The 70411-nt window shown below is 43.6% G+C and overlaps 4 protein-coding genes and 1 pseudogene across 8 annotated transcripts; 2 read left to right on the top strand and 3 right to left on the bottom strand.

Moving 5' to 3' along the window:
* Positions 1-287: 287 nt before the first annotated feature.
* Positions 288-6709, bottom strand: LOC149304250 (uncharacterized; annotated as a pseudogene). Its single transcript, XR_016272025.1, has 6 exons — positions 6523-6709; positions 5169-5456; positions 3298-3618; positions 2483-2602; positions 1426-1525; positions 288-501 (listed from the first exon to the last, which is right to left on the bottom strand). The product of XR_016272025.1 is annotated as an uncharacterized LOC149304250 (transcript).
* Positions 6710-9718: 3009 nt separating this feature from the next.
* LOC149304249 (uncharacterized) lies at positions 9719-16553 on the bottom strand. The gene is made up of 7 exons (XM_089479713.1): positions 16538-16553; positions 14425-14490; positions 13769-14062; positions 12160-12459; positions 11424-11525; positions 11151-11251; positions 9719-9868 (listed from the first exon to the last, which is right to left on the bottom strand). The coding sequence occupies exons 1-7, from the start codon at positions 16551-16553 to the stop codon at positions 9719-9721; spliced, it is 1029 nt and encodes a 342-aa protein (XP_089335839.1).
* Positions 16554-19707: 3154 nt separating this feature from the next.
* Positions 19708-25621, top strand: CIDEB (cell death inducing DFFA like effector b). The gene is made up of 5 exons (XM_089481220.1): positions 19708-19901; positions 22580-22724; positions 23764-23913; positions 24616-24806; positions 25393-25621. Exons 1-5 carry the CDS (start codon positions 19861-19863, stop codon positions 25529-25531), a joined length of 666 nt encoding a protein of 221 aa, XP_089337346.1. The 5' UTR covers positions 19708-19860; the 3' UTR covers positions 25532-25621.
* Positions 25622-27244: 1623 nt separating this feature from the next.
* Positions 27245-44625, bottom strand: NOP9 (NOP9 nucleolar protein). 3 transcript variants are annotated; one of them, XM_089481216.1, is made up of 11 exons: positions 44407-44625; positions 37581-37831; positions 35555-35956; positions 34523-34648; positions 33914-34055; positions 32856-33045; positions 31478-31618; positions 31261-31380; positions 29806-30036; positions 28402-28507; positions 27245-27639 (listed from the first exon to the last, which is right to left on the bottom strand). In XM_089481216.1, the coding sequence occupies exons 2-11, from the start codon at positions 37783-37785 to the stop codon at positions 27482-27484; spliced, it is 1821 nt and encodes a 606-aa protein (XP_089337342.1). In that variant the 5' UTR covers positions 37786-37831; positions 44407-44625; the 3' UTR covers positions 27245-27481. The 3 variants fall into 3 exon arrangements, with proteins under 3 accessions (XP_089337342.1, XP_089337343.1, XP_089337341.1); XM_089481217.1 differs by lacking the exon at positions 44407-44625 and adding an exon at positions 39704-39773; XM_089481215.1 differs by lacking the exon at positions 44407-44625 and adding an exon at positions 38545-38609.
* Positions 44340-69500, top strand: RABGGTA (Rab geranylgeranyltransferase subunit alpha). Of its 2 annotated transcripts, none has more exons than XM_089481218.1 (17): positions 44340-44480; positions 46904-46962; positions 48098-48208; positions 49379-49500; positions 49589-49776; positions 53348-53545; positions 58178-58261; positions 59225-59307; positions 59402-59503; positions 59598-59703; positions 59805-59856; positions 63433-63521; positions 64419-64507; positions 66734-66850; positions 68215-68328; positions 68568-68655; positions 68794-69500. In XM_089481218.1, the coding sequence occupies exons 2-17, from the start codon at positions 46960-46962 to the stop codon at positions 68940-68942; spliced, it is 1695 nt and encodes a 564-aa protein (XP_089337344.1). In that variant the 5' UTR covers positions 44340-44480; positions 46904-46959; the 3' UTR covers positions 68943-69500. The 2 variants fall into 2 exon arrangements, with proteins under 2 accessions (XP_089337344.1, XP_089337345.1); XM_089481219.1 differs by lacking the exon at positions 44340-44480 and adding an exon at positions 44642-44733.
* The last annotated feature ends 911 nt before the right edge of the window (positions 69501-70411 follow it).

The following is a 70411-nucleotide window of genomic DNA, read 5'->3' as shown; positions in this document are numbered from 1 at the left end:
GCAGAACGGGGTTGGACTGGATCAGGGCCCTTGAGGTCTCTTCCAACTCTAGGATTCTATGAAAAGCAAAACAAGGAAGTCTCAAAATTACTAAAAACTAAGAAGAGTCTTGAAACCAGATGAGAGCACAGACTTGCCTGGTCCAATATTCTCTTCTCAAAGAGGCCAGCCACATAACTTTGGAAAGCCCACAAACGTAATTTTGAAAGTCTGCACACCACCCACCACAGAAAGAGAGAGTGTGTAGATTTAATCCATGTGGAAGCACTGGATCATCACATCTGGGTTTGGTTAGGAACGTGGCACCTTCCTCTTCGCAGCCCCTTTCTTCTCTAGAGTGTCTCTGGTTGTTTGTTTTGTCTTTGGAAAGGGATGTTGTTGTACAGACCCTCTTCTCCTTCCTCTCCCACCGGTGCGTCTGGTCCCTTCTCCACCCTTGATGTGGATTTCGGTTGTGTCACAGCAAGAGGTGAGAAACTTGTCGGCTGCGATGTCTGAGCCCTGGGAAAGAAAGCAGGGAGAAATGGAGGGTGACTTTAAACCAGAGGTGGACAAAGTGTGGATGAAGTTATTTTGTAGCCCTCAAGCTATCCCAGCTTCCCAGACCTCCTCAAATTACAAGAAGAGCAACTCCATCAACATGTCTTCCTCCAAAGAGACAATTCACCTTTGGAGAAAGAGAGAGGGGGGGAAATAGCACCCATTGTTTGAAACCAGAAGTGAATCAATTGGATTTAGCTATATGTTGACTCACCGTTCAGTAACAGATTGAATGGGCTTAATCTATTTGGATATAACAGATAGGATTCCCTCTATGAATGCCACTATTTATTTCTTCAAACAATTTGAATTCTACTTTTCGCAGCCCATGTACAACTCCCAATAGCTCACAGCCAAGCTAAAACTATAAATCCAAGCCAGAGAGAGAGAGAGAAAGCCATATATCAGTTCAAGACATTTGGGTACATTTAGGTTGGAGAAGAGAAGAATGAGACTATTATCTGAAGGGACTTTATGTAAAAGAGGGAGTGAGTTTGTTTTCCGTTGCACCAGTGACTAGGACACAAACCAATGGATTCAAATAAGCAGACTCCATCAAAAGGACCTGAAGGGAGCAATTTGACAATTAGGATGCAGTCTGAATTTAAAATGGAGTTAAAAACCTCTCTCTTCTGGCAGGTCTTCAGTCTATGTTGAGCCTTGGAGAGAGGCAGATAAGAAGTTGTTGTTGTTGTTGTTGTTAGGAGAGGTGTTTGACAGTGGAAAGGGTTCCCTATGAAGATAGTGGTCTCTCCTTCTTTGGAGATGTTTAAACAGACGTTGGACGGCCACCTCTCAGGATGCTTGAGTTGGGTATTCCTACAAGGCAGAGGCTGGACTAAATGGCCCTTGAAATCGCTTCTGACTTTGCAATTCTACCTTTACCTGTCAAATGGACTATCAAGATGTCTCATTTCAACATATGTAAAATAATCGTCTTCCTTGCATTCCTCTGGCTGAAATTCTTCTAGGCCTTTTGGTGCTTCTGAAGGAGAATTCAACAGAAAAGGAAGAGAAGAGGGGGAAGTGGGGAGGAAAATATGCAGTATGGTATTAGTCTTGTTATGGATCATGTCTGTGAAAAGTTAAGCTACAAACTAGGGGCGGAAAGAGCATTTGCTGAAAAATGAATGGGGGAAAAGGGAGAAAAGAGTCTCCTAACTCTTAAAAAACCACATCAGGAGGTACAGCAGAGAGCATTTTCCAGTGTCTTTCTGGTTTTTGCACATCCCAAAACATTCTGGGCAATGGCACTGGGCATAAAGACAGGTGGGACTTCTGCATGAAATGGATGGGCTTTATGAAGATGTTTTTTCCTGCTCAGAAAACAGCATTTCCTGTTTCCTGCAGAAAACCTCTCGTTTTTTTTTAAATATAGAAGTGCAAAAACCTTAGATGAATTTCTGCAAAGCAATTAGCTGTAATATTTTGGAATGTGTGAATGCAGCATAGTTATGCACCTTCAAGTCCATTTTTTACTTTGGATGACCCCTTCATTGGGTTTTCCCCACTAGATTTCTTCAGAGTGGCTTTTCCCTTTCCTTCCTCTGAGGCTGAGAGAGTATAACTTGCCTAAGGTCACCCAGTGGCTTTCCTTGGCTGAGCAGGGATTCAAACCCTTCTAGACCAGCACTCAAACTACACCAAACCCCAAAACCTCAGGTAAATGAGCTGTAAATTCAACTCTGGATGTAATTCTCCACTAGGTTTCTTCCCAAATGAAGCAGCAAGTCATTTTAACAATGTAATGGAATTCTGGGATTTGTAGAATCTGGCGCCACAACAAACTACAAATCCCAGGATTCCATAGCATGGGAACCTGGCATTTCAAGCAATGCCAAACTGCATTGTTTCTGCAATGCAGATGCAGCCCAAGAGACGCGACTCTCTAAAGGGCAGAGGTCAGACGTGGTGGGAGAGACCCACAATTCCTGTCACATACCCTTTTTCTTTCTCCCACAGTAGAAAGCCAGCAAGGCCACGGGGACCACGGCCGTCGCAAGTGGGATCGCCATCCAGACGTAGGGCAATGGCGATGGGGCACAAGGGCTTGGGGCCCAGACTGAAAAGAAACAAAGCAGGTGGCATTTTTAAGGGGGTTTAGGTTGGTGTCTTAACATTTCCTGTTTGTGAAGCTGGAGGAAATGAGAACAAATTCTAAGAACGCTGGATGTTAACTTGAGTACCTAACTCCCCCTTTAAAACAACCATTAACATACCATATATACCCAACTATAAGTCAACCTTGTGTATAAATCAAGGGCAGATTTTGGGGCCAAGATTATGGATTTTGCTATGACCCGTGGATAAGTCAAGGGTGAAAATTTAGGGGCTTACAGCAAAGGATCTCAAGGATGAAGCAAAGCAAAACAATGTCAAAGAATGTACAAAATTCCAGCAGACATAAGTCTTTGCGCTTACTCCTAAGACTGGATGGATGGGAGAGTAGAGAGGGTTGGTGCCTCACATATTATACTTTTGCTTTTCACCAGGGGATGGTTCCTTCTTTTAAATAAAAGTTAAGTACCTACTTTGACCCATGGATAAATCTACTCAGCTTTTTGGAGGTCAATTTTTTGATGTAAATTTCTCGACTTATACATGAGTATATAATAATAATACTAAGTCTTTGTAAAGACTTTGTAAAAGTACAAACCCCAGAATCCCATAGGATGATGCTACAGCACTTAAAGTGGTGTCAAACTGCATGATTTCTGCAGTGTAGATGCACTCCTAGTCAAAGACCAAAGGACTCACCTGTGAGGTACACCTTCCGACTCGAGGGAGAGACTGTCCATCCATTGCTCATCTTTTCCTCGTATCTGCAGGCAAATTCCCCCGTGTGAATGGGCCCAGCTTTTAGGATGCTTACAGAGGCCTCTGGCGAAGGGTCTCCAGGTTCTTTGGGGAGCTTTGGAGACTCCTCAGGGCTGGAGGTCATCTCAACCTCATCCTTGTAGAAATGGAACTTCTTCTCCGTGTCGTTCCTGTCAGTTGAGCAAGTGATGAGCAAAGAATCTCCTTCTTTCACTACTCTGGATGGAGGATCCACTCTCAGTGTTGGAGGAGGAAGAGGATCTGGAGGAATCATCCACAAAAAAGGAAGGCTCAGCAGTGACCATGCAATGAATGCCTCGATACTCTGCAGTCCCACTTTGTGTCGCTTTCTGTCACCATTTTAACACGGACTCCGAGGAAATCTGGGGTTTTGGAAGTAGTATGGTGTTCTGGGAGGTTGTGAGAGTAATTTCAACTGTTTTCACATATTTTGGGGGTTCTGAATGGTTTTGTGACAAAAATTCTCTAAAAGTTGTATGTTTGTTTGTTTGTTTGTTTATTGAAGGTTTGGGGGGCTTTTGTGCACTGAAGCAGGGACCAAAAAAGTGGGGCAGAGGACATGAAGGCTTCACTTTGCCCATTGCTGCTCTGGACAATGCCAGGTATTTGGTGGTGGTGCAGAGATAAATGCAGAGAGATCAATAATAGAAGAAAGGGGGAGTGTGAAAATCACACACACACACACACCTTGGGTAAAATCCTCTCACAGAAGTGTTTGTGTATATTTGTCTGATCATCTGCAATGCCTGCACTCAGTTCAAAGTCACAGAACCATTGCACTGGTGGGTGTGCATTTGGTTGCACCGTTGTTTGTGCATTGTGCTACACATCTAATCATGCATCCAAATGTACATTCAGCTCCACAACATTGCCATTCAACACAAGGGTTGCATAATACAATCAATGTGTCTTTCCTCATGTGAAGGCCTATGCTATTCAACCCCGATGCAGTGACTTATGAGGGCATCTGTGCAACATCTGCTATTGTAAGTCATGTTGTTGTTGTTGTGGAAGTAGTTATTCTCTTCCAACCTTATGCAATGACCCAAATCCCCAACCAAACCCCACCTTTTAGCTGCATGGGGCCCTTCTCCATGGCCGCTTAGTGACTAGTAGAGAACATGAGAGAAGAATCTGGCTATGCCTCTATGGCTGGGCACAGAACAAGTTCCTAACATGGCCACTTCTCTGATAACCTCCTGCACTCCATTGGTCACTAAACAACCATGGAGAGAGGGTTGTTACTGTCAAGTCAACTTTGAATGGAAGACCTCTAAGTCAAACTGCTATCAACAGCCCTGCTCAGGCCTTACACACAGGACAACCATTGCTTTCTTGATGGAGTCTATCCACTGCAATGTGCTCTACCTCTTTTCCTGCTGCGTTCTACCTTAACAAGCATTATTCTCTTTCCTAATAAGTCACCTCTTCTTGTGATACATCCAAACTACAACCGTTTCAGATTAGTGGTCTTGGCTTCTAGGAAGAATTCAGGCTCAATTTGCTCTTGGGACCATTTATTTGTCTTTTTGACAGTCCATGGCATCTGTAGACCTGCAGCTAAAAGTTGGGTTTTGGAGGATGACCAAATAGAAATAGCATAATAGTTCAACCTGCAGAAAGTTTACGCTACATCTCTGTGATGCGTGGTTTTGGTCATAGGATCTCAGCCTTCATCTTTAAAAAACTGAAAAGAAAAACTTGTTCCCATATTCTGCCAGTCCTAGGCCATTATATAGAAACTCAGCCTCCCACTTCCCTTTCTAGGAGAGAGAAGAAGGAGGCCTCACCCAACACTGAGATCCTAACAGCATTGCTTTTCAGGTATATGGTCTCCTGTCCAGGTTCCTCAACATAGTATATACAGGAGAACATGCCACTGTCTTGTGGAGAGATCCTCAGGGCATGGGTGAAGTTGGCCATAGATGGTGGAAGAGCAGGGAAATAGAGAAACCACTTGCTGTTGGTAAACTGGATCCTTGACATGCGATGGTTTCCTACTGCTGAACACGTGAGGTTTATGGATTCTCCGCTCCTGTAGATCTCTTGTTTGGGGGACACAGAGAACAGTGGACAATCTGGGAAGCAAAATAGGAGAGCACAGTGTTGGAAGGTGAGGGTGTTCAGAAAAAGAAAAATGTCTTAATTTAACTTTTAAGCACTTCTGTCTCATAGGAATGTAGGGCATATCCTCACTGCAGCATTAAACTGGATGAAAAAATAGCCAGTTCCCCAGATCATCCTGGATGCTGTTCTTCTAGTTGATGCCAAGATCACACTTTCAACAGAGGGGTCTTTGCACCTCACAGAACTACAGTTGCCAGGATTTTTTTTATGAATATCAGAATGTTAGTCTGTCCTTATTTTGTTCTTGCTTGAAGGAACAATTAATTTCAAAAAGTTTCTCCAAAGTGGGTGAAATTGCAAGAATTTTCATACCTTTTCCAATTATTTTTTATACTTTAGTACTGGAGTGTGGCTTTGGCATGGCTTCTGGCCTCTTAGGATGCATGCATCATTTAAACAACATACCTTCAAAGTGACCCAAAGCAGATTTATATTGGCCTGTCTGTCCAGGCCCTGGGAATCACAGAATCATAGAGTTGGATGAGACCACCAGGACCTTCCAGTCCAACCCCCCTTCTGCCATGCAGGAACTCACAATCAAAGCCCTCCTGACAGATGCCCATCCAGTCTCTGTTTAAAAACCTCCAAGGAAGGAGTCTCCCATCACACTCCAAAGCAGCACATTCAACTTAATGACCTAAACACATCAATCCCAATTCATCTCAATTTATCAAATCCATGAGGTTTATGCTTGCCTTGATTTACAAGTTCCCACCTATTCAATAGACTTAGTCTAATTAGGACTAACAACTGAAGTTAGACCAAAGGCCACACAAAACAGTGACCAGACAATAAATAGAATATAAGAATAATTAAGAAATCTAACAGATCTATGATCTGTTCAGTTTTGCCTATTGTCATCCCTCCCACTACAGGGTTGCTGAACGCAAAAGAACTGTGCCAAAGAGTTGAAAAGTCAGTCCCGCTAGCAGAAAAAACAGTATGAATCAACCTCGAATCAATTCATCATGAACATAAATCAGCAACATCTTAACAACAACAAAAGGTCCATTTTACCTGCAGAAGCTGATTGCCAGAAGAGTTGGAAAAACACTGAAAGAAGAGAGAAAAGTATGAAACAGAGCAGAGAAAGGTAGTTGAGTCAAGATACTGAGTCAAATGGTTGGTACCCCTTCCCCAAACAACGGTGCATAATATCCAGGGCCAGCTTAGTTAAATCACCCCACATACACTTCTCTCCCATTGCTAGCTCTAAAACACAACAAGAAAGTAAATGGATAAGCATTTTTGCTTGTCATCTTGGAGTTTGGGAATCATTTCTACCCCACCATTGATGGAAGAAGACCCCCTTCTCCTGCTCAGCCCACACTTTTGTAAGCCAAAATTCTCCTGCCTAAAGCATCCAGTTCCCTCTCTCTGTCTAATGACAGGGCTGGCCCTACTCTCTGAGATGGATAGAGAAAGAGGGACAGAGAAGTCACAAACCCATCACCAAAGCAATGAGCGCCATAACCATCCTGTATCCCTTGAGGGTCCTGGGTGAGTCCTCAGGTCTACCTCCGTCCAGTTTTGTTTCCAAAAAGAGGTGTTAAACTCTACTTTCCTGGCTCTGTTATCTTGCAACACATAGGTCTAGGCAGGAACTGAAACCTCTCTCTTCCACTTCTAACCCCCCCACACAAACATACTCAGCTCACATCCCAAGCCTTTGGCTCAGCTTGCAGCCTTTGGTGAGCAGATAGGTGTGTGTTTTATGCAGCTGAAGGTACTTTCCACATCCGCCTTCCTGTGGCTTCTTCGGTCTTCTCTCACCACCAAAGCCTCTTAAGAAAACCAAAGAACATCTACATGAAAAAGTGGTGGAAAGAAAGCAATTGCACTCAGCCAGGTTTAGGGCGGGGGGAGTTTATCTTTTGAAACTCTCCTTTCCGTGTACATCCTAATCTATACTATTGATCATAGGCATATAACAGATCCATGGAAGATATCATCGTTGGTTCCATCACCCACATCCAGAAAACTCTTTGCCTCCACAAATTCAACCACATTGACCATTTGTGGCCTTGAAGCCTTCACAGGTTGGCTTATTGGCAGGTTTGTAGAAGGCATGCGTATTAAATTTGCAATGACACCAAATTAGGAGGAATAGCTAATGCCCCAGAGGAGAAAGTCAAAATTCAAAATGGCCTTGTTAGATTAGAAAGCTGGGCCAAAACTAACAAAATGAATTTCAGCAGGGAAACATGTAAGGTACTGCACTTAGGCAGAGATATAAAATGGGGGACACCTGGCTCAATGAGACTATGTGTGAAAAGGATCTAGAAGTCCTAGTAGACCACAAGTTGAACATGTGTCAACAGTGTGATGTGGCAGCTAAAAAAGCCAATGTGATTCTAGGCTGCATCAATAGAAGTATAATGTCTAGATCAGTGATTCCCAAACTCTTCCTCCAGATGTTTTGGGTTTCAGGTCCCAGGATTCTTTACTGTTCAGCAAGCTGCCTGGGGCTTCTGGCAACTGAGGTCCAAAACACCTGGAAGATCGGAGTTTGGGAACCACTGGTCTAGATTAAAGGAACTAATAGTGCCCCTCTATTCCGCTTTGGTCAGGCCTCACCTAGAACACTGCATCCAGTTCTGGGCACCACAATTCAGAAAGGATGTGGATAAGCTGAGTGTGTCCAGGTGAGGGGTCTTATGAGGAGCGACTTAGGGACCTGAGTATGTTTAGCCTGGGAAAGAAATGGTTAGGGGTGACATGATAGCCCTGTTTAAGTTTTTGAAGGGGTGTTATACAGTATTGAGGATGGAACAAGCTTGTTTTCTGCTCCTCCAAAGAATAAGACCTGGAACAATGGATTCAAACTAGAGGAAGAGAGATTCCAGCTCAACGTTAGGAAGAACTTCCTGACAGCAAGAGCTGTTCAGCTGTGGAAGACACTCCCTGTATACTCAAATGAAAAGCATGTGGGGTGAGCAATGGCGCCAGGAGCTGCATCTTGCTACTCCCGGGGCAAATGATCCGGACCATTTCCTAAGGTGGCCTGGGCTTTCCTGCATTGCCACACTCATGTGGTGTTTATATGCTGGTACGATAATGCGCACCTTCCACATTAGAGCAGACTAAAGGGCTTTTTTCTTTTTCTTTTGCTCTGGTTTTTCATCCTGGAGCACAGCTTTGTCCCACTTTCATCCCGTTTCAGCCTCGTGTGCTGTCATTAAGGGTTGAAACAGGATATAACCACTTTATTTTGCCAATGTGGACAACTGGGGGGGGGGGGGGGACAACAGCAGTGGTTGAAAGAGCAGACCAGAGGTTGAAAGTGCAGCTATAATTCAGATCTGTTGAAAGCATGTCCTTATGCACACTTGCACTTCCAAGCCTGTGTCCTGATGCGTACCAGGACCGAATCAAGAGCTCTTCAAATAGTTTATAGGTTTGGGAATTGATTGATCTTGATTCTTGTTTGGATGCTGTTCTTCTGGGCACTTATTAAGACATAAGACATTGTGATGGACCCCCTTTCCAATCTGGCCCTGCAGTTCCAACTGTTCCCCCCTTGAATGCCTTCCTGGATTGGCAACTTGGACCTCAGGGTGACCCCTTATCTGAGGGCCTGTGGCTGTGTTGTTATGACACACAGGACCTATGGTTGTGTTGTTATGACAAACAGGAGCCTAGGCTTATTTTATTTCTATCATTCCATGTGTTGTGATCTCTAAGGCTACAAGTAAAATCAACAAAAGACATCTAAAACAATATAGCATTTATTTATTTAAAGTATTCTTGTATCACCTCCTAATCCACAAGGGTTCCTGAGGTGAGGAACAAATAAAAACCAATTAAAACAACACAGAGATAAAAACATTTTTAAAACACGTTAAAATGCACTTTAAAAACTGCTAAAGACAACCTAAAAACAATCCTGCGAGCAAGTTTTGAAACAGTTAAAACACCCATTGCAAACACTGAATGCTGTGCAGAACATTGCTTTTTTGACTGCCCTCAGACGTTTAAGAGAGTCTCACTTCCTTGGGTAGGAAGTTCCACAGCTGAGGTGCTGCTAAAAGGAAAGTCCCATTACATGTACCCACCAACCTAACATCACAAGATGTTGCGGCTCACAACAGGGCCTCCTCTGACAAAATCTCAAATTTTGGCAGGCTCAGATGGGAGGAGGTGGTACTTCAGATATGTTGGGTTAGCAGCATTGTCATCCCATGCGGTAGCTTCTTTCTACTACAACCTCTCTTTATTTTGCTGCTCTCTTGATGGGTCGCAACAGAATCTCACTGTACATGACTCCCTCCTCTTCCACATATGGGACTCCACTCTCCATCACTGGTCCAGCAAAAGTAGGAGCAGAAGAGAAGCTGAGATGGGCATAGGCCACCTCTGGGCCCTGCAGAGGCAAAGGGAAGGGGAAGGGGAAGTTGCTCAGACCAGGCTAATGCCGAATCTTATGAATACAGTCAGCCTTCAGTTTTCATGGGGATTAGGGGTGCGCTCATCCCCTGATGGAAGTGGGAAAACCGCGAATATAGACTTGCTATTATTTTTGCCTGAAAAAAACACTATTCTAGCCAGAGTGTGGTTCAGCTAGAACCTAAAGTTGATCACAGAATCAAGACCTATAGATCCTAAAGAAGTGCTGTCTCTAGGCATCTGGAGGTTTTCAAGTACTGTTCTATAGTCAACTTCCAGAATATATTTTTCAGTGGCGGAGCAAATACAGCCGTCTGCAAATAATCAAATCCATGAATGCTTAACCTCCAAATGGGGAGGAACAACCATAGGACATTAATGGAGCTATCCAAAGTGGTGAACCTTATCAATAGACGATGGATCTCATTCATAAGTTCCAGCACTTTGGCTCATCCAAAGTCCTGCAGCCCGTTCACTTGCGCTCTTGCCATGGAAGCCTCTGACTGCCAGACATAAAACCACTAGGTGGCCCTGAAGAATGGATAATAAATTATAGCTCTATCATTTTAGAGCATAGTTACAAACCTGAAGGGTTTATTTATGATTGTCTAAACTGAGGGAACTACTAGGATTTTATTTATTTTCATCAGTGAACAAAAGCATCATCATCATCATCATCATCATCATCATCAATATGGGAAAAGTAAACCCAGAACTCTGGGAATGGACTGGGTGCTGTTCTAGCCCAGAATTTCTTTTATTTTTAACTCAGCAAAGAGACCTTAGACTATGATAGATATACCATGATATGATCATAATCACCTGCTTTTGTTTATCTCCAGCATTAAATATTCAAAGGTAGATTGCCACTAAACATAGAAGGTCCATGTTTATCACTAATACCTACACAAAAAATTATTTCACAAATTTATGTAATGAGTATGTCTGAGTGCATTTGTGTTTGTTTTTCATAACGTTTGATCTAGCAAACACAAGCACCAACATTATATCTCCATAAAATGGACTCAAGGACCAGCTTTATGGCTCCATAAAGACACGACTTAAAGAAAGAAATTGCTCATTAAAATGTCCCAATGAAGGAGAAAGATGTACCCAAATGCCTATAGTTATAATGGCCAAAATCCCACCAATCAAATTTCCTATAGAGCGTTTGAACTGAAAAATAATTACAAATTGATATAGGAATGGAAGGCCACATTCTTGCAGAAAGTCAAACCAACCGGTCTGTCCATTGCTACCTGTAAGTCTCCATCGGTTGGCACTTTGGATTCCAGCCTTTGACATCTCTCCCTATTCTCCTTGTTGTCTCCTGGCTCACATTCTTGCTGAGATTTTGATACTTTCAAACAGAAAGAGAAAACAGGTGGGTGGAAATGTAAAGAGTGCACTCATCCTCATTGTCTATTGTTTGACAAACTGATCTGAAATAGAGGATTAATTCCAGGAGATTAGGATCCCTGGGAACGCTATTAAAACTATGAAAAGAAGTACCCACAAGCTCTATCACATACCACTCTTCTTTCTCCTGGAGCAGAAAATGAAGGGAATCATCAACAGGATCATAAATGAAGCAGCCCACCAAGCTGTGTATGAATTTTGTATTGAACTGGAAACTGAGCCAAAAAAAAAAAAAAAGGAGGAGGTAGAATTTTAGTATTCAAGAGGATTTTTTGCCCCTTAACATCTACCCCCCCCCCTTTTTTTTTTAAGTTTCAGGTTAGATGAGTAGCAGGACTTTCAGTGATATAATGCATTCCTTAAAAATTCTTAAGGTTAGCTGTTAAAATACCACCAAACCCCCATGTCTCAAGTCCCTCATTCAGTAAAAAGGATCTTCCGGTATCATTTCCAGAAGGTAACATGGATCACATTTTTAGAGAGATTCCAGAGAGTGAAAGTACAAAGACAGGGAAGAACCTTGTCAGTCTCTGTCTCCATTCTACAGATGTCATGAATGCCTGTGTACTTTCACCCTCTACTAGAGAAGAAACACAAATAGGATCCCAAAGGATAAGGGCTTCATCCAGTCTGATGGAGTCCACTATCTAGCCTCTGGCTATTCCCCTGCCATTCTCCCATCCTTTGTAATACCCCATCTTCACCTGAGTGCACCCAGCTTTTCTCCTCCCTTCATCTTTTCCAGGTTCTTTGTGATTTCAAACAAGACACATAAACATACCAACTCATTTCAGAATAAAGCTCTCTCCACTTGGTAGTGATGCTGCCACCTTCCCCAAAAAGACTCACCTGTGATGTTCAACCTCTGGCTCCAGGAAGACATGATCCATCTGCCGTTCATTCTTTCTTCATACCTGCAGGCAAATTCCCCCGTGTGGTTGGGCTGAGCCTGTAGGGAGATGCTCAGAGACACATTGGAGCTCTTCAGAGACCCCTTATTAGTGGAATTAATCTCAGCTCCATCCTGGTAGAAATGGAATATTTTCTTAGCGTGGTTCCCATTGGATGAACACATGATAAGCAAGGTGTCCCCTTCCTGGACCACTCCAGATGAAGACTCCACTGTCAGCTCTGGGGCAGGTGGAGGATCTGGAGAAGAATCAGCAACAAAAGAGATCAGGTATTCTAAGATGGCTCTGTGGTTATGAATTTGGGGGTTTGGAGAAGAAGGCATGCCTCCTATGGAGAACTGTAGATCTGACATTGGGCTTGGTCTTTGTACATTCTCACCCCATCCCAGCCATCCAATAAAATCCAGAACCTGAGGGCTTGCAAATATTTAGAGGTGCTTCCACCACACTAAAATCTCCCCTCCTTGTTCACGGGGGATCCATTCCAGACCCCCTCGCGGAAATGGAGTTTTGCTTATATTCAAGCCCCATTGGCTTGAATATAGTGTGGGCATGGAGGGGTGCCCTAGTGTGCACTGTGAGCACACGCTCCATTCATTCCCCCTCCATTCATCCCTGATGCATAAGTGAGGGACATGAGTCCTAAGACCGCGAGAAAGGAGGGAGCACTATAGTTCTTTTGTTTGAATTTCTATCCTTTCTTCACTCATGTATACAGAAAATCCAAATTCCCAAAGCAGCATGTTCCCCTAGAAATTTTAGGCTAAATCTTTCATTTAGGGGTGAGCTCTCTAGAGTTGCAGCTCTTATCAGGAAAAGCACTGTGTAGGGCTTAAAGCTGTCTTGTGTCTTTAAGTAACAGATTCCAGGGTCAACTTTTTTTTCTTCAGTTGAAATACAGATAGGGAGATAATAGTAAATTGCCCTTTAGTTGCTTCTGACTGTTACTCTTTTCTGGGAAAGGAAGATTTTAGTGCTTTCTTTTCCCTTGTTTCCATTTAGCATCTTTTGCCTTTTTTTGTCAAAGCAAAACAGTGTCATTTTGCCCTATAACAGACAAAGAAGAAATAATGGGAAAAGAACAGTAACAAAAGCCCATAACAAGGTGGGAATCATGTGGTCCTGGATTGCATCACCCAGAATTCCTTACCACTGACTATGCTCGCTGGGCCTGATGGGAATTGCAGTCCCACAACATTTGGAGGGCCCCATAATTCCCACCCCAGCCTACCCCCCACCTCCAGAAACGCACAGCGAAGGAGAGGCTTTTCTGGGGGCAATTGCTCATAACTCCCCCAGCCAAAATCTGAAAAATCAGAAAAGAGGCCAGGATGAAAGTATAGCAGAGTGAAATCCCACCAGCCACCCCTCAGTGAAGATCTTGACACCCCTAACTATATGAGTTCTTTCCCAGTGCTGAGAAAGCTGCGATATAAATCACACAGATAAATAAAAGTATTTTCTATCAGGCTTCCTTCTTTTTTGCTTCCCTTGAATTCAACAAGAACACTGTCACCTCATCCCATCCCAAACAGGGACTCACCCACCTTTCACAACTATGGAAACAGTGTTGCTTCCCAAGGACTTGATCTCTTGCCCTTCCCTTGTCCGGATCCAGTACCTGCAGCTATACTGCCCAGTAGCATTTGCATCCACTTGCAAAGCTTCATGGGACCCTTTCCCTTCCCCAAATAGCTTCCAAAGGCCCTTTTGTTCCTTGCAGAATCTGTATCTTGCCACGTCTTTCTCCTCAGAAGCTGAGCATTTCAGGGTGACTTCTTCTCCCAAGGTGTAAAAAGGGTGCAGAGGAACCAGGGAAAGAGTTGGCGCTTCAGGGGGCTCTGTAACATACCCCAAAAAAGAAGGAGAGAAAACAATCCAGTCAATATGGGAATAAAATTATCAAACATTTGTCAGATTTCTTGAAACTGTCATAGAAACACATTTACAAAATTCCTTGAGAAGCCATGAGGACCAAACTGCGTTGGGTGCCCATTTGGACAGCAGATGTGTTATAAAATGACAGCTTTTGCTTCAACACAATCCAGCATGGAAGACATAATTTCCTCTCCTCCACCACATTCCCTCAGCTGCTAGAAAGCCACACAATTCTGAAACATTCCCCTTCTGAAAATGTGTAACCTCCAGACCAGGCGAGCCTTGTGAACAGGTGAACTCATTCACCGCCAAAGCACAGACTTACCTATGACCGAGAAGTCAACCGAGTTACTCCTTGGAGATGCAGAACGGTTTCCTGTGTTGTCTAATACTGTGTAAGAGCAAGCAAAAGATTCCTCTGACTTCAGGTCTGTTGTGGAGATCCACAAAGAACTTTCTCCTTGTTCCCTATATGTAGTCCACTGATTCTCCCTTTCCCATCGATAGAAGTAGAACCGCAATATATTCTGTCCTGTTTGGGCTCTGCATGCCAACCAGATCCATTCGCCTCTGGCAAAGACGCTGAATGGAAAGGACAAGGAGATTTTAGGGGCTGGGAGAAGTGCAACTCCCTGTGAACCTGAGAAAGGAAAAAAGAGGTCCTTTAACCCTGTCCTTCTGATCTCCACTAGAAGATGAGAGTTAACTTAACTATTTCTCTTGTTCTTCATAAATTACACAGCACAAGTCCGAGCAGAACTAGCTTTTCATTTCCAGTGTCAGCAAGTTCCAGAGATTTAGCAACCATCTTCCTGGGTAAAACACAGCACCAGTGATATTTCAAGATAAGAGAGTTGAGGTCATCCTGAAAAGGGGGCGTTTGGGGGTTCCTGAACTGGTAGCGCTCAGTTTGTGGCCTGATTTGATCTGACAAACTCAGTGGAAGACTCTTGCTTGTTGCATATGTTCTCTCCTCCTCTCTCTATGGCATACATACTCCTGGAGATATGGAGTGGAGTGCTTCCATTTTTTAAAAAGAGGAGATACTATGCTTAGAACCAAAGAATAACTTGCCTAATAATCTCACATGAGGGGAGACAGGGGTGTCTGCTGGTCTCCAGCTCAGTGATGTGGTAAATCTACTCATGGTTTTGGTCTCAGATTTGAAGTAGTTATCTAAAGTTATGGACCTAATTTGGGGTAGGGTTTGATGCCTTGAGTAGCTCCTTTAAAATTTAAAACCTGGAGCAGTCACATACATTTGTGAAAGCGACCAGTTACAAGGGATGGAGAGGCCTTCAAAGACTCATTCCCAAAATTGGGAGCCAATCATCCTCCGCAATTCTTTTTTACTGTTGTCAACCACCCGGATTGGTTTGCCACAGGGCGGTATATAAATAAATCTTATTATTATTATTATTATTATTATTGTTATTGTTATTATTATTATTATGGCTGATTTTCAGGGGAAGATTGAATCTGTGATTGTGAAACACCATCCAATAAGCAATCTCACTTAAAACAACACCAATTTAAAGCCTGTCTAATCAGTCCCCTACCTTCCTGTAACAGCTGATTATGGAGCAAAGGTCCACTAAAATAAATAAAAAGGTGACAATAAGGAGAGGAGAGAATGAGAGGAAGGACAGCTGCCCTCTGGTACTCATCCATGCTTGACCCTGTGGTGTCACCGAGACAGGACCGAGGGTCGGAGTATGACCCTCTTGAGACAGAGATGGAGAAAAGCCCCAAAGCTGGAGCAGACCAAAGGCTTTTTTTTCATTGGGCAAAGAAGGTGAATTCTGGACCTGAGAGAAAGTAGTAACTTTGATTAAGATTTTCCAATAATTGGGAGTGGGATGTTAATCGGACTGTGGATGAAAACTCACAGAGAGGATTGTATTTACTTAGGTGGAATTTTTTCCTCTCTTTTTTCAGGCTTTCTTGAGCTCATTATATAAATGTCAGGGGTTTCTGCTTAGAGCATGAAGTGTCATCTTTGTGAAAACACTTTTGCCATCATGTTGTCTAATCACTCCCTTTTCACTGCTCAGCCACACGTTTTCATTTTCATCAGTAAAGGACTGGAGGGTATAGAAACACGTGGCCTTCAAAGACTATGTGACTGCATGCCCCAGCATTCCTGATCATTGGCAATGCTGACTAGGGCTGGTGGGAACTGTTCTCCACCAACATGTGGAGGGCAGTATGTTACAAGAGGCAGTCATATGAAGCATCCACCTCTGTAGCACAGAATATGCCATTCAAACAAAAAACACCAAGTCTCAGTAATGAGGAAAATATGCAGCCTCACCTTTTGCAAGGCAGGAATTCCTTCTCTTAATCCAAAGGCCCAGCAAAGGAATCCAGGCCTCTCTGAGATCTCATGCAAACCTATCTTGGGGTACCAGTTCCAGGAATGAATTTCTGGTTCTTACCTGCAAAGGGCCCCATCCAGCAAAGAACTGAGAATGCAGCTGAAAAGGGAAAAAGAAAGAAAGGAGTTGGTAGCCTTCCACTTCTATACTTGCATGTGTTTGTGCTGGCCTTTCAGAAGGAGGGATGAAAGGAGAGAGGGATCAAGTAAACTGACAGAAAGACTAAAGAAAGGAGAAGGAAGAAGTAAAAACCATGGAGGAAGAGGCTGGATCCAAAGAAAAATAAGGAGGAAGAAAGGAAAGAAGGAGAGCCAGACTGGAGAGAGAGGAAATGGCTGAGAGAACCAGGCTGTAGCCAGTGACCATTTCTCAAGACTGAACCAAAGGAGATAAAGCTTCTCTCCTAACCGTGGAACCAGCGGTCCTGACCCAGAGCTGGTGTTCTGAAAACTGGATACACAGATTACTGTATGGGAAGAAGCCCCTTTGCTCTGTAGGAAAGTGAAAATCTATAAATCCATTCCAAGAAATAATCACAGTGGATCTTTTCAATGAGAACTCTCATCTCATGAATGGCCTCTAAATCACACTCTTGACTTCTTGCTTCTCTTCTACATCATGATATAAATACTAATTAAAAATAAAGAGATGTTCCTTGAAAGAAGTAACAAAGGGATCTGATACTTTTCCAGATTTATTCTCCATTACTGGGCTTTTGAATATGATGGCCTCCAGCAGCTAAGTAACAAGGAGGACTTTAGCATGGAAAGATTGTCACTTGTTGAATGTCTGCTTGCAATTCTAGTGCTATATGCAGAGGAGGTGGGCCAACAGATAACTCAAAAGTGGCCTCCCCTTTTCATATTACACTAGAAGATGTAATTCTTTACAAGTTTTGTTTTCAAAGCAAGCATTGACTAATTGTAGGAATTTTATTTTGGCTGTGTGAAGGTCATTAAAAAAATTGCACAGAACCCTATGACATTTCTGAGGTTGTAATAAGACAACAGGCAACTTGAAAGCGCACACGAACATAATGCCCCCAGAAGCACAGTTTCTGGTTTCCCGAGAATGGTCCTCCAAGCTGCAGAGAGCGTCTACATCTGATCTAGATAAAGACGGAAAGAAAAAGACAGGGAAGCAGTGAAATGTTGGGATGCAGGAAGAGAGGACAATGAGCTCCTGTTATCAAGAGAATGGAGAGACAAGAGAGATGTCCAAACCTGCCACCAATGCCATGGACTCCATCCTCAGCCAAGATGCCTGTAGACCCCCAATGCTTGGTCCTTCAATCTACCGCCGCTTTGCTTTCTCTCCCAACAGAGCTGGGGTGCCCAGCTTATTAGCAATATCATCTGTCAGCAAAGACAAATTAGACTGCACCAACCTGCATCTCACACTCACACCTCCAGCCAAGATCGCAGCTCAGCCTCGAGGCTCCTGGCCCCACTTGGCCACACCAAAGGCCTGCTTTCAAGCTCCATGGGGCAGCTAACCGCATCCGGCTTTGCTCTCTCTTCTTCTGGCCTTTCTTGTAAACCAAAACTTAAAAATAGCCAAAAAGTAGCAGTGTGGGGCCAGAAGTGAGAAAGCAAAGGAAAAAATGAGCAATTGTTTCATCAGCGGGTATTCCGATTTGGGTTTCAGCGTCCAGGTTCTAGTCCAATGAGTACCCACTCCAACCAGGGGACACCACACTCCATTCCTGCACAAAGTCAAGACACTTTGCCCATCTGCTGTGAGCTGAATCCTGGGCCATTAGCGTTGATAGCAATCAAAGGCATAAGAAACAAATTTATGCCGTGTTCCTCTTAATACAAATTTGCAGAGTTTTTTCTACATCAAAAGAAGAAGACAGTGGGCTGGAAGCAGGGCACCCGATATTCACTGTGCTTGGATACAACTTGGATGTTGCCACCAGATTTGGGGATGGAATTCTGGATTTTCTATTCCAAAAAAAATTGCTGGGGATTCTGAGAGCTCTATTCCAAAAAGTGACCTTTTCATGTTCTGCCTATATTATATAATGTGGGCATGCTCTGAAAGAGGGGGTTGCCTCACTCCAAAATTTGGGTTAAAGCGCACACACACACACCCTTCTTGAGCCAGGAGACATTCTTGGAGGAACAATTGATGCTCAGATCTGAGCAAGGCTCTCTCATCACCTGCATAATTGCATCCTTAGCATCATGGATAGAAAAGGCAGAAACACAGCACAGTCTAATAATCCAGAACATAAAGAAAACAGCCCAGGTTCCCATTTCACTAGTACAAAATTCATTCCATGAGAAACTGGTTCTTCATCTTCCAGATCAAGATGGACTTCCTGAAGTCGCTGGAGTTGGAGAAACCTGGCCATTGGCATGAAGCTGGGAAAGCAGCGTGGGGTGGTTTTGTGCTCCCTCTGGAAGATCAAGTGCCCAGGTTGAGTGGTCGCTTGGGCCAGCCATTGGGGTTCTGGGAGTAACAGTCCAAAAACACTTCAGGAGATTCTCTGCATTGGCCCCTTGACCACAGGATGTCTCCCAAGTTCCTTCTTTATTTGCATTTAAATGCTTCATCCAAAAATTTAGCTTCCAGCAGGCTTTCAATTTACAATTTTAATTAATATTTGATTAATTCTGCCTGAGGACTACAGTGTAATGCTGTGCTTTTTTGTTTTAATGTTATTGTGCCATTTCTCACATATAAAGTACTTCAAATCTGATGCAAAATCCTTAGATAGTTTAGCAATTATTTATAGAAAACCAGACTACAGGATAACAAATACACTACATAAGTACAGGAAATTTAGGCTGCTGCCATTCTAAGGAAATAAAGCAGTTTGACACCACTTTCACTATCATGGGCTCCATCCTATGGAATTCTGAGATTTGTAGTTTGGTGCGACACTGAGCGCTCTGACAGGGAAGGCTAAATATCTCACAAAAGTACAAATTCCAAGATTTCATAGCATTGAGCCATGACAGTTAAAGTGGTGTCAAACTGCTTTATTTTTGCAGTGTGGATACATCCTTAGCCTCACTCCTAATAGAGACACCTCTTGACTGCTCCCAGTGCGTAAGCAAGTAGCTCCCCATTGACGAAATGAAATTTGCTAGAAGCCAGAAAGTTTAGCTGACAACCCTGAAGTTACTCAGAGCATTATCCAGCCCTGTGTCCAATGATTCACCTTGGAATTTGCCCCCTATTCCCCCCCCCACCATAACAACAACTCCTTGCGCATGAGTTGTACAGTCCAGAGTCCAGATAGACAAAGCAGATAGATAACTGCTCCTTTACAACAGAGCTAACGCAAGGAAAGAAAGAAAGAAAGAAAGAAAGAAAGAACAGCAGGAAGGAGTCTTATCTGCATAGATCCCCAGTTGTTTTGCCCTTGCATCATGGAGTATATCAATGCTTTGGTGCCGACTAATTTGTTAAAGTAAGTATTCGGTGGTAGGGAAGGGGGTGGAGGAGGAAAGTGGAAGAGGCCTGGGTTGAGAGCTGTTTGGAGGTTTCTAGGCCATGGATTTTGGAATGGGGGAGACATAGGGTTCAACCTCCCCTAAAATTAGTCTGGGGGATTTCTGGTCTCGTGACGCACCAAAGCCCTTTGGCCAAAAATTCTAAGTACCTCTCCCTAAACTGTCAATCCCAGGATTCCATAGAGTGGAGCCATGGTGGTTAAAGTGGAATGATAGCACCGTAATTGTGTGATGTGAATTCCCAGCTCTGATATGAAACCCACTAGATGACCCTGGTGACCAAGTGCCATGCTCTCAGCCTCAGAGGAAGGCAATGGCAAACCTCCTCTGAACAAATCTTGCCAAGGAAACCCAATGATAGGCTTGCCTTAAGAGTCGCCATAGTTGGAAATTACTTGAAGGCACACAATAACAACAAAGGAATGACAGCACTATAATTTGCGTAATGTGAGAGTGGCGAGACGGGGGCGGCCTTCTGAATCTCACATGGCCATGGCCATGCAGGACCCAGAAGGTAGCTGTCCACTCCCCCAGGGTCTACTATCCCACCAAGTGACTTCCCCCTATGTGGTGTCAACCAGTGTGGTCCACACCCCACACGCCACCGCCTAGTGACACCACTGCTCCTGGCCACTGCTGAAACCTGGGCATCCAGGCTCAGAGAAGAATCCAGGACACCCGAACTTCAAGCCTGAGATTTCAGGGGGAGCGTAGTAACCCCATCCAACACAGGTGGATTAATTTGCCCACAAAAGTAATTTGCCCTGTCCTTGCAAGTACCTATAAGTAAGCAAAATTAATAACAACCTGCCCTCCCTCATCCTTAAAAACAGTTTTGGGGACCCTTCTATATACCACTTGGGGAATGTGGTGTTGCCTCCCTTCCTTCTCTACTCCTGGAGGGCAACCCTGGAGCAAAATTCACATGCCTTCTTCCACCAAGAAGATCATTCACTATACCTTCACTGCAGAACTGATGCAGTTTGATACTGCTTTAACTGCCCTGGCTCTATGCTATGGAATTCTGGGATTTGTAGTTTTGTGAGATATTTAGATATTCAGCCTTCTCCGGTTAAATATAGCTAAAGTGGTATCAAACTGCATTATTTCTGCAGTGCAGTCTAAGGGCTGGTGGGATTATAGTATGGGGCTGGTGGAAAACAGGGAGTGAGAAGTGAGTATGACTGGAAGATTGCTAACAATTGGCTGAAGTGTCAGTATTTTAATGCTGGAAAATAGGTACGGGGAGATGGAAATAGAAACCCGAGGGGATAGAATCCAACAGGAAAGAGCTAGATGGCAGTGCATACTTTAACATTTTGATGTAGGTTTAGTGTATCCTATTTTATAGGTGTGTGTGTATGTACAGTAGTACCTTTTGAACCACTGAGGTTTGCTTCCAGGACCTCCCGTGGATACCAAAATCAATGGATGCTCAAGTCCTATTATTATATGGTAAAATTGTTTTCCTTACATGACAACATCAAGATTTGCTTTTCAGAATATATATATTAAAGTCATTAATGGTTGAATCTAGAGGGCCAACTGTATGTGTATGTGTATATATGTATATAAACACACACACATATATATACAGAACATACATACATGCATATATTGCACTGCATTGAAGAAAGTTGCCTTATTCCAAGTCAAATCAAAGTCAATCTAGCTCAATATGCTCAGCTCTTGAAGGCAATAAAGCCTCTCAGGCTTTCAGGCAGAGGCCTTCATTGGCCCTTTCTGGAGATCCCTTCCAGTGGTCTCCCATCCAACCAAGTCAGACCCTGCTTAGTTCCTAAAATCAGATAAGACTAGGTTTGCTCAGGGTAGCATAAGATAAAATGTTATCTTTCAATTCATAGTCCTTTTTATGGATTTATCCCAAATGCAGCCAATACACACAACACAGACCTAGGAAATGGGATTTTTATAGTTCAACATTACAGAGTAGCCTCTTTGCTATCAGCCAGGCCCCAAGTCCACTCTCAGCTCTTGCTGTCACTTCCTCCTGGAGGTGGAACTTGGACTATGATGACATCAATGGCCTGCAGGGACCAAAAGAGACTGTGATAAACACCTCCAACATATAGCCCTACTATCAATAGGTTGTGTCAGCAGAGTTAATTGGAGGTCATTTTAGATGCCAGTCCTGGCTGAAAAGCAGGCTATGAATTCAGTATGCACTAGAATTGCCAGATCTGAAGGCGGCTTCAGGGCAAGGGGGAGGAATCTCAAGGTGAGAGCAGTGCGTTGTTAGCTGTAGGCTTCTTTGGAATGGCCCAAAACCCACCTTGATGGCAAGTCAACTATCTTAAGTGATTATGTTCTGCAGCTCTGGAGAGCAGGGCTCTACAGATGACATGGCCATCCCCTTCCTGCCAGTGGAAAATGCTATGGGGAGCAGAAGCAATGTCCCCTGTGGGGTTCTCCTGCCACAATTCTTTGTTGCATCATTGCATGTTGGTGAGAAGCAGCTGGTTGTGTCATCTTGCAACACCCTGCTTTCCAGCACCACAGAACCCCATCATTCAATACATCTGACTGGCTTTTATGGTGGGTTTCAGATGTCAGATCTGGTGATCAGGCTTCTTGTGAAGCATCTCAGCTAGTGTTTTGTGTCTCTGTCCCCCAGGTCAGTATCAAGTGCAGGTTCAGAACTCACCCGGCGAGTCTGGTCACCAAGCCCCCCACCACAGCGTCCCTTCCGGGTGTGTGACCACAAACGCAACATCCGCAAGGGGTTAATGGCAGGGACCTTGCACGAACTATTGGTGAAGGTGAGTAGTAGTCTTTTCTCCTGACAACCTGATAAGGTCCTGTGATGAGCGCCAGGAGCTATTGAGCTGTATTTTCCAGGGTTCAAGAACCAATTCTGCCATAATGCAGGGGTATATAGCCATGGTGAAAGGCAAATTCCAGAGTCCATTTTGTGGTGAGACCAAAGCCATGGGCTCACTCACTTGGGCATAGAAGAGTAACTGTCTCTGCCTCAGTTTTCTTTCTGCAAATCAAAAATGGCAGCAATGGAAAGCAGGGTGGTGCAGGATGATGTGAGCAGTCCTCTCCTGCCAGGGAGCAACAGTGCAAAATGCAGAAACCATAAATGCACAGGAGTATGGAAAAATGACAGTCAGATGTGCACTTACATGAGAACCTACTTTTGTTGCAAATAAAATCAAGTTTCTAGTTCTCATGGATGTATGTGATCAAGAGTAGTTGGACAAGACTTGTAGACAGCTGCTTGTAGACCTCCTCAAAATTGGTTGCCAGAATTATGCAAAAATTTCAAGAAGTGGCACACTCACAGAGGGCATACATCTAGGTCCCAGCATCTGAACCTATCATGGGATTTTCTTGGCAAGTTCCTTCAGAGGTGGGTTGCCATTGCTGTCCTCTGAGGCTGAAAGTATTGACTTGCCCAAGATCACCCAGTGGGTTTACATGGCCAAACCAGGATTTGGACCCTCCAGAGTCATAGTGCAGTGCTCAAACCACTACACTACACTGGCTATGGTGATTTAGTCTTCCCAAATTATTTTGTGTGTGGCTTTCACTTTGCTTTCTAGAATCTGGGGTTCATTTTCATAGGTTTCTTCTTCCCATGTGTCAATCATCCTATCCCTTCTTTTGTACAGCTCTTCTGTGTATTATTATTATTATTATTATTATTATTATTATTATTATTATATTGTGGTTGTGTATCACCTTCTGCAATGACCAAAAAAAAGGCATACTCAAGCGTCACGTTGCCTTACGTCTGCTTATGCCATAACATGGTAACAATCTTTGACACATCCCTGTTTTCTTCTTCCTCAGGCGAGGGAGACACTGCTGGTCTCTGGCATCATTTCCTTGGTGCTGGATGAGGATGGCACTCTGGTGGAGACCGAGGAGTTCTTTGAGGCCTTGGAAGATAACACAACCCTGATGGTGCTACAAAAGGGCCAGAAGTGGAGTCACTGCAAGGTAAGGAGACAAGGCCATAAAGGCAGTACACTGTTTCCTTTGTGTAAAGAGCTAGGTAAACCAAGTGTCTGGAAGAAAACATTAGACCCAGCATGGGGATCATGGGATCCTCCAGAGGCTGCTGGGTTGCAACTTCCAGCAGCCACCATAGACAGTGGAAGAAAGACAGGATAGAAATGTAACAAACAGTAGAGGCAAGATTTGAATGTCTTGTGCCATTTGAATGTGTTGTGCTAGAGGGCTGTTGTGCCACTGGAGCAACCAAACCAAATAGCAAAGGCTATTTTTTACCCCTGTGACCTGGGAGTGACCCAATATAATTTTTTGATTCAGTTTCTGCTGACAATCAGCCATGGGGCAATTCAGCCCAATATGTCACATTTTTGAGCTGACTTCAGAAGTCTGCAAATTTTTACCAATATTTTTTTTAAATTAAAAAAAGTGGGACATCAGGAAGTCACAGAAAATGTGTTATTGTGCCACTTTCCTCATCCCTGAACTTAGCAAAACCATTTCCGGAAATGACTCAAGCAGCCTCACCTTTCTTTCTTCTGTACCACCAGCTTTGTTCAACTCTTCATCTTTGCCTAGCACCCAAGGTGTCAATATCATAGTCACAGTAAACCAACATTAATGATCCTTCCCACATTGAAGCCTGCTTGTCTGAAATTACCAGACCTTTCTCTATCCATCCACCAACAGGGTGGCAGCCGAACCTATGCGCTTAGCCGAGAGAAACCCCGGAACAGTCAGGACATTGCCCGCATCACCTTCGATGTCTACAAGCTCAACCCGCGAGACCTCTTTGGTAGCCTCAATATCTCAGCAACGTTCTATGGACTCTACTCCATGAGCTGCGATTTCAAGTGCTTGGGACCCAAGAAGGTGCTGAGGTGAGTTTGCAACAACATGTTTGCTGTGGCTTTCTTGCCACTCCCAAGAGAACAGAGATCACTGTGCATTAAAGGTCTTTAGGAACAAAGACCTTCTTATTCAGACAGGACCTTGTTTCTTAAATCATGTGTATCTTGGAAGGCTGGTCCTCCAAAGTGGCCCAAGAGCTTGCACAACCCTGAATTCCACCCTTGCACAACCTCTAGTAAAGTACAACCACTTGCCTAACTTGAAAAGCCCCCAAAGGATTCCAGCTGAAGATTCTGGGCAGAGGCAGTTCAAGCCACTCACACCAGACTAAAATTTCTTACTTGTGGTGTTCGTGCAATGAGCATCCAAGACCTCAGTTGTGTCTTCAAAGTGAGAATTATTGAGTGTACAAAAAGAAACAGCATCAATCCAGCATCACTGTGACAACAGGTTTTTCTGCTTTGTCCACCTTCAGTAGGATCTTGACCAGAGTGCTTAATATTTTGCTTTTATTGGGTCATTTTTTAATAAATGTATTTCTAATACATGGGTCCTTTGAGTGGACAAGCTGTGTATGGAGAAGTACTATGATTTTTTCTCTTTCCTTCCCCCAAGGGAGATCCTGCGGGTGGCTTCCACCATCATGCAAGGCGTCGGGCACATCCTCCTGGGTGCCTCCCACTACATCCGCCGCCTCTTGGAGGGTGGTGACAGCTGGCATCCCCATGTCAGATTGAGTGCTTACGAAGGCTGAAACCTTCCTGCAACACGCTCCATCCAGGACTGAACAAAGCTCAGGGCTCTCATCTGTTTGGACCAACAATTAAAGGGATGCAACCTTGGAGGACCTGGAACTAAGGTTTGCTTCCATCCCTCCATACCAAGGGCACCAAGGAGCTTAATAAATGGTGACTCTGGTATTTTTAAGTAGCTTATATGAGTGCTTGGCATAATATAAACGCTGTTGGCATACTGACTGGAAGGTGCATTGGCTCTAGCCCAATACTATATATTCCAGACAGAAATGCGTTCCATCCAAGTCCATCAGAAGTGAACTTCCAGTGTCATTCCCCACCCCACCTACCTAATGGGAAGGGGGCTGACTTAGGGGATCTCATGCCCTATCTTAGCACAAAGTAGTCACTCTGGAAGTATTAGAAAGATAACATTGTTTTTAAAAGAAAGAAACTAATTTGACCAACACACTTCTGATTCTTGAGGTGTCAATGCACTTCAACTACTATCATCCCTAAGCACTAGCCAAGGATAGTGGGAGTTGCTGTCCAACATCATCAGGAGGGTCACACATTGTCCACGTTCCCTGGGTATACTCTTCTAATGAGACACAGCTCCTGTCTTTCTCCTAGAAAGTCTGTCCAGTGGGTGCCCTCCTCCAATCTTCTTCCCATCTGCCTTCCACTGTTTAGTCTCAAAACCAGCCAAAAGCCTATCTCCCACTTGCCACTTTTGCTTTAAAATAATAAAATCATAGGATCACAGCGTTGAAACGGGCCTCAGGGACCATATAGCAGATCCTAAATACAAGATCTCCAGCTAGAACATCCCTAGAAGGTAACTGTCAAGTCTGTATTTTGAAAGCGTCCAGGGGAGACCTCACCACCTCTCTAGGCAATATAGGCGCTTTATAGATGGGGCCTTTTGACCACCGTCGTTACGCATGAGGGGTGGCACTTCCTGACGCGCCTTGCCCCTCACACATAACGAGGGCTTAAAAATGGCGGCACCCTATACACATGGGCAGCACCATTTTGACATGACGGATGCCTAGCGTCCACACTTGTGGAGGATTCTGGTTGTTGACACCACAAGTGTGCCATTGGTGCCTTGCAGCATCATAACAGCGCCGGAAAAAGAAGCTGCTTTTTGCGGCTTCTTTTTCCTGTGCGGAGGAGCCATGCGGTTTGTCCGCTGCGGCTCCCTCGCGCAACAAACAAGGGCGGCAGCAGACCGCCCTTTTGGGCGGTCTGTAAAGCACCATAGTCCCATTGCCAAAACACTCTTATTAGAACTTCCTTCTAATGTTCAACCAAAATCTACTTTCTTGTAACTTCAGACCATTAGACCTGGTCTTACCTTCTGGAGCAGCAGAGAACAGTCCTGCCCCTCCTCTCTGTGACAGCCCTTAAGGTATTTAAAGAAGGCAATCACATCAACCCTCAGTCTTCTCTTCACTAGGTTGAATATGAACAAGTTGCTTATATATACCTGTGGTTCCCAGAGCGGTCATCTGTGAACTCATACAATTGGATCAGCTGCACCCGTGCAACACAACAACCAGAATCCTCCACAAGTGTGTAAAGGAACATCTTTCTTAAGAAAAACAGATAACCAAGCACTTGACAACAGGGCCTTTGCAGCAAGTGCAAGAAAGAGGTAACCACAGTTTCCAAGCCCTGGCCTACAATTACACTGACACTGTTCCAAAGAAGAAACACAACAGTACCTGTAAAGAAAAGGATCTCTTAATATCTGCAAAAAAAAAATATCCATTTGAGAGCAGGCAAGAGAGATGCCCCCATGACAATACCCAGCACATTGTCCTCCAGCGTTTCTGTGGTCAGGAACAGTCATGCCGAGCGTGAATGCACTGGAGTGTCCAGTAGGGTCAGTCCTCTGCTTCTTCCCATGGGCAAAATGTCACAATAGCAACCAACTCGCACAGCATCCCCATTCTCATTCTGATTCATCCATCCAAGATCTCGGCAAAGAGCTCCCTCCGTTTCTTCTCCGCCTCCTGGTGGCGGTCCCAATCCTGGCGGCGTTTGAGGAAGTGGGTCAAGGCAAAGTTGCGGGCCACGTGATGACCAAAGGGGTCATGCCGGAGCTGCGGCTCATGCTCAGCTAGAAAGACAAGAGGAGACACACAGGGTTAGAGAAGAAGGAGAATGGGAAGAGGAGGAAGGAAAACCCCTGTTCAGGCTAAAAGTGCCCGCACCTTTCCTAAAAACCAACAGCACATTGCAGGTGAGACAGGAAAAGCCTCTCTCTTCCTAAGACCTTGAAGATCTGCTACCAGTTAAAGCAAACAGTACTGGGTTCTAAGGACCAAAAATCTGAGCCTATTATTATTTACATATTAAAACATTTTTATTCCACCCTGTATCAAAAGATCTCTGGGAGAAACCCAGGTAAAACCAATATTAAAAGATTGAAACAATGTAAAAGAATAAAAGTAATTTAAATGGCCAGACAACATGGTAAACACATTAAGAAGTTAAAACAGGTTTAAAAGATGAAAACAGTTTTAAAACCCTGTGCATAATAACATCAGTGAGGCCCCAAAGCTTTACTACTTAGCCATGTTTTTACTTGGAGCCTAAATGAAATCAATGTTGGAGTCAACAGGGCTCCAAGGAGAGGGCATTCCACAACTAAAAAAGCCTGGTCCTACATCTCACAAAGTGTTATTGAATGCACTGTGTGGTTTGCCAATGGGAGGACAGGGTAGGTACTTCTGAGGTGGAAAGAGAACCCAGTTGACACAAACTGTGGAAGGAGTTAAAGCGGATTAACCATGCTTTAGCAGCTATTCATTCATCTAGACCCTCTTGCCACCACAATCCTGGATCAAAACAATGGATCAAAGGAAAATAAGATTCTTACCCAGCTCTTGAGCCATCTCTTGCTTGGCTGGCAGATTGGATCTGCTCCAAATGGCATCCAGGACCCTACTTCCATGCTTGTTACAAGCCAGAGATAGATAGCAACCCTGAAGATTGAAGAAAAAGAAGAGGGAAAGGACAGAAGTAATTAAATTAAATTAAATAGGATGGGGGACACCTGGCTTAAGGAGACAACATGTGAAAGGGATCTAGGAGTCCAAGTAGACCACATGTTGAATGTGAGTCAACAGTGCGATGCGGCAGCTAACAAGGCCAATGCGATTTTAGGCTGCATCAATAGAAGTATAGTGTCTGGATCAAGGGAAGTAATAGTGCCACTCTATTCTGCTTTGGTCAGGCCCCACCTGGAATATTGTGTCCAGTTGTGGGCACCACAGTTAAAAAAGGACATTGAGAAACTGGAGCGTGTCCAAAGGAGGGCGACTAAAATGGTTAAGGGCCTTGAAACCATGCCCTATGAGGAACGACTCATAGCCTGGAGAAGAGAAGGTTAAGAGGTGATATGATAGCCCTGTTTAAATATTTGAAGGGATGTCATATTGAGGAGGGAGCAAACTTGTTTTCTGCTGCTCCAGAGACTAGAACACGGAACAATGGATGCAAGCTCCAGGAAAAGAGATTCCAGCTCAACATTAGGAGGAACTTCCTGAGAGTAAGGGCTGTTTGACAGTGGAACAAACTCCCTCAGAGTGTAGTGGAGTCTCCTTCCTTGGAGGTCTTCAAACAGAGGCTGGATGGCCATCTGTCGGGGATGCTTTGATTATGATTTCCTGCATGGCAGGGGGTTGGACTGGATGGCCCTTGTGGTCTCTTCCAACTCTACGTTTCTATGATTCTATGAAATCATATACATTGTTTATACCCTGACAAACACATAAATTGCAAATAGAAGTGACTTCCAATTGTGATTTTCCCCCCACTCAAAGTGGATGGTGCAGGGAAAAAATGTCCACCTATAAAGCTCTGTCAATCCAAAATTGTCCAATCCATTCCCACTAGTACTGGGTCACTAAAACCCAACTCTGCTGATTACAGAAAATTCAGATACATATAGCTTCTGAGTTCCATCAAAACATGCACACAACACTTCATGCCCATCTTGAGAGCTAGAAACTTTCCTTTTCCTAATGAAATTTCAAAAAGGCTGAAACAAATGCCAAATTCTGCCACTGTGTCATAGTACTAGAAATATGGCAGGATTCTGATATTACCTAGATCTGTCCTATAGCTTATCCAGTGTGATCCAGTCAATGAAATGTAAGCATATCTTGGATGTTAGAAACAGCACACTTTACGCAGAACGCAACTGGGGAACCAAGGATTTTGAGCACTCTTTAACCCTGATACCAGCAGGTTCAGTGAGATACCAGTGAGAAGTGTTCACCTTGAGCAGTCGCAGCACCTTCCGCCTCTGTTTTTCAGGGACAGAGGGGCTGGCTAGGAGAGCATCAAAGACGTGGCTTCCTGCAGGATCGCAAGCCAGTGTGACGAGATCCTCAGGGGTCATGGTCCCTAAGCTGCGCAGTACAATGGAGGGATCTGCAAAGTGTAACAAGTGCTGGAGCATTAAGGAGCCATGGTAGGAGACTGAGGTCAAAGGACGAGCTGTGTTCACCTAGATGAAAGACAGACATGTACTGAGACAAACGAGAGAAGGTTCAGCTAACGAGAATGATTTAACACATATGAAGTTGAAGGCTTTCATGGCCGGCATCCATAGCTTTTTGTGGGGGTTTTTGAGCTATGAGGCATCTTCAGAGAATGAAGATGCCAGCCACAGTTGCTGGCGAAACATCAGGAAGAAACTCTTCTAGAACATGGCCACATAGCCCGAAAAAGCCACAAAAAGCTATTTAACACATATCTTGTTATGCACTTCACTTCTACTACTCCTCAGAAGCTGAGCTATACAGGATGAGTGACCCTTATCTGAAATGGTTGGGCCCAGAAATGTTTTGGATTTTGGGGGGTTTCAGAGTTTTTAATATTTGCATGTACATAATGAGATATCTTGGGAATGGGACCAAAGTCTAAACATGAAATTCATTTATGTTCATATACACCTTATATACATAGCCTGAAGGTAATCTTAGACACAATGTTTTAAATAATTTTGTGCATGAAACCAGTTTATGTACACTGAACCATCAGAAAGCAAAGGCATCATTATCTCAGCCACTCATATGGACAATGTTGGATTTCGGAATTCTGGATAAGGGAAACTCAACCTATGTCTCCAAACTACACAACTCCTAGGTACAACTTACTTTTATAGTTTTTTAGACTACAGTCAAGAACAAAGCCTTAGTTGAGGTTTTCTGGGCGTGGTAATCCCCCCAAAAATAAAATTGTTATTATTACTTTTCCAAGCTGTGTTTGTTTTACAAAAATACCTTTAAAAACCATGAGATGTCTCTGTTTTCATTTTTAAACAAAGCAATGCTCCAGTCCACATGAAGCATAGAGAAATTTGGATCCAGGGAAATGAGGGTGGTAACACAATTTCAGCTAAAATCTGTGTTGACTCTAAAGGAGTCTATTGTTACTTTTAAAGGGAAAAATCTTTAAATACCCTCTATTACTCTGTTCTTGCCCCTCAAAAAGCCTGCACTAGGTCAACAACAAATGAGACAGTCCTTGTCTGAAATCTAAAAGACATGACACAAGAGGAAAAGGGGATGAGCAGGGAAGATGAAAGCAAGGAAACTCAGGCACCAGTTCTTATCACTGCATAGCAGCTCTTATAAATAACCATGTTATGTGGAATCAGTTTAGGAAGAAAAGAAGAGGAGCAGAATCCATCTTTGCTGTATCACAACTTTTTTCTGGTGTAACCTACCTGACACTGTGACGGATCCTCCCCTTCCTCTTCACCATAATACACCTCATAAGCCAACACAGAAGCAATCAGAGGAGCACACAACACTTGGCGGGAGGAAGGTTCCCAGCAGTGAAAAGCCTGAAGGAGAGGAAAGAGGAGTGAGATCAGACTCAGCAAAAGGATGCAGGTTACAGATACTGGGCAGGGGACAGAGGCAAAGGGCAGGATGCCTTACCTCCATGAGGATCTGCAGTACCTCCGGCTGGTGAGTCCCCTGTTTTCTACAGGCCCCCAGAAGCACCGTGATCACTCCCAGGTGCTCATGGGCCATGATCTCTTCCACGCCTGGGCTCAATTCCTCAAATAGTTGTCCCAGCTGAAGAACAGACAGAAAAGAAACAATAGTTTTCAAAGAGATAGCCATGTTAGTCGGTTTCAGCATAAAATGGAAAAAGAAAGGAGGGAATGAAAGAATCTGGAAGCACCTTTGAGACTGTTAGCATAAGCTTCCATGGATTTCAATCCACTTCTTCAGACACCCTCGAAAGCTCACACTAAAATAAATGAATTAGTCCCAAAGGTGCTGCTTGATTCTTTCATTCCCAGCCATGTGCCGTCTTCCAGTTTTATAAGGAAAGGATAAGAACATGTTCTGGAATGGGGGATGGAAGTCCACTCCTATCATACATTTCTATTCCAGTCTTAATCAAATCAAGAGTGTGCACAAGAGTGGCAACCAGAAAAAACAAACCTGTGGACATCTAGATGTTTCTAGACTATAAATTCCATAGTCCTTCACCATACCAGCTAAGATGGAGGGAGGCTCGAGTTCTACCATGTCAGAGAACCACAGGTTCTCCAACCCTGATGTAATTGATTATTTTAAGCCCAAATCAAAACACTTTTTAACGCCAGCTCCATATGAATGATGGCATGGAAATTCAGGCTGCACCCAAATTGCACAATTACAGCAGTTCTGTATGTTGTTGTTGTTCTCCTTCAAGTCATTCTGACCCAAAAACAAATCTGTAGCATTGTTTTCGAAGGCTGAAAGTCTGTGACTTGCCCAAGGCCACCCAGTGAGTTTCCATGGCCAAGTAGGTCTCCAGAGTCATAATCCAATGCTCAAACCACTATGTCACTTGTTTTGTGCTTCTCTTGTAAATTAGAGCCCTGGTGGTACAGTGGCTAATGTCTGTACTGCAGCCACTCACTCACAAACCATAATTCAGTACCACCCAGAGGCTTAGGTTCAACTCAGGCTTGAATCCTTCTGAGGTCGCTAACATGAGTACCCAGCTTGTTGAGGGCAATTAGCTTACACATTGTAAACTGCTTAGGGAGTACTTAAGTGAACTGATAAGCGGTATAGAAATGTACTTACTGCTTGCTATTGCTATGCTATGCTAGCTCCTAGTTCTGTATGCCCCTCCCAAAAATGCAGATCCATAGCAATTAAAGTGGAATCATAGGGCTATAACTGCATAGTGGGAAAGGGTTCCCAATCAGAAGGCCTGCCACAGGATGAAAAGACGATCAGTAGCATCATATGAGGGCAAATGGAAAGTTTTCATCCAGCCGCCAAGGAGCAGCTGTGTGGCTTCCCTACTCACCAGTTTCCGGGAGGCAGCCTGGATGAGCCGCTGCAAGGTGAAGTTGGCCACGCCATGTTCCGCCAGGACCCGCAATTGCCCCTTGACATGTGCCTTGTAGAATGAGCGCAAGGCCTTTGGGTCAGACACCTCCAGAACCTTGTCCAGCGCCCGGCTGCAGGTGGCATCCTTCAGAAACACCAGGAGGGGGCTGAAGAGGAAGAACAACCCGGTCAGAGAAGATCCAGAACCAACGCCACTCCCACACAACACCCACAGAGCCAAGTCCTCAAAGCCAGCTAAATGTACCAATGAAAACAAAAAACAACCAAATGTACCCACAGCTAACAAAGGGAAGTGAGGGTGGGAATGTCAGAGAAAACAAAGACCCATGGCAAGGTGAGGACTGTGTGGCCCTCCAGATGTGGGTGGACTACAACTCCCAATAGCCCTCACCATGGGCTAAGCTGGCTAGGGCTGATGGGAGACATAGTCCAACAGCATCCAGCAGGCCAGTCCACAGTTCTCTTATGACAAATATTTGGAAGAGGTTGGCCTGTTTGGCAGACAGAAAAAATGATCAAGAGGGAGGCAGGATAGCAGATGTCAAATACCTGCATGGTTTTCATACAAATGACGGAGGATATGGCTACAGATATCAAGACCAGATATCAGGAGAGCCTTCCCTAAGGCTGAGAGGGTGTGACTTGCCCAAGGTCACCCAGTGAGTTTCATGGCCAAGCTGGGAATCGAATCCTGGTCACCAGAGTCAGTCTAATACTCAAACCAATACACAACGCTGGTTCCCCACATTAACAACAACAACATCAGGACCAGAACCAATGAGACTGGTGACAGGATGACACTTCCTGTTACCCTTTTTGGGAAGGACTCAAATGAAGATAAGAAGTATTTGAGAGCACTGTTCGTGCGGTACAGCCAGCAGTGGGAGGGGTTGGGGAGGGAGTTCACCCCTGTTCTCATGCAATTGCCCAGGCCTGACCTATGGCTACCAAGATATCCAGCACAAGTGATTCCAAAACTCTTCCAACCACCATCATCACAGCCATACGGCGAACCTCTGTCCAGCTGCCGGGTTGCAGGAGCTCAGGTAGCCGATCACTGAGCGGCACAGTTCTGAACAGACATCAGGTAGCTTCCGGTGTAAGACCTCCAGCGCCACTTGGAGGCAGAGGCTAAAATATTTGTTTGTAATAAAATCTGGGGGAAAAGAAACAAAGAAGTTATTGTATAAACTCATATATAAATCTACAAATGTTAGTCAAAAAATTGACCCCAAAAAACCTGGGTCGATTTATCCATGGGTCAATGTAGGTAATGTTCTTTAACTCTCTGAAGATGCCAGCCACAGATGCTGGCGAAACGTCAGAAAGAAACTCTGCTAGAACATGGCCACATAACCCGAAAAACCCACAAAAAAATTATTCTTTAACTCTTATCAAAAAAGGAACTATCCACTTCTCTAAGTAGAGTGACAAAAGGTGAGAGCTCAGTCAACCAGTAAGAGAACCTTAAAAATGCATTGCCCCCTGTACTTTCTCGGTGCTCTTTGGAGAGGAAGCACCAAAGACCAACCGCTGCCATTTTCACGTTCTGGCATTCAAAGGCATCCCAAGGTGGAATTGTGTGGTTCCATATCCCCAACAGGCGAGGCCTGTTCATCTCACCTGAAATATGCTCCTGAAAGCACTCGCTGAATTCACGAAGGAGGGAGAAGAAGGAGTCTGGGACTTCAAATTCCAGAGGCCCATCGCTTTCTGCTTTTGCTCGCTTGGCTCTAAAGCTCGAAATCCCTAATGGGATTGCAGATCAGAACAAGGGAAGAAAATAGAGTTAAGTGGGAAAAGGAAAATATATCACATATTACATTTACATTTATATTATATTTTAATCGTCACTTTTGTAATATAACACAAATGTAAACGTAAAATATAATACAAATCTATCTATATCTATTGAATTTTATTTTATTCAATTATAATATTGAATATGTATATAAATAGATTTGCTGAAGAGATAGCTGAATTTTAAGAACAATTAAATGTCCACTCTCGGTGTGTTGTGCTCTTATTGTGTGTCTCCAAGTCACATTCTCTCAAAGGCAAGCTCCTTCTGAACAAATCTTGCCAAGAAAACTCCATTACAGGGTCGCCTTAGGGTTGCCATAAGTTGGAAATAACTTGAAAGCACACCACAAGACATTAATTCATACTTTTTGAGGTACTTTCCAAAAAATACATTCAGCCCTCCACATCTGTAGCTTTGACTTTTACGGATATGATTATTCATGGGTCTGATTAATATGTTCTCTCTAGGAATCTCTAGGTCCTCTCGTGCAAGTCTATGGTGAATGTATGTTAGAAGTTGCACTAGAGGATCTAGAGATTCCTAGACAGCATACTTCTCTAAGCTTTTGTAGGTCCTCCAGCACAATTCTATGGCCAACAGCCAGCAGATGTTGACCACAGAGTTGTAATGCAGCACCTAGAAATTCCTACAGAGGTGTTCTCTCTGGTGTTTTTTTTTAAAAAATAGGTTTTTTATATGCGTTTCCCCCCCCCCACTTTTATGAGGGTCTTGCACCCCTAACCCCAGCAGATGTGGAGGGGCCATTGTACTCCCAACTTCTGATTCTGTAACATTCCTTCCAAGTGAGTTTGGCCCATCTAGAAAAGATGGTACCAGCAGACCACACTCACCTGATCCTCCCCGGCCCCCGTCTGACCCGACTCGGACCCCTCCAAGCACCTGCAGCAGTGTCCGCACCACAAAACTGCCATGGGCATCCAAAGCAAAAACTGACAGTTCTTTCTGTACAGCCTTTCCCAGTTCCAGAACAAGGTCCTCCAAAGTCTCAGAATCCTCTGCTTCATCCTTTATCAGCAATGGGGCCCTCAGCAAGACAGCCTCCAGGATGTGGGCTCCACAGGAGTGGCAGGCGGCAAGGTGCAGAGAGGAGATCAAAGCCCGGAGAAAGGAACACAAGCTGGGTGAAGAAGCATACGGAACGAGGGCCTGAAGAAGAAGAGAACCAGCTGTGTCCAGGGCCAAGGGTAAAGCCACCGCTTCAGCCTCCTCCAAGACATTGCTGACAAACAGGCCTAGGGGGCAAAAACAACACACTTATGAGGCAGTCCAACAGTTCACCAGACCATTCCTACCTGTGTTTCAAATATACAGTATGAGGTCTTCATACAAACTGATGACAAGGACATGGAGCAATAGAGTCAAACTACAAGACAAGGGATTCCATCTAAACATTAGGAAGGACATCCTGAGCCTAAGAACTGTTGGATAGAGAAACACGGTCCCTTGGAGTAAGGTGGAGTCTTCTTCTTTGGAGGTTTTTAATCAGAGGCTGCATGGCTATCTGTTGGGGGTGCTTTGATTATGAGTTCCTGCATGGCAGGGGGTTGGACTAGATGGCCCTTGGAGTATCTTCCATCTCCTTAGAGTTAGAAAGGAACATTGGCTCTTACCTATGGTATGTCCATTTCCAGTAGATAAGAGCCCCTATGATTCTATGACCTTAGCTTGGGTGATTTGGTTTCAAGTTAGCAATGGCATCATGTCAGTGTTGGCATCCAGAATGGCTTCATTTTGACACAAGGACAAGCATGGCTTTGGTGTGGACTTCCAATCCCTAGTAGCTTCACAGTAAAAACAAAGGCCTTGTTTCCCTCCTAATTTAGACTTCCCAAATCAAGAACACTTGGAGGAAAAGCTGTTGATTTGTGTGCGAAAGATTTACACTTCTCCTTCCACATTCGCTGGGTTTAGGGGCACAGGGTCCCCATGAAAGTGAAAAAAACACAAACAAACTACTTTTTTAACCTGAGAGAACACCTCTCTAGGAATTTCTAAGTCCTCCAGCAGAACTCTGTGGTCAACATCTGCCAGAATTTGATCATGCAATCATGTTGCAGGGCCTACAAATGCCTAGGGAAGTGTTTTCTGTGGGAATCTTTCGGTTCTCCAGGGCAACTCTATGGTCAACTTCCAGCTGAATTTCTCTGGAGGCCCTAGAGATTCCTAGAGAGAGATCATATTAATCAAGTCTGCAAATAATCAAATCTACAAAAGTCAAAGGCGCAAATGTGCAAGGACAAGTGTATCTGCATGTTCTGCCTCTGGTACTGAAAATAAATATCTATGCTGAGGTTTGGCTGAGTGGCATCTTGTTCTGCCAGTATAGGTCTGTTATCATTCATTCATATGCCATCTTTCTCCTAGTATGAGTCTCAAGGTGGAAGGAAATCACGTTCCCAAGTGCTGAAGGACCAACACATATAAATATTTTCCTCTCCCCAAATAATCATGCCATTACAGTAGAGCCTCCGCATACGCTGCCTTTTTATAGGCGGCTTTGAGCATAGGCGCTCAAAGCCACTGGCGCGCGCGGGGCGTAAAGGACGGCGCGTCCCATTCAATTGAATGGGCGCGCGCACCCGTTGCGCCTTGCGCGCCGCCGCGCACGAGCCCCATTGGAAACAATGGGGCTCAAGCATAGGCGGATTTTTTTATACGCGGAGGGATCCGGAACGGATTCCTCGCGTATAATAAGGTTCCACTGTATTATGATTATTATTGTATGCTGCTCTTTTCCCAGAACTGGGACAGGGAGGAGCGGCTCACAATATTAAAGAACAATACAATCAAAAACATAGAAAAGTGGTACATTAAAAGATATAAATTGTTACAGTATTAAAATAAATTGCTTATTACCTTTCTCCTCCTCCGACCCGAACCCCGATTTCAAAGTCTCGTGAGCCCGACGGAAATACTCAGCTGAGCCAGGCTCCAATCTGGGGAGGGTGACCCCTTTGCTCTCTCTGGCACCACCTGCTTGGTCCGAGGCAGAAGGCAAAGCCCGTTTCCGACATTCTTTCTTCCTTTTGCCTCCTTTCTGGGGATGGGGAGGTACCCCCATAGTTGGGGTGACAAAATGGAGGGTCTCTCGCAAGAGAAAAGCCAACCTACAGATGGAAAATACAGTCATTTATCAGAGATTACTACTCACAATTATAGACAACCTGTGGGGTATAACTCAGACTTTCATTGAGTCCCGTTTTCAGCTATTCCCTTTGTATCTTGAATTGTGGAGACAGTGTGGTGTAATGGTTAGAGCATTCCTTGGAACTGGGATCCAGGAAAACCTTCTCAGAATCGGCTTCCACGCTTTGGGTGCATCCGCACTGCAGAAATAATCCAGTTCGGTACCACTTTCACTCCCATGGTTCAGTGCTATGGAGTTCTAGGAACTGTGGTTTTGTGATGCATTGGTGCCACAACAAACTACAATTCCCAGAATTTCATAGCACTGACTTGTGGCAGTTGAAGTGGTTTCAAACTCGATCAAATATCTCCAGTGCGGATCCAGTCCCTATCTCCATGCTAGTACCTCAAAGTACTAAATATTTACTCAGAAATTTACTCATGTTTACTCAGAAATGACCTCCTCTCCTCTATGGTAAGTAATGAAATAAAGATTAAATAATGAAATGAATAAATAAAAGGGAAAATCAATTAAGGAATAAAAAAATTATAATGCCCTAAAGAGGGAAGGCATCAAAAAGGAGGTGGGCTGAGAAAACAATCAAAACTTGGAAAAGTTAATTTTAGGGCAACTTTCATAATTTCCCATACTACAAATCACATTTTCGTGGGTTACATTAAATTAAAGACTTACGCCCCCAGTATATTCATTGGATGTCTTAGATACGCCTCTATCCCACGTCAATCAATCTTTTATCTGTATGTTCTGTTTCACGGTCCTCAAACTGTTTGTGCAGTTCTTCCTTTTATTTGGGTTAAAATCTTAAATTAGGAGCCATTTCCAAATTGTTTACGTTCAAAAACAGAACCTTTGACATGACCTGGAATAGCAACCTTTGCTCTCATTTCAGCCCTATAATTTTTAACTTCTGAGCATAGGAAAAGTCTGGATTTTAACCATTCTTTGTGGTTTTTCCACCTTTACCGGGGTATTTGTGACCCTAATCCCAGCAAATGAGGAGGGATGAGTGTACAAATAATCCTGGGTTGCCTTGTTTTTTCCAAGTGTATGGATTTCAAGTGTGTTTATCTTTCTTAATTATATTCTACCTTTAAACAAACCACCTGTTTTAATATTGTAATAGTTTAATTCCATTTTAATTGTCAGTTTTTGTAAGTTTTTAACTGAACGGTGCTTTTAGACCGTAAACCACTCTGAGTCCCAATTTCGGGGGGAAAGCGAGGTACAAATCAATACGGCAACAACAACAACAACAACAACAATTTAATAAACGACATCAAAAACATGAAGGCAACCAAAATCATTCTTCATTTCCAAAGCAGAAATAACGCCCCAAAGAGAAGAGGAAGGCTGGGCAGATAACCAAAACTTGGAAAAGTTACTTTTAGGGCAACTCCCTAATTCCCCATCCAGGGCCATTCTGAGTGGAGTTAAAAACACACTGCAGAAATAATCCAGTTTGACACCGCTTTAATTGTCCTGGCTTAATGCTAGGGGATTCTGGGAACTGTAGTTCTGGGAGACATTGATAGCCTTCACTGTCAGAGAGCTCTGGTGCCACAACAAACTGCAATTCCCAGGGTTCCCTAGCACTGAGCCAGGGCAAGCTAAAACGGACTCAAACTGGATTATTTATGCAGTTTGTTTCGGATCCCAGAGGAGACTGTGATCATGCTTGCTTTGGGGGATGATGGGAGTTGTTATCCAAAATGAAAAGTAACTCTTCTAAATTCTGCAAAGAAAAGAAAAGAATTCTGGAAAATACTCTGCTAAGCAATTACTATATTAATTGTATTAATTACATTAATACACTAAAGGCTCAAAGACTCACCGAGAAGCTTTCAGCTGCTCATAAATCTGGGTTTAAAACAATGGAGGCAAAACCATGCGCCTCATTTCCGGGCAAAAAGGACCGCCTCATGCCTACCAGTCCCAGCATGCACCGCGCAAGCCACGCCTCCCATGATGCATTGCGAGAGGGAAGAGGAGGCTTGGCCGCGCCGCATCCCAGCATGCACCGCGGGAAGAGGGAGCCTTTCCTTCCCAGCCTCGCTCTTTCGTTTTAACCCCTGAGTGCCCGAGGGGCCTTTCCTCAGCTATTTTCCTATTAAGAAAATAGAGGAACTTGGTTTTATGGTTTCAGTTTCCTTTTGGACAACAAAAAATAATCCAGAACTTGTCCTGAGCAAAATGAATTTTTAATATATATATATAATACAAGTGTGTGAGTGTATATTTGTATTATATATATATATATATATATAACATTTACATTTGTGTTATATTACAAAAGTGACAATTAAAATATAATACAAGTGGAAATGTAATGTGTAATTTATATATATAATGTAAATAATATAATATAAATATGTGTGTATATATTATTTCTCAATTATATTATTATAAATATATTGGTAATATTAATAGTACTTATAATAATATATTAATAAAATATATTAAAATATTTATATTATTTTGTGTATGTGTGTGTGTATATGTATATATATATAAATACACACACACAAACACATATAGATATAGATATAAATATATACAAACATACATACAAATACATTCATCCTTAAACATTTTCAGCTTTGACTTTTGCAGATTTGTTTATTCACGGATTTGATTAATATGTTCTCTCTAGGAATATCTGGGTCCTCCAGTGCAATTCTACGGTCAACTTTAACTGAAGGACCTAGAGATTCCTAGAGAGAATACTCTACTAGGCCTTTGTAGCTCTTCCACCATAACTCTATGGTCAGTGGCTGTCGGACGTTGGCCACAGAGTTGCCCTGGAGGACCTAGAGATTCCTAGAGAGGTGTCCTCTCAGGTAAAAACATGGTGTTTTGTTATTTGCGTTTTTTCCATATTCACGGGGGACTTGTGCCCCTAACGCTAGCGAAGGTGGAGGGAGAAGTGTGTGTGTGTGTGTGTGTGTGTATAAGTTTGTGTATGAAGCCTGTGTCCCCAAGAGACATGGTTGCCAGTCAATACCAATCTAGACAGACCAATCCGTCAGCTTCCTTCGTAACATATAAGCTGAAATATGAAGCCCTGTGTCCTCCAGCCCAACTTTGACCCCATAGTTGTTATGGGTTCCTGAAGTGTGTCTGGGGCAGGCACCCCTCAAGTCCTCCCATACACAATATATCAGGGTGGAAGCGAGGTGTGTTACATCTTTCCCCCCCAAAGAGCCATTAACTTTATGGCCTGGGTGAATTCATACTCTTTTTAATAGCAGGCTGACAAAGTTCTTAGACAGATCTGCCAGGCGTTGCCGGAGAAGGAACTATAATTCATATCCCGGTGTGGCATCATTTGTTTCCTCCTTCTTCTGGCCAAATCTCCCAGGGCTGAGAAATTTGATCTCCCTGGAGCTGTGTGTCTGACTCTTTTCCCCATTTGCTTCATAACCAAGAAGGAGAAGCGGCCCTTACAAATACACTTCTCCCTCCAAATTTGCTGGAGTTTGGGGCGTAGGACCCCAGCAAAAGTGGGTAAAATGCAAATAAATAAACAGCACTGTTTTACCCTGAGAGGACACCTCTCTAGGAATTTCTATGTCCTCCAGCAGAACTCTCTGGTCAACTTCTGCCAGAATTTGACCACAGAATCATTTTGCAGGACCTACAAATGCCTAGAGAAGTGTTTTCTCTAGGAATCTTTAGGTCTTCCAGTGCAACTCTGTGCTCGACTTCCAGCAGAATTTCTCTGGAGGATCTAGCGAGAGAGAGCATATTAAACAAATCCGCAAATAATCAAAGCCGCAAATGTGGAGGGCCAAGTGTAACTGAATCATAGGAGTTGATCAGACGGGGGTTATCCCGTGAAGAAATGGGATTTAAAATGGGAAAATCCCACAAAAGCGAAATCGTTTTCGCATGACGTTGCAGAAAGTGGAATAAAGTGGTAGTGTTACTTCCCTTGATCTATACTCATTCATGCAGTCTAGAATTGCGTTGGCTTTTCTAGCTGCTGCATCACACTTGTGATCCATAAGACTCCCCTAGTTCCCTTTTGCTTGCACTGCTGCCAAGCCAAGTGTCACCCATCCTATATGTGTGCATTTCCTATTTGCAGCTCAGGGCCACCACAGACATGGTTACAAGAATAATCCAGCAATGGTCCACATTAGTTTAAAGGTGATAAAGAGCCAAATCCTTGTATGTTCACTCAGGATGCATCTACACTGCAGAAATAATTCAGTTTGACACCACTTTAAATGCTGGAGCTCCGTTCTATGCAATCCTGAGATTTTTAATTTTATTAGGTCTTTAGCCTTCTCTGCCAAAGGGTGCTGATGCCTCACAAAATTATAAATCCCAGATTCTGTCGGATGGAGCCACAGCAGTTAAAGTGGTGTCAAACTGCATTATTTCTACAGTTCAGAAGTAGTGGGGCTTACTCCTGAATCAAGGAGTATAGGCCTGTATCATCGTCGTCGTCATCATCATCATTGTATTTATTTGTATTCTGCTTTTTCCCTAAAAATTGGGACTCAAAGCAGCTTACAATCTAAAAGCACAGTATAATTAAGAACTTATAAAACTGACAATTCAAATGGAAATAAACTATTCCGTTGTACATAACTCTATATACGATTTATATAGGACCAAAGGTGGAAGGTGGCCAAATGCCACAGGACTTTTCTTCAAACAGGAAGAAGGGAGTCTGGAGAATAATAATGTGTCACTCCGAAACTTGCTACCCTTGATCTTTCCTTAACCCTGAGCAATATGAAAAGGGTGAATAATGAGCATGGTTTTCTGGATTGCCTACATGTCTCACAGTTTTGTCCCTCTGAAGAGATTAATGGGAATTATGGATGAAGAGGAAACTGCTTCTTAATGCCTTGTACGTCTTTTAAAAGTGACTCAACGTTTTCCTGGTAAAGCCTGAGAGTAGCAATTACACGTAATACTTCATCCTCTTCACAATGCCGCATTCATGCTGTGTCACATAAGGGATTTTTGCACATTTGGGGTGAAAGTCAGGGCAATCCGACCGAACTCAAGCCCTTTAAATGAGAACTGTGAGTTTCAGGAACAGGGAGGAGGACCCACAGACTTCAGCTTTTTCTATTCCTCTTATAATAAATCAGGAGCGGGAATTATGCAGTCTACCAGACGTTGGCTGCATCATCTGCACTGCACAATCAATGCAGTTTGACACCGCTTTAACTGCCATGGCTCAGTGCTATGGGATTCTGGAAACTGTAGTTTTGTGAGATATTTAGCCTTCTCTGTCAGAGGGCTCTGGTGCCACAACTACAAATCCCACAATTCCATGGGATGGAGCTATGTCAGTTAAAGCGGTATCAAACTGCATTAATTTTGCAATGTAGCAGCAGCCTCTGGTCTGATATGCACTACAGAAATAAAGCAATTTGACACTGCTTTAGCTGCCATGGCTCAGTGCTATGGTATTCTGGGATTTGAAGGTTTGTAGGATATTTCGCCACTTCTGTCAGAGGGCTCTGGTGCCACAACAAACTACAAATCCCAAAATTCCACAGGGTGGAACCATGACAGTTAAAGCGGTGTGAAACTACTTCAATTTAATTTAATGTAGCCGTATATTAAGGCTTATTAATCCCAGAACCTATTTAGAGCTCTCCAACCAGCAGTAAACTTTTAGGCTGCATCAGTCCAGAAATGATCTGGTCTCACATTGCTTTAACGGCCATGGCTCGATGCTATGGGATTGTGGGAATGGTAGTTCGGTGCCACAACAAACTACCATTCCCAGAATTCCATAGCATTGAGCCATGGCAGTCAATGTGGTGTCAAACCGGATTACTTCTGCAGTCTGAATGCAGCCTTAGACAGGAAAAGAAAAAAGGCTTTGGTCCAAAACACACTGCAGAAATAATCCAGTCTGAGGCTGCTTCAACTGCCCTGGCTCAGTGCTAGGGAATTCTGGGAACAGTAGTTTTGTGAGACATTTAGCCTTCTCTGTCAGGGAGCTCTGGTGCCACAATAAACTAGTGTAGTGTTGGTTATTTGTGTATTATGTCTTTTATTGATGTATTATTAATGCATTTGTGTTGCTGTAACCCGCCTCGATCCGTAGGGAGAGGCTAGATATAAATATATTATTATTATTATTATTAAACTACACTTCCCAGGATTCCCTAGCACTGAGCCAGGGCCTTTAAAGCGGTCTCAAACTGGATTATTTCTGAAGCAGATTACTTCAACTAATTGGTCTCTGAGGAGCCTTGTGTCAACACTTCTCTGAAGAAAAATGGAGCTATTTCTCTTGGGAAACACACACTTGTTTTTGAGTGACTGTTGTGAATAATATGTAAATAACATCGTTTTATTTCATCTTTTGACCACCTTCTTAAGAAGTAAAATAAAACGCGGCCCCTTTAAGAATGAGGGGGACGCTCTTTCCCCACTGGAGGTCTCAACTCGACGCCTCCGCCGCATAGTCTCAGTCTGTTCCATTTCCGAAACATAAGCCCCGCCCCCAATACTACCTCTCAGGTGGATTCGCCCTTTATTATTATTATAGGCACCCACCTTCGCTGACAGAACTGCTGCGGGAGAGACCACTTCGCTGGCGACGGTGTCACATCCCCCTCTTCTCCGGTCTGGTTGGTATCGCCCCCTAGAGTCTCTTTACATTAGCCCAGCAGCATCTTTGCCTGTTCCCCCCCCCGTGTGCTGTTTTGGGATGGTCTCGCCCCATGGGAGAGCCGCTGGGTTGTCGCGGAAGATACCATTTCCCCTCTAAAAATAGGGGGGGGGGAAGCAGGTGGCAGGGTTTTTTTTTTCAATATGCAGCAGTACGTGCAGGAGAGCGGGAAATAATAGGTGCCTCCTTTCGATGGAGAAAGCCTTGCACAGGTGACCGCTTTTTGCTCAGTCCCACAATGCAATGGGGTATTTAAAGGAGGGAGGTGTGTGTGACACGTGGGTAGCTGGCCTGGTTTTGCACAAAAGGGTTGGTGCAGCTCAAAAATAATTTTAACAATTTAAAATAATAATAGAATATATATTTATTACTTATAATTGTGCTTGTTTTTATTTATTTATATTTATTATAATTAAACCATTTTAATAATTAAAAATAATAAAAATAATTGCATGTATTTCCAGGGTTGGTAGAAGTTTATTGCAAGGGGGAAACAAGCAAGATGGTTTTGGGGGGTAGGAATCATGGACCCTTCTGATATTGTTGGACTGCAACACCCAGCATCCCTATGCTGGCTGGGGCTGAGGAAACCTGCTGCCAAACAGAGGGCCACCTGATTTGCAACCTGACCTTAAAAAACAGTTGTTTTCCCCAAGCTAGGAAGGGCTCTGGCTATGTCAGACTACATCTCCCATCATCCACAGATGGGAGGCAGTGCAAGTTATCATCCAACAAATGTAGAGGGTGCTGGGTTGCATCTGTGGCTGACCTCTGCTTCATCCCCTTTCTGCTCCAGAACCAAAAAGGGGTTGCATCTAACCACCGTCTCTGTTTTTCCATAATGCCCCTTACCTAGAATCACCCTGGAGCATTCTGGGAAATTAAAAGAGTAGCTCAAGCCAGCTGCCAAGTACTGCTAGAGCACTGCCAGGTGTGGGCTGCAGCCCACAAAACCCTACCCTAAATATAATTGGCTCATTTATGAGACTCCGTAATACTTTGTTTATGTCAGTAGTCCTCAAACTGTGCCCTTTAAGAGATTTTGGACTTCAGCTCCCAGAAGCCTCAACTGTGTTGGCCAACAGTCTGGGATTCTGGGAGCTGAAATCCAAAATCACAGTTTGGGGACCACTGATTTATGTAGTGCTTTTCATTGGCTTCACCACCAGGCTTACAAGGAGGCAGAGGACAGGCCAAGGGGAAGGCATGCTTGCTTACATAGGGTTACATAGGGAGGCTGCAAAAACCCCAAGGATGGAGCAGCGGACTTCCAGAACTGTGGTAGAATCCATAAATCAATAATTTAGGGCTTTTTCCAGGTCTGAGTGGGCACTTGGTCAAAGCCACCTTTTTCCTCTCAATAAACCTCATATCCTCAAATGACAATTCCTATCACCTCTCAGCTGGGGATGATGAGAGCTGGAGTATGGCCCATCCAGCAGGCTTGCCAAGTTGGAGAAGGTAACTGTTAAAGGGGATTTTCCTCTCCACAGACAAGGAGGCTGGGGATTTGGGGTGTATTGGTGATATTATTATTAATTATTATTATTATTATGTTTATTTATATCTTACCTTTCTCCCAGTACAAGAACTCAAGGTGACTTACAAATCTAAAACAGTCCGAGTTAAAACTCACTATAAAACATGCAAAATACAAGTTTTAAAAAACAATTAAACAATTCAAACAGTTAAAAATGTTACATTATTAATATTTAAAGTTTAAAACTCTTTAAAAGCAAAAACAAAAAACGTAACATTGTAACAGCCCCCCAAATTGTTTGCAAACATCGTTTTTTGTGGGTTTTTCAGACTCTGTGGCTGTCTTTCTAGAAGAGTTTATGCCTGACCTTTCGCCAGCCTCTGAGGCTGGCATCTTCAGAGAATGCTGGCATGGAAGAGTGGGATATATATATATATAGAGAGAGAGAGAGAGAGAGAGAGAGACCCTTGGTTGGAAGGAAGTGATTTACATGTCAGTCTGTGTGTTGGTCTGTGTTGAATGGCTTCAACTTCACATTGTTTGCAAACAGTTTCTGAGTTATGTAGTTGCATCTTCCAGACTCTTAAAATAGGAGCTGTGCAAGGCCTGAAAACTAAATGGTGGTATATTGGTACAGCAGTTTTCCCTAACCTATTGCCCTCCACAAGGTTTAAAGGATCTGGATCCTGGGAGGTGTACCAGACTGAAAGATCCAGAAAAGCCACACTTTTCTGTGAAACTCACAACCTACCTGTTGTGGGAAGAAAAGAGAAGTGGGGTTGAGAATCATGTACAATATCTTGGGAAAAGGTCCCTTTTTTAAAATGTAATGCAATAAAATTCAATTGCTTCTAAAGACTATCGTATCATCCATGCTCACCTGGTGTTTCTTTATATTTTAGGTACATAATTAATTCCTCATCTCTCCCTCTGGAACTGTTTTTGCTGTGCAGGCAACATGGTGAGTGAGGAACAATTCTCGGGTTTATGCGCTCCTTTCACAGTGTGTTTCCCCAGCTGTTTTTATTGTACAGACATACCTCAGTTAGCAAAGCCTTTGAAAAAGAAACCCCTTTTTATGACCATCTAGGGGTCCTTTTTTCCTCTTGACCTCTGTCTAGCTGCAAACTTTTTAGCAGCATTAGTATTGGGAAGATGATGAAGGAGAGAAGGAAACACCGATTTTCTGTGTCATGTTGCAGCAGCATGCCTGCAGTAAACAGTGCCATGCGACAATGTTAATCCTATTTTAGCTGTGTGGGCCTCTTTGCAACAGGCAAGGTAAATAGCAGCTGTCTCCAAAATCCCTTAGGGAGCATGAATAACAAAACAGAGAGAAAAAGGGAAAGCAGATAAGCTTGCATCACCAGTGGTCCCAGCATGTTTAAAAAGCATAGATCTGTTGATTTGACCATCAAAAGGAAAATCACGAGAAATGTGGAAGGTGACAAAAGAAAAATTATCCCTGGATTCATTTTGGAAGAAGCCTCCAAGTGGTCTTTAGACGTTTCAAATGTTGATATTTATTTAGGCAAGGCTTATCTGAGCTGGTTGTTTAATTTCACATGTGCATATTGTTTATTTTGGATAAAACGTTTGCTGAAACATGTTGAACTGTTCCGCTTTGGGATATAGTAACTTGTCCCATGTCTTTCCGCATTATTTCTTCATTTGGTTTCAAATGTTCCGTTAATGCTCAGGAAAACATCTACAGTCGGCCCTTCTTATACACGGATTTTTTTATACACGGATTCAAGCATCCACGGTTTGAAAATGTTCAAAAAGTATAAATTTACCTTGATCTTCCATTTTTTATAAGGGACACCATTTTGCTATGTCATTATATTTAATGGGATTTGAGCATACACGGATTTTGTTACACACGGTGGATCTTGGAACCAAACCCCAGCGTATAACAAGGGTCCACTGTACTTCATAAACCAAGGTATAATCTGTATGGTTTCATAACTCATGTTCTTCCTTTCCCATACCTTTTACAGCCATAGCTTTCCCAGACTAGAATTTCAATGGGAAAGATTCCCCTCAGTCATGTTGTATTTTTAATGGCATTTTCCCCACAATCCCCCTCTCAACAGCATGGCAGGCTGAAGGTCAAGACAACAGAGGAGCAAGCCGAAGCCAAGCGTCTGGAGCGAGAGAAGAAACTACTCCAATATGTGACTGCCACCAAAGCCATCTTTGAAAAGGTGAAAAGGATGGGAGAGGGCTAAGGAAGGAAGAAAAGAAGGGACTGGTTTCATAACCGTCTTCCAAGGTTTAGCTTCTGGAAACTGAGGGACACTGAAACAGCTTCCTTTGAGTCAGGACCTATATCTTGAACATAGAACTTGAACCTGATACTTGGCTACTGGTTAAAGATGGCATTTGAAATGGCTTTTGGCCTCTTGTCCTTCAGCTGCAATCTTTTTATATCGCTCTCAGGGACAGATGACTTGTGGTTTGCTCTTTGCCCTGATCTTTAGATGACAAAATGAGAACTAAGCTAAAGTTTGGCCCTTGGACCCTTTTCCTTGTATTTCATGTGTGATTACTGCATTCTTCCTTCAGACTGGATACTTAAATGTGGTAATAAAGACTTTTAAGACTTAACATAAAGTTGCTAGGATTGACCTCTGAGTGTTCTGTTCTTTTTCAGGAAAAAAGAAGAAAGTTATTTTCTTGACTAATGCTATGGAGTCCTGGGATTTGTAGTTTCTTATGGTACCAGAGCTCTATGACAGAGAGGGCTAAGTATCTCACGAAACTACAAAACCCAGAATTCCATAGCATTGAGCCATGGCAGTTACAGTGGTGTCAAATTGCATTATTGCTGCAATGTGGATGCAACCTAAGAGATGTTGGAGAGGAAGAATGTGGTTAAGGATGTAACTGAACTTGGAGTATTCCAGATGTTGACATCTCAGATTTTGATGGTTGTCCAATGTTCCTTGACTTTAGATAGGTCAAGGACATGGGCCAACTCCACCTGGAAGTTCTTAGCTGAAGAGAAAGCAAATATTGTCTAGTTGAGATACTGTACGTGGAAACATTGATACCTGGCCTCTGGTCTTTGTATGGTAATGTTGATCTTTAGCATTTGGTTGGCAGCTTTGGCCTTTCTGTGGAGACTTCAGCCCATGACCATTGACCCTTATGGTAACCATGGCCAATTAAATGACAATTTTGACCTTTATATGGTGACTTTGACCTTGAGTTTTGGCCATTGACCATTTTCCTCCACTGTTTAGTCCTGTTGTGGGGAAATGGATTAAGAAGTTCCTCTGTTGGGGAAATGGAGAAGAATTTGGTGTGTAATTGTGGCACTGGACTCTCTCACTCACACAAAGACCAACACAATATTAACTTGTCTCTTTTAGAGGAAATTGGGTCAACTGGACAAGGAGGCCTTGGAGCTGACCAGCCAGGTCTTGGGTGCCAATCCAGACTTTGCCACTCTCTGGAATTTTCGGCGAGAGGTATTCCTTCACCTGCAGGAAGAGTAAGTTATGGGAGGAGGCCAGGAGGCAGGTAGGGAGTAGCTGGGCTCTACGTACGTGAGATTGTCTCCATCTTCTCTGTGCCAACAGGACCCCAGAAGAGATGCAAGCTCTGTGCAAGGCTGAGCTCTCCTTCCTGGAGTCTTGCCTCCGTGTGAATCCCAAATCTTATGGGACGTGGTATCATCGCTGCTGGGTGATGGGGCACATCCCAGAGCCGGATTGGGCCCGGGAGCTGGAGCTGTGTGGCAAGTTCTTGGAGACTGATGAACGCAACTGTATGTATTTTCTTCTGCTGTCTTTCCAAGCCATACCTCATCCAATCCTGGCCGCACATCCAAACTCTGCTCTTAGTAACCCCAGTAATGTTTCACCTTTCATTATCTATAGGGTTTCTGTTGTGTGCTTTCAAGCCATTTCCAACATGTGTGACTTTCCCAAAGTCGCCCCGTGGGTTCCCATAGCTGAGTGGAGATTCGAACCTGAGTAGCCAAAGTCCACTGCTCTATCCACTATACCACACTGGTTCACCTATAAGCTTATTTGTTCTTAAAATATCTCTGAACTCAGGTCTGGCTCCAGTACATGTTTTTTCACGGAGATGCAGGAAGAAGCTGGCTTATACTGAATCAGACCCTTGAGTCACCTGTATCCAGAGCTTGGAAACATTCCTCTTTTTTAATGACAACTTCCAGAATCCCTCAGCCATATAAAAAAGAAAGAGGAATTTTTCCAAGCTTTGCCTAGGCCCCACTATTGCCAGCAGCAACACCCAACATCTCTCCAAGGGTTAAGGAAGGCTTGCCTGGAGATGACATGGGCTGAACCTGAGAGCTCCTGCTCTTTCAGATTCATGGTTCTGCCAAGGAACTGCATCCCCAAGGCAGAGAGAGATGATGCCAGGCCCCTTCATTTATGCTGATATTCTACACAGGGTTGTCTGGTTTAATCCATTGGTTAAACCTTGATTTAAACCTTGGTTTAAACCAAATGACTTTTTAAAAAAGCACTCCTGGTTTTTTAATTGATTATTATTTTCTTTTTTAAAATTCTGGCTGTTATTACTGTTTTCCAGCCCTTTTACTGGAACAGCAGTGACTCTTTGAACTTAAACATTTTAACTTCAACACTTTATTGACAGCCGCTCATTGTTAGTATCCAGTGTCAGTGGCTTCTATTGAAAGATAATCATATCTAAGCTTAATACATTTGGATTGTTTATGTTAGCAAGCGTTAAAAAATGGTTGACCAAGCATTTTATTATATAAAATAAAATTTCACAGCATTAATATCCAAAATCCACAAAACTGTGATATCTTTATTGGCCAACCAAAATGCATAAAATACATATTGCAAGCTTTCAAAGTTCCACTGGCTTCTTCATTAAAAAAAAAAAGTTTAAACACACACACACACACACACACACACACAAAACCAACACATTTTGGGCTTTAAAAGAAAACAGGGTTTTTTTCCAAGCCTGTTTGTTTGTACCACATAAAATGAGCTCTGCTATGCTGCACTAAACATGGATCTTTTGCCCCAAGGAGGTTTTAAGGCAACAGCTATAGGGTGCACCAAAAAAAAAAGAAAAGATGGCAGACCCTGAGTAACAAACAAAGTTTTTATGCCTTTAGGAAACCTAATGTTTTCCACAATTGATTGGCTTAACAATGATGCATAGGCAGAATACCAAAGTGGTAAAGCGACTGCCTCATTTTCTCACAAACACACATCCTTTGTGATTGCCAGTGAACCTGAGATGTAACATTTTACCTTTGTCCCAAAGAACTCCATGGCTACGTTTCCAGAATAAAACAATATAGCTTTCAGAGTATTCCGAAAATTACAATGGGTTCTCCACATTTGCTGGGGTTAGGGGCACAGGACCCCTGTGAAAATGGAATAACTGCAAATAAAAAACCCCACTTTTTCCCCCTGAGAAGATACCTCTATAGGAACCTCTATTATTATTATTATTATTATTATTATTATTATTATTACAGTATTAAACTTTATTTCTAGAGCGCCGTAATTATACACAGCGCTGTACAAAGTTGATAAAATTAAGGAGTATATAAAAGCCTGCCCAAGGCGTACACTCTAAGATAATAACAATTAAATAGAGAAATAGATAAAATTACCATGTAGAAAAGAAAAGACAAATTAAAAACATCACATATAAAAGCAGATCACATCACATCAAACATTATCAGACAGCCAGATGACAATCACAAATTCCCTGAGAACGCTTTCCTAAACAATATGGTTTTCAGCTCAGCCTTAAAGCTGATTAGGGAAGTGATGAGCCATGCATGCAGAGGAAGAAGGTTCCAGGAATGAGGGGCAGCAAGAGAAGGGACGGATCCGGGATGGGGCAGAGGAGATCCTGGGTTGAGAGAGGAGACTTTGGCTACCAGAGCGGAGAGTGCAAGTAGGGATATAGGGAGAGAGAAGATCAGTTAAATAAAGAGGGGCCAGCCCGTGCAGGGCTTTAAAGGTGAGTAGCAAAAGTTTGTACCTGATGCGGAAAGGAAAAGGGAGCCAGTGAAGGGAGGACAACAGAGGGGAGACATGATCATAACGGCGAGCGAGTGAAATAATGCGTGCAGCTGAATGCTGAACAGAAATTAATGGGTAGAGGTCACCCTCTAGCAGAATCGTGCTGGAGGACCTACAGATGGTTTTTTGTGTAGTTTTGGGGCTATGGGGCCGTGTTCTAGAAGAGTTTACTCCTGATGTTTCACCAACAGCTGTAACTGGCATCTTCAGAGCCTCATAGTCCAAAAAACCCTCAAAAAAGTATAGATGCCAGCCATGAAAGCCTTCGACTTCACACCGACCTACAAATGCCTAGAGAAGTGTTCTCTCTAGGAATCTCTAGCTGCTCCAGAATGATTCTTCCAGTGGAAGTTGACCATAGAATCACACTGGAGAACCTAGAGATTCCTAGTGAAAACTTATAGTCAGTCCTTGTTATCCAATGATTTTTTATCCATGGATTCAAACATCCACGGCTTGAAAATATTTTTTAAAAGTATACATTCCAAATAGCAAACCTTGATTTTTCCTTTTTATATAAGGGACACCATTTTACTATGCCATTGTATTTAATGAGATTCGAGCATCCATGGATTTCGTTATCCATTGGTGGTCCTGAAACCAAACCCCAGCGGATAACAAGGGCCCACCGTAATAATCAAATCCTCAAAAGTTAAAGCTGTGACTGTGGAGGACCAACTGTAGATCATAGCATCAGTATGCCTTCAAGACCCATCAGGCTGAAACTGAATCGTAGCTTCATGCAACTGCAAAGCCCATCAGGGTCTGATTTTGTATCTCACAGATGCCCCTGAGAAGCCCGCAAGCAGCCCATGAAGGCATCAGCTCCCTATTAATTTGTCTCTTCTCTTTTAAAACCAGAATTGGACAGCTGTCAGAGGTTAGGGAGCCAGAATGGACCTCCCCACTTCGGGACAGTTAAGGGCCCCCAAAAGAAAATATTTTTGCCACTTGTGTGTGGAGATTTTTGCTACATTTTTGGCCCTCTCTGGGGCATTTTAGGTTCCAGGGAAGCGCTTTTTCCTGCAACAGGAGCTGACCAAATCACATCAGATGGCCACATCTATTTTCTCTAGCAGAGCAATCCAGAATGCTCTTACAATGGCAAATTAAAGTTATGTATGGTAGTAATAGTTAACAAGTGTTTACTGGGTGAGCCAAATGTGGGCAGAGTTCCTGGGACCTGATTGGCCAAGCTTAAAAGTACTTGGCCTGGATGGCGGTGGCAAATAGGCACGTTTGACCCTTGACCTCCACTTTCGTATTTCTCTGTGTTGCCCCCCGCAGTTCACTGTTGGGACTACCGCCGCTTTGTGGTGCAGCGTTCGCAGGTGCCTCCCGAGGACGAACTCGCCTTCAGTGACAGCCTCATCACCCGGAATTTCTCCAACTACTCCTCCTGGCATTATCGCAGCCGCCTCCTTCCGCAACTTTACCCTGACCCCCAACAGCAAGGCCGGATCACTGAGGAAATCTTACTGAAAGGTGGGCAGTCTGAGGACAGACGAGTGGAGCAGACACACAGCTTCAGAAAGTTGAGGGTTTTGGAATGACAATTCTCAGCAGCCCCAGGATTCTGGGAGCTGTCATTCCAAACAGTTGACTTTCCTAAACTTGGAAGGGGAGGGTATTGTAGTCTGGCAGGAGATCCCAAGTTAGTTGAACACTCTTGATTATCATTAGGGCCCCTACAGACAGGCCAAAATAAAGCTGCTTCACTTCACTTTGGAGGTATGCTGTTTAAATGACACACACATCTTAAGAGGTCAGAAGCTGTGCCAAAGCTGTGCTGCAGTCCTTAGGATTGGAGCGTGGCTTTGCGCGGCTTCTGGCCTCTTAGGACACATGCATCATTTAAACAGCATACCTCCAAAGTGACCCAAAGCGGCTTTATTTTGGCCTGTCTGTATGAGCTCATTAGTTAATTATAATGCCATTGTGGCTGATGGAGTCTATCTCAGTGGACCAAGGCATCCACTCCAGATTTTAATTCAAGCTTAAAACAGGGTAGTAGTCTTTGCTGGGGGTTCGCATGTTGTGGGGGGGGGGGCAGCAGCAGCGATAAGTCGCCTCCAGTTTCGCTCCTTGTTTTAAGGATGGCACCTTTAAAGTTAATAAAACCAAAAGCAGATTTATAGCCCTATTGATGTGGAGAGAAGTGTTAAAAACCACTATAAACCCTGGTATCCTCTGTCTTATCAGAGGCTAAGAAGCTAGATTAGCACCCCAAAAAACAAAATGGGCTGGAGATGAGAGGTACAAAAAGGGAAATAGCTGCACTGTGAGTAAAAGTGTATGCAGCAATACCTCCACAGAGACCCAGCCCCTCACCTGGGCAAAATTCCAAGGGAATGCAGGTCCTTGCTTCTCTGTCTGCTGGCTTCTTTGTTTGCAGTGGGCCACTTAGTTGCAGATGCTGGAGGGCCTCAGTTCCATTGCACAGCTCCTCCACAAAAATCCTTCTTTTTTTGCCCCCAAATTCCTCATACAGGCCATGGGGGCATTTTCACTATTTTTAGCCTTCCCTCATTCATTTTATGCCCACTAAAAATGGCCCAGGGGACCCAAAAACATGGCAAAAATTCACACACACACACACACACACCATTTATTTATTTATTTATTATATATAAAGACAGTTCACAAAAATAATCAGCTATAAAAAATTTAAACAATTAAAATCATCACATTAGAATGATAGATTAAAACCACTACTGGTTGAGTCTCCTTTACGCAAAATGCTTGGGACCAGAAATGTTTGGGATTTCAGATTGTTTAGGATTTTGGAATATTATGTACATTTTCATATATGTACATAATGAAATATCTAGGAAATGGGACCAGAGTCTACACACAAAATTCATTTGTTTCATATACATCTTATACGCATATTTTTGGTAATTTTGTGTGTACCACTGGAAAGCAAAAGTGTCACCATCTCAGCTATCCATGAATAAAAGTTCTTACTTTAAGAGTATTTTGGATTTCGGAAGTCCAGATAAGGGAGACTCAACCTGTATAAAATACATTTAAAAACACAAACGTTAAAAATAATGTGCACAAATAAACATCCCATAAGAAGCCTCCCCACAAGTAATTACACATTAAAAGCCTGCTGGAACGAAAAGATCTTTGCTGCTGGCGAAAGGAGATCAGGGAGCCTTGCTTCTCATCAAAGGGAACCCTAGAGTTTAGAACAGCCACTGAGAAGGTCCCCATGCCCTATGGGGCTTGACTCTTGGGGGCTACAGAAACAACCTGCGGAGGGTGCAAGCAGCCCATGGGCTGGACTTTACCCACTCCTGGACTGGGGGAATGAGGGCTGCCATGTTGCACCTGACCCCAAGCAGCAAAATGTCTTGGAATTTGAAGGCCTAAATCCAAAACAAGGACTTGTCCCTCCACTAAATCTAGTTCCTTTTCTGTGGTGAGGATGAGGCGTAATGGTTTGAGTGTTGGACTATGATTCTGGAGACCAGGGTTCAATTCTCTGCCCAGCCATGAAACCAACTGGGTGACCTTGGGCACGTCCCATACTCTCAGCTTCAGGGGAAGGCAATGGCAAATCTCCTCTGAACAAATCTTGCCAAGAAAACCCCAGGATAGCTTCTCCTTAGGGTTGCCATAAATTGGAAATGACTTGAAGGCACATACAAACAATAATACGAGGGCAGCCAAGTCTCTTGTCTGTCATCCCAGCTCCAGGAGAGAGGGCTTAAAAGAAATTGGAAGCCATCACCAGAGCTCTGTGTGTGTGTCTCTCTCTCTTCCGGCTCCACTGAATAGGTGTGTCTGAGAGTGAGCTTGTGAATCACAGTGGCTGGTATGTCACACCAGTCTTAGGCGCAAAACTCTGGAGGGGAGAGGTGCAAAAAAGGAAATAGCTGCACTGTGAGTAAAAGTGTGCACAGGGAGACCTCCGCAGGGACCCAGCCCCTCACCTGGGCAAGGTGAAATTCCAAGGGGATTAAGGGGAGCGGTCCTTGCTTCGCTTGTCTGCTGACTTTTTTGTTTGCAGTGAGCCACTTAGCTGCAGTCCAGTCTCTGCTGTCCCACACAATGGATAGGAATGTGGGGCGTGAGAACCTAAGCTGGGGCAAGCTCATCTTGGAAGGGAGTGCCCTGCTTCTAAGAAGGGAAGGATCCAAAGGGAGGAAAGAAAGTCATGGCCAAACCCAACCAAAAGGATACTCTTCTTCATCCTGAATCATTATTTGTTAATCTGTTTGTGGTTTCATGGTTAAAGGACAACAGTCGGAAACAAATTTCACTGCTTAATGTAGTCTGAAGTGAACCTTCCTGCTACATTTTTTGCGCACCTTAAAACAGAGGCTGGGTGGCCATCTATCAGGAGTGCTTTGGTTGTGTATTCCTGCATGGCAGAATGGGGTTGGACTATATGGCTTTTGTGGTCTCTTCCAACCATTATGTTTCTATGCTTTTGAAGTACAGTCAGCCCTCCATATGCACGGATTCTTTATCCATGGATTCAAGCTTCTACACCTTGAAAACACTCAAAAAATATATAAATGCCCAAAAGCAAACCTTGATTTTGCCATTTTTAAATAAGGGATACCATTTTACTATGCAATGGTTTTTAATAGGACTTGAGCATCCACAGATTTTGGTGTCCATGGAGGGTCCTGGAACCAAACCCCAGTGAATACCAAAGCCCCACTGAATTGTGTATTTTGCCCATTTGCAATTCAAAATTTTCATTTTGCTTTCTTTATGTATATGTCTTTTAAAAAAGAAAATTTCTGGTTCTCAAGGTTGCAGAAATACTATTTATTTATATAAATATTTATATCCCATCCTATATCATATCCTATATCTTTGAGTGGTTTTTGTTACTTGAATTTTCAACCCTGCTCCAGATCCTGTTTCTAGGGGAGATGGGGAAATAAATTGGTGAGGAAGCCAATGATGACCCTATTGAGATGTTGTGAAGGTCGTTTTAGGGGGGACTACGCTTCACAGTATCCTTTCTGCTGGCAGGAGTATTCTGGGAAGTGTAGTCCCAAAAGTAAGCATCTCAATTTCTGTTTCTAAATGCCAAGCTGGTAAAATGAACCTTTAAAAAATGGATTGAAACACTCCAGAAGGTAACATTTCAAGCCTTGTTTGTAACTCAGCACAGCATGTTGAATGAAGGTCATTTCATATTTCCTGTGGAAACAGTTGTCATTATGCACAGACACAATAGGAGTATTTCTGGAATGCCCCAATTGAAGAGAAGATATTTTATTACAGTCTTTTGAAGTTCAGCTTATGTTTTTTTCCTGAAAAGAGAATTAATCCTAGGATTTATCTAGCTCTTAGTGTATCTAAACCACAAACCACAATCCCTAAAATAAACAGCCATGGAGCCTGAAAAAAAACCCTCTAAATTCTACATCCTCTAATTCCTCCTTTTTCCTTTCACTCCCCTCAGCTGCAACAACTACAAGTTTGAAAGGGCCAAAGCTACAAACAACTAGTTACTAGTGATAAATTCCTTTTTCCAATAACAAAGGTACAACATTGCATTATGATTATAATTGCTCCTTCTACACTGTAACAGTAGTTTTTAGTTACTTCTGTAGTTACATGCCCATTCACACTACACAGTTATAGTGCTATTATTTCACTTTAACTGCCATGGTTCCAACCTATGAAATCCTGGGCTTGTGGTCTGTTAAGCCAATAGAGTGCTGTGGCCAAGAATTCTAAATTTTGTTTGTGTTGTGTGCCTGCAAGTCATTTCCAACTTATGGCAACCCTAAGGCAACCCTATCACAGGGTTTTCTTGGTAAGGTTCTTCAGAGGTGGTTGGCTATTCCCATCCTCTGAGGTTGAGAGAGTGTAACTTGCCCAAAGTCCCCCAGTGGGCTTCTATCGCTGAGCTGGGGTTCGAATCCTGGTCTCCAGAGTCATAGTGCAGTGCTCAAACCACTATACCATGCTGGCCTAAATTGCCAGTCCCGGGATTCCATTGGCTGTAACCATGGCAATTACAGTGGAATCAAAATGTTCTAATCCTGTAGTGTGAATGGTTCCTTGGTAATTGCTGAAAGATTCCAGGTTCTGGCACCTACCTTTCTTCTCTTTGGCTATACAGTACCTTCTCCTTTCCAGAACTGGAACTCGTGCAGAATGCCTTCTTCACTGACCCAAATGACCAGAGTGCTTGGTTCTATCATCGCTGGCTACTGGGTAGAGGTAGGAAAAGAGCAAGCAACTTCATTAGATCTGGTGATGTTGTGGTTGTGATCTCATGTCACCAGATGGATGGGGCCTAGCATCCTTGAACATATTCATGTGTGATGCGCTTCCTAAGCATTGGAATCATCCCCTCACCTCTAGTGTCTCTGAATTGTTGAGGGAGCAGCCATTTCCCATTAATGCAAAGTTTCTGTTTATGGGAAATGACTGCGCCATGAATGATTCAGGGACACTGGAGGCGAGGGGACGATTCCCTGATGTTTAGAAAGCATGTCAGGCTTCCACACATGCGCACTTCCTAAACGTATTATTATTATTATTATTATTATTATTATTAACCTTTATTTATAAAGCGCTGTAAATTTACACAGCGCTGTACATACAATCTTTTTAATTGGACGGTTCCCTGCCCTCAGGCTTACAATCTAAAAAGACATGACATTTTACCAGTAAGCGCTGGTATGTATATCTTCCTTGTCAGCATCGTGGCCAAATATGGACACGTATCACATTGGCTTTCCTAATCTAAGAGTTTATTTATTACATTACTATTTATTTAATTTATATGCCAGCTTTCTCCTGGAAAGGAATCCTAGGTGGCTCACAGGTAAAATCATTTTAAAAAATTACAATAAGAATTTTAAAACGATCAAAACCATCTTGCTAAAACAGTATACAATTACATGAAAAATACAAAAATTAGCATGTTGGTTCTACACCGGTCCTCTTGCACCAGTGGATCTACTTACAACTGCATTTGAGAGGGGCACAACATATTAGCATTTTATAACAGTGGTTGGCCATGCTGGTTGAGGGATTCTGGGCATTGTCATCCAATAACAGACATTCCCCCAAGTAGCAAGTAGGCCTGGACAATAAGGACTTTTACAATGCTTTGAACCCATTTTTCACTTCCCTCTCTTTGGATGCCTTCCCTTCTCCTTCTTGCTTCCTCATCAGCTGACCCAGAACCAACAATTCGCTGTGTCTATGTGAATAGAGAAGACACCTCTTTGGCAGTTGCGTTCTCGCACCCCGTGGCGGTAAGTGCCACTGAGATGGGAAGGAATCAAGGCTGCTTTGGAACTTCATCCAGCCATCCTAAATGTATCCCTTCTCTCGCTTTTTTTTTGAAAGATTGCTCCAGCATCTCATGACTTAATCGTATTTGGGGATGAGTCTCCTCTGGTGGTCCGTTGGCGCACGCCTGATGGAAGGAACAGGCCGGGATTTATGTGGGTATCCTTACAAGGCCCAATATGGGACAGAGAAGGAGGTATATTTAGGAGGCCACAGGGTTGTTGTGTTTTTCCTAAACCTTGGATTCTCTCAGCTGTGTGACTTGCCAGCTTCAGCCCTCAATGACCACTGGCCCCAGCACAATTTCCGAGTCCTGTGGGCTGAAGGCCAGTCCCAGAAAGAGTGTGTCCTTTTCAAGGGTAAGGCATACACACATCCACCTTCCCTGTTCCATTTTTCCTTACTTTGCCCTACCTCCACAGTTCCTCAACTCATTTTTCATCCCTCTCTGTCCTCACAGGCCACAGGGACAGCTGGAGCCAAGATTCGGTCACCGAGGAACAAGTGTTCAGGTGAGAGGGGAGAGAAGGGCAGCAAGCCATCTCAACAAGACGTGCTGTGTAAGAGAGTAACACATTCACACACAGAACCAGAATCTTCTAATCTTCCCCAAGGCATTTTCCCCCTTTGTGGTCCAGTGAGGACCAACGTTGTTTTTCTTTCTTTTTTTTAAAGAAAGCATTAAACCCAAAGGTGGAAACTCTGTGATTTTCGACTGGACTGCAGCATCCAGCATTTCATACCACTGGCTAGGGCTGGTGGGAGTTTCAGTCCAACCATATCTGGATGGCAACACCATCAGCACTCCTGTCTTGAATAGGTTCATGGTGCTGCTAGCCATGAGAGTTTCCATGTTGCAGTTTTACCTCTAAATACCAGGATCCTGGGGAGCAGGATGTAACTGTTTCATTGAATGACTGATTACATTCATATTTCCACCTGCCTTTCTAATCCAAATGGGCTGGTGACAGTGTGTGGTTCTTGTTCTAATACCACCATGCCCATTATATCCTCACAGTAACCCTGTAAAGTTAGTTTTGGTCAATTGAGAGCAATAGGTTTAACAAGAGCTTCACAGCTCGGTCTGGATTTGACACCCCCCCCCCCCATAATTCAACAATCATCATCCTATAGATGTGAGATATAGTCCATCTGGAGGGCAACTGATGGGGTGTTCTGCTCTAATCATTTTACCAAGAGTGGGGAAAGTGAAGCCCACAGGCTTCATAGGGCCCCTGGACCCCCTTTTGAAATCCCTGAAGCTTCCCACCAGTCTCTTAGGGCTTCTCCAAACCCTCAATAACAATGGGGGGGGGGGATCACTGTGATGGATGAAAATATACAGAAAGCCTCCAAATACACAAAAAATATCCTGACCCACATCCTTACTTTATGAGTTGGGGGCTGCAGACTATTTTGGCAACAAGGTCCTCCTATGAGGCCATGTGTGGGCATTAGTGGGTTAGGTTTGGGAGCTGCTGTTATGTCCCTCCAAGTAGACTCCAGCCCTGTTTAGGTTTTTCTTGGCAAGATATATTCAGAGGTTTGCATTTGTCATCCTCTTAGGCTGACAGAGTATGACTTGCCCAAGGTCACCTAGTGGTTTTCATGGCCAGGTGAGGATCCAAGCCCTGATCTCCTGGAGTCCTAGTCTAATACTTAAACCATTACACCAGACTGGGTTTGGAATACTTGTGTTCAGATCCAGCCCTGGACTCTCTAAGCTTCCTCACTCAGGACATAATTCTCTGTTTGTTTTGTCCCACCACACAGTGTTGTGTATTAGAGGGCTGTGAGGATGAGCAGTACAGAAATTACTAAGTACTCTGTGAATTAAAAGCACTCAACAAAATGCTGGTTATTCATAATAATAGTAACAACATGGTTCTGATTCTGCCAAGCCAAGTAGATTATGGCTCGGGGCGATGGATCCTGCCAGATGCTTGCCTGGCATGCCTGATTGCCTTGATATCACTCTTTTTAGGGAAAGGGGCACTGTGCAATTCTTGGCTGTTGTTGAGATCTGTCTCATGACCAGTCTGCCTTGTGACCCTAGCAAAAATATTTTGGCTGTCCAAAGGGCACATTCCCACATGTGCTTTTGCAAAGCCAGGCTACATAAATTCAGGGGGGCTTACTTCCCTGGGAAAAAAAACTTCTCTGATCCGGTTTTAAGGCACTTTTGTCTCCTCACACTAAGGCCTGTTATAGACTGCCAAAATAAAGCTGCTTCGGGTCTCTTTGGAGGTATGCTGTTTAAATGATGCATGCATCCTAAGAATCCGGAAGCTGTACCAAAGCTGCACTCCAGTGCTTAGGAATGGAGTGTGGCTTTGGCGCGACCTCCGGACTCTTAGGACCCATGCATCATTTAAATAGCATACCTCCAAAGAGACCCGAAGCAGCTTTATTTTGGCAGTCTGTAACAGGCCCAAATATTTTTTTGTTCAAAGGACAAAGAATGGGACAGTTAGCAGAGAGGGGAAGTAATGGCTAATAAGAGTCACAGCTAAAAGAGAGAAGAAGTGAAGGCCAAGAGGAACCACAAACGTGATTTCTTTCAAAACACCTCCTGGGTTAGGAAGTGGGGATGTTTCCTAAATGTGACTTCAGCAAGTAATGAGTTCTGGCTAATTCATCTAAGTCAAAGAAACCTAACTAGAGGTTAAAACAGCTGTCAAATTTGGTCATCATTGTGCCTGTTCCCATTTTTGTGAGGTCAGTGTGCCCTTTAACAGCAAGGTTCTAGTCCCTTCCATCTGCCAGGGTTCAAAAAGGAGTGAAAAGAGATTTCTTAGTTTATTTGTTTGCTTTATTTATATGCCACCTTGGTCTCAAATTGGACCCAAGGCAGCTCACAAAAGATGCTTAAAAACATCAATAGTAAAACAGTACAATTTCAAAACACAATTAAAACACCACATTAATATAACAAGTAAAAAAATGTAAACTCCTTAAAAATACTAAGTTAAAAATATAAAACCATTGAAAACATACCCAAGCAAATACCCCAATAACAAGCCTCTCTGGGTGCAGTTACATATTTAGTATGGATACGAAGTATGGAGCCCTTCTAGTGCTGTTCAATGGCAACTCCCTTCAACCCCAGGCAGCATAGCTAATGGTAAAGGATAATGGAAGTTGTAGTCCAACAATATATGGAAGAGCACATGATTCCTGTCCCTGATTTAGGAGGCAGAATTCTTTGCTGTGATTTCACTGTCTCTAACACCAGCTTGGAAAAGTCCCTCTTTTGGGGGACTACAGTTCCCATAATCCCTCCCAAACAATGTGTGCATGAGCCATGCTGGCTGGGGGTTCTGGTAATTATAGTCCAGGAAAGGTATATTTTCCAAGCTGTTGGCCAGGCTACACCAGTTCAGACTGCTAGTGTTGTGTGTGAATCCTTTTCTTGACAGCATTTAAATATGTCTTGCCAGTGGAAAGCAAGCCTGTCAGGAAGAACAGTTTTCATTTGCAGTGGTGGCTGTAAGGCCAGTGGGGAAGTGAATCTGCGCTTGGTTTTACTCTGAACTACAGGAGCTATCCAAGGCACCCAGCCTATTTTGGTGAGAGGGATCATCCCCTTGGAGAACTTTTAAAATCTCACTCTAAAACTTAGAGTAGATTCAACGCCTCTATACATGCACATACACACACGTAGGAATCACCAGTGGCTTCCACAATCTAACATGCTCATTTCCTGTGCATAGGAGCTGAGTGTTTGTATGTACACAAGAAGGAGCAAGAGAGAAAACTTTAGTAATAAGTTGCGAAGACACAGGTTTGTCAACTCATTTCCTGTCAGTCAGAATTAAACACAAGTCAGATAAATGAGGGATATGCCTAGTAGCCATGCCAGGAGCTGAGAATGATTGCACTAATTTTTGTTTTCCACTGGCATGTAGCTGATCAATGATCTACTCTTTCTACCTTTTTCTTTTTTATTGTTCTCTCTCCCTCCCTCTCTTGTGGACTGTTCTTTGAGGACCAGAGGCTGGGTGGAGTTGTTTCTGCACACATAGGCACTTTTCAACCCCATGCTGTCCTCTTGATCTGCTGGCTCCTTCTCTGTTCCCCTTTTCCAGGTGTGAGCTCTCCACTGAGAAATCAACTGTACTTCAGTCTGAATTGGAATCCTGCAAAGAACTGCAGGCCTTGGAGCCAGAGAACAAGTGTAAGTCCCTGAGTTTGCACACTTCCCCAGTGCATGTCTGCAGTCGCGCTGCACCCAGGCATTATGCTCCTCTGGCTTAGGAGGAGTAAACAGCACCCAGGATTTTGAGACCAGTGTTCTCGGGAGTTTACTCTCAGAACTCTGTGTTTACATTCCACAATCACACTGTGTCCAGCCACTCCACTGGCTACCATTGTTCAATGGATGTCCATACACTGTTATGTCACAGCAGCCCTTGAGAGAAAGCAGACGTTGAAAACTACACAATTTAAAAAGGCCATTTATGAAGATGCACATCCCAAGCAAAATGCCAGCTGTTCTTTTTTGCTTTACTCAAGTTGCCACTTTAAATCTCTGGTGGTAGGCATGAATTTGTCTAGGCAACATCTGATGGAATTCAGCCTCCCACACACATTCAGGGGTGTCATTGCAACAGCTCTTAGGATTAGCAACTGTATAGCAGTATGTAGTTTGCCTGTCTTTAAGGTTGTGACAATCAGATTGACAGCACATGGGCAATAGCTAGTCAAAGGCCAGTTGCTGAATTTGAGAATCTGGATTGTGAAGGGGAAGCTTAAGGGGCTAAAGTGTTTTTCCCCTCCTCTGACTAGAAGGAGCCTGATAAGATATGGATAATAAAGGATTCAGCATCAAAAACATGTGACTTTGGAATATCAGTATGCAAGGGGATCTTGTAGGGCCTTTGAGTCTGTGTGGTAGATTGAGTCCACTTCCTCAGATGCAAGAATAACCACTACAAGAGTCACAAAACTCCGCTTTGCCTCCAGACAAAATGTTCTTATTATGGCTGAGTAATGGGTCTGTATCATCATAATTATTATAATTATCATCATTTTAAGTATCCTTAATCTTTTCACTAATTTGTTTTGTCCTCAGGGTGCCTCTTGACCATCATTCTCCTCATGAGAGCCTTAGACCCTTTGGTTTATGAGCATGAGACCCTTAGCTACTTTACTACCCTAAAGGTGAGCCAAAGAGAAGGCGGATTGATTTCAGACCCAGCTCATTGGTCTGGAATGTCCAAGACCCTGAAACAAAAATAATAACTACAGAGGATTTACATAAATTCAGTCCAGAGGCAATGAAGAAATAGAATTAGTCAAAGATTTCTCATACCTTGGATCCATCATTGAGCAGAACGCAGTCAAGAAATCAGGAGAAGATTAGGACTGGGAAGGGCAGCTATGAAAGAACTAGACAAGCTGAACACTAAAGTAAGGATAGTCCAAGCATTGTTTTCCCCATAACCATGTATGGAAGCAAAAGTTGGACAGTGAACAAATCTGATAGAAAGAAAGGGCCTGAACAGACAGACCAAAATAAAGCTGCTTCGAGTCACTTTGGAGGTATGCTGTCTAAATGACACTTGCATCTTAAGAGGCCAGAAGCTGCACCAAAGCTGTGCTCCAGTTCTTAGGACTGGAGCATGGCTTTGACATGGCTTTTGGACTCTTAGGACGCGTGCAGCATTTAAACAGCATACCTCGAAAGTGACCCAAAGCAGCTTTATTTTGGCCTCTCTGTTCGGGCCCAAAATCAACTTATTTGAGATGTGCTGGAGAAGAGTGCTTGGATACTGTGGACAGCCAAAAAGACAAACAAATGGATCCTAGAACAGATCAAGTCTGAACTCTTCCTGGAAGCCCAAATGACCAAACTGATGCTGATGTACTTTGGCTACATCATGAGAAGACATGACTCACTGGAAAAAATATTGCTAGGAAAGGTGGAGGATAGTAGCATATTAGATGGATAGATTCAATCAAGGAGGCCTCAACCATGAACCAGCAGTACCTGAGCAGAGCAGTTGAGGATAGGGGGACTTGGAGGTGTCTTACTTATGGGGTTGCTGTGAGTCAAAGTTGCCTCAAAAGCAGTTAACAACAACAGTGACCCTGAATTGCTCACATTAATACCATTTCATGAACATTTTCCTCTCCTGAAGGCTCTCTGGTGGCAATACCTCTGAGCATGTGCAGGACTATGCTTCCTTCCCCAGCAATCTTCTTCTGCTTCCTTTCTTCTCTTCCCCCATCCCCACAGACACAGTTTAAGGAAGAGTTTTGGGGGATACACTTCCATGGAAGCCCATGTATTTATCAGTATAAGATTTGAGGGCCAAATTTAGTTTCAAAGAAGTCCTTTAGGGCTGTGTTCCAGTGGTGGTTAGGACTGAAAGCAAAGTGGATGGGGCCACAAATAACAGCATATCTTAGGTTTGTACCTCTAACTGAGAATTAGGAGATGCATCCTAGCCTCTTTGAACCAGGGAGACATAAAAACATGTTAAATGGCAGAAGGCTCCCAAACATTGGTGGATTGTGAAATGGGGCATAGGTTTCTGGGGAAACACCAAAATGCCAGATTAGGACCCAAGTGGGGCCTATTTGGGCCTAGGGCCTGAGGTTCCCCACTCAGACATGTAGAATTGCTAGGTGACATGATACTGACTCTTTTCACTTCCCAGGTCAGCTCCACACTGGTTGGGACATGTGAGGCCTGCCTGTAGACAACCTCCTTCCTTGGCGGTCTTTAAGCAGAGTCTAGATGGCCATCTATTGGAGATGCTTGGATTGGATTTCCTGCATGGCAGGGGGTTGGACTGAATGGCCCGTGCGGTCTCTTCCAACTCTATGATTCTATGATTCCTCAGGTCCCACAAGTGGAGACATCTCATAAGATCCCATGGCTCTTGTAAGATTTGAAATCTTACAGGAACCATGCAATCTCAAGAACAGCCCTCCTCTCATGACACATACTCAGAGATACTATTTGAAATTTTGTGGGATCCCAAAAACCTATGGACATCTCACAAGAGCATGCCAACCATTGCAAAATTAAAAGGTCACAGTGCAATAGATGGTACCATGGTGTTTGGTAAGACCTAATATATATATATATATATATATATATATATATATTGCTGTAGATTTGCACAGCGCTGTACATAAAACAATAAATATATAAGTGTAACTGCTGGTCTGTTGGGAGCATGGTTGACACCTGTTCTCAAGAGTTCAAGGAGTATAAGATTTGGGTATCCCATGTAGCCTTGATACAGGATGGGACTCCAAGCCCCCAAATGTGAGATGTTGACTATTATAAAACAAGATGTCTGGGAACTCTCCATCCCTGCTTACCATGCCCTAATGCTTGCTTTTCCTTTTCCCTTTCACCTTGACTGTTCTCAGGCCGCTGACCCCATGCGTTCAGCCTACCTGGATGACTTGCGCAGCAAGTTCCTGATTGAGAACAGCATCCTCAAGATGGAATATGCCGAGTCCCGAGTCGTGGACTTGTCCCAGAGGGTAAGGGACGGAGGGGTGTGACAGAAGTTGGATGGGGATGTGGTGGGAGGGGCCAGGAAGGGGGCTGTTATCAGGTAAGTTTCAGGTGCATCCAATGTGTCCTTGCATAATATTTTTTCTTAGAGGCACAACAGCAGCCTTCTTACTGCTATCGCACATCATATGGGGAAGGGAGCAGTTTTTATCGTTCTGGATCTCCAGAACTATACATTAGCAGAACTTTGCACTAATAGGTATAGTCTAAGTCAGGGGTAGGCAATCTTTTTGAGCCGGGGGCTGGGTTGCTGTCCCTCAGACAACTTTGGGGGGGGGGGGGGGGGGGCAAAAAATAAATAATTAAATATATTTTTTTTTAAAAAATAAATAAATATATAAATAAGCCAGGACAAATGTAGGACAAAATTTTCAAATGGAAGACACTTTTTAAAAAAAAAATGGAGGACACGCAAAAAAAATTGCTGATTTTTTAAAAAAATGTTAATATAAATGCATGTTTCTGAGGCTTCTATAGACAATTGCCCCCCAAAGGCCCCGGCGGCAATCGGCGGCAGGACTGGGCTGGGGCCGGTCCCAAGGCCTCGCCAGGCTGCATCTGGCCCACGGGCCACAGGTTGCCTACCCCTGTTCTAAGTCTCCTTATTCCTCTACTTTAACTTCACAACATCCTTGTGAGGTAGGCCAGACAGGGGAGAGCAACCAGCCCAATGCATTTCACGGCTCAGTGAGCTTGGATTTCCCCAGTCCCCGGTCCAAAACTCTATAAATGCTACACTGGTCCTAAATCCATTAAAGATATTAGATGAAAATGGAGAAGATGCAGCATTGGCTGAAGTAGCTTTAAAGAGGACACCCACACAACAGACGTGTGGCATATAGGTTAGGGTTTTGCCTTCGGATAAAGAAAGCCAAGCTCCAAAAATGAATGTAAGATAAAACTAGTGGCTCTTAGCCATGATGGACTACCTCATAGGACATCCAGGACCTCATGTGCCCAAGATTGTGGAGAAATGAAGTTCCATCCCAGCCATACTTTTATGCTTCCCAGAGGTATCTGAAGTTTAAAAAAGCACTAAACCATACATCCAGTGACAACACTACTTTTAAGATATTAATTAAAACACTTAAAATACATACTCCGTACTGAAAACAGCATGGTAGGAAGCAAAGCTTAGCAAAGCTTCTGTTTTAGTACAACTCCACAAATCCTTTCAATATTATGGAGGATTCTGGGAGTTGTAGTCCAGAATTTAGCATTAGAGGTGGTTGCTAAAAGGTAGCAGGGAGTTGCGGGAGGAAGTAGCTTCCCCCCCCCCCCCTGTTTTGCTCTCTCTTGAACCAATATGCCACCCCTTTGCTTTTCTTAGGGCCTTACCATTCTGTGCCACCTGGAGCACCTGTTGCTGGTCACGCACATGAACCTTTCTGACAACCTCCTCCACAGTTTGCCTCCGACGCTGGCCATGATGCGTTGCCTTGAGGTAAGGTCCCCAAATCCTATGATCTTATTGCTTAGTTCAGCCTCCTCAGGCTGGCTGTCTTCCAGGTGTGTTGAACTATGACTCCCATCATCCCTCATGGCATTTGGTACCAGCAGGGGAGGCAACCACTGAGTACTTGCCTTGCATTGAAACCCAGGACTTTTTTATGCTATGGAATTACAACACTTTGATACCACTTTGTATCCTTCAATGTTTTCTTTCTCCTGTCTCTATTTCAGGTTTTGGAAGCCGATGACAACCGGATTGAGACCCTTGAAGGACTGCCCCCTCTCCCTCGGCTGGAGGAACTCTCCCTCTGCAACAACCGTATCCTTGATGCTTGGAAAATATGGCCCCTCAGTGGGCTAGTGACTGAGTTTCAGGGGTGGAAAATTTCACATTCTTCTTGGATTCCAAAGATGGACTCCTCTGGTCAATGTTCTCCTTAACTCCTTCCTCCCTCAGGCCTTCGGCAGCCCACCGATCTCCGCTCCCTGGCCTCCTTCCCCAAACTCAACCACCTCAACCTGCAAGGCAACCCCCTTTGCCAAATCCCCAACATCCAATCTGAACTCAATGCACTGCTGCCAAATGTGACAACCATTCTCACTTGATTGGCCATTGGGCACACGCACACACGCACCATGTTGAAACTTGCCTCTCCCCCAGTGCCCTGATACCTTCAATTTATTGGCATGAGGAGATTAAAAAAGAAGCAACTGGTTGGTGTTGTGAGCAACCATCTTACTATTGCCATCTGATCCCTAGAGTCAATTGCAATGATTCCCTTCCCTGTTTTCATTTCTCCCTCTCCAACACTCAGTCCACAATTCCTAGTTGCCCTGCATCCATGGAAGTGCTCACTTATAGTTGTTATGCACCATCAAGGTGGCTTGGACTTGGGATGGCTCTATGAATGAGAGGCATTTAAGAAAACCTGTTACAAGCAGCCCAACTCGGATCTTGCCAACCAAGGCCCTGGATCGTTTGGTTGAATGAATCCACCTGCAGTCTTCCTCTTTTCCATTGACTTTACCAAGTATTATCATCTTTTCTGTATGAACTAGTGTGGTGTAGTGGTTTGAGCAGGACTGTGGATACCAGGGTTAATTATGTAGTGCCATTACTGTACATGGTACTTTACAAATAAAAGACCAACAAAAAACAGCTCCCTAAGGCTTGCAATTTCATCTTCCAGTTATTACTGCTAGTACTACTACAATTGTTTTTGTTGTTTTTATATTTATATCCCACCTTTGTTCCACAACAGGGAATCCAAATGGCTTATGAATGGAAACAGATACAGTATCCCTGAAATGTTATCCCTTTAATGTTGTTGTTGTTGGGTGCCTTTAAGTCATTCTGACTTATGGGGACCGTAGGGTGAACCTGTCATGGGGTTTTCTTGGCACGATTTGTTGCAGGGAGAGGGGGGTGCCTTTGCCTTCCACTCAAGCTGAGAGAGAGTGAGTTGCCCAAGGCCAACCATGACTGAATCCTGGTCCCCAGAGTCATAGTCCAACACTCAAATCACTGCACTATGTTGGCTCTCATTTAGTGGTTCCTTTAACATTTGTAGCAAAATGCAGAGTGGATTTCCTATCCCAGTGATATGGGAGTACTATGGTACTTGTACAAAAAATAATAATTCACTTGAACAAGCCTGCTTCAGTATAAGGATAATTTGTCCTAAGTTTAATCCCCGCCCCAATGGAGTGTGGGGTTTTTTGATACTTGTTCAGGTTGTCGTCCTACACCCACACATAACCCAAGAGGAAGTTGCCATGGAGTTCAGTGGCTCTTCCTTCTGAGTAAGGAAGAGCCAGATCAAGTGACTCAATCCCTTTAGTTCAGTGGGGTTTATCTCTGAGTAAGCACCCATCGGCTTCTGTCAAAATATTGCTCCCTGACCTGGAGTTGGCACAGGTCATCTTCAGTCTAGGCATAACATGTTGGAACTGGAGGTGAATTTTGGCTTTAATTTCAACTCCTTTCCCCCTCACTCTTGGCATCCCACAATCTTTCTTGGCAAAATTTGGGACAGTCTTCCTTTGGGTGTGACGGCAATGTCCACGATCCTCCA

Source organism: Sceloporus occidentalis, unplaced genomic scaffold, assembly GCF_023333645.1.
Source record: "Sceloporus occidentalis isolate IW3139 unplaced genomic scaffold, rSceOcc1.0.p SCAF_14, whole genome shotgun sequence".
NCBI classification, from domain to species: Eukaryota; Metazoa; Chordata; class Lepidosauria; order Squamata; family Phrynosomatidae; genus Sceloporus; species Sceloporus occidentalis.
The sequence above is the reverse complement of the archived record's forward strand: the minus strand, read 5'-3'. Positions and strand labels throughout refer to the sequence as shown.

Excerpts from the sequence above, each read along its gene's own strand:
- LOC149304249 (XM_089479713.1), bottom strand. Across the intron at positions 12,460-13,768 it reads TGTTTCCATAGTTGTGAAAG|ATCCTCCACCTGCCCCAGAG; the intron begins GTGGGTGAGTCC and ends ATTCTTCTCCAG. Across the intron at positions 11,252-11,423 it reads CTCCAGGAGAAAGAAGAGTG|TATCAAAATCTCAGCAAGAA; the intron begins GTATGTGATAGA and ends TCTGTTTGAAAG.
- CIDEB (XM_089481220.1), top strand. The coding sequence starts at position 19,861 with ATGGAGTATATCAATGCTTTGGTGCCGACTAATTTGTTAAA. Across the intron at positions 22,725-23,763 it reads TGCACGAACTATTGGTGAAG|GCGAGGGAGACACTGCTGGT; the intron begins GTGAGTAGTAGT and ends CTTCTTCCTCAG. Across the intron at positions 23,914-24,615 it reads AGAAGTGGAGTCACTGCAAG|GGTGGCAGCCGAACCTATGC; the intron begins GTAAGGAGACAA and ends ATCCACCAACAG.
- NOP9 (XM_089481215.1), bottom strand. Across the intron at positions 35,957-37,580 it reads CGGGTCGGAGGAGGAGAAAG|GCCTGTTTGTCAGCAATGTC; the intron begins GTAATAAGCAAT and ends TTTGCCCCCTAG. Across the intron at positions 33,046-33,913 it reads AACCCGGCAGCTGGACAGAG|CCCCCTCCTGGTGTTTCTGA; the intron begins GTTCGCCGTATG and ends CTTCCTCTTCAG.
- RABGGTA (XM_089481218.1), top strand. Across the intron at positions 49,777-53,347 it reads GGAGACTGATGAACGCAACT|TTCACTGTTGGGACTACCGC; the intron begins GTATGTATTTTC and ends TGCCCCCCGCAG. Across the intron at positions 59,857-63,432 it reads ACCGAGGAACAAGTGTTCAG|GTGTGAGCTCTCCACTGAGA; the intron begins GTGAGAGGGGAG and ends CCCCTTTTCCAG.